The following is a 72,089-nucleotide window of genomic DNA, read 5'->3' as shown; positions in this document are numbered from 1 at the left end:
GAATAACACATTTCATTTTAGGCACTCTATTATCTAACTTGGCTTAGCCTACAACAGCAATAGTTTTTAAAAGTAAGTGTTGATAGTTTGATACTAGAGATAAAAATCGAATAAAACCTATTACAAAGATACACCATGCAAATCATTAAGAAAATCAGGTGCGGACACAACAAAGAACAAGGTCCATCCACTCTCTCTTTTTCATCAATCAATTGCTAAACATTTATTTAATTTAGGAACACTCTGGCCTAATTCTATTAGCCGCCATGATGGATCGTCGCCCTGTTTGCCGTCATGTGGACTTCTGTAAACAATGCATAGATACACGTGGCCACAAATTCGATGCTAGGAAATTTTTACATGAAACATTTTTTTGGCAGTTTGCTGGCTTGCTCAGTTTTTTTCGGTGACAATTTATCACGTTTTTAGGAAGATTTTTAGACGAACACAAAGCTAGCACTTTTGTTCGTGATGTCATTCTGTCATAAATACATTTTGTTTTAAGTTACTGTTCGGTAATTTTTTGTAGGTGGCAGAGATAGAACCATCCCACATATTAATTTGCAATTATAAAAGTTTTGTTGACTTTCCAAAAATGTATGAAACAAAAGTAAAATCTTTTATTATTTTATGATTTCAAAATATGAAAATGAACTTTAAAAACAACAGAATACATGGTTGGGGCTCACACAAATAGAATGAGCGGTATCTATAGTTGGCAAAACAAAAGCAAAAAGAACATTGGATTGTAATCAAAAGTTCGTGTGAGGGTTTCATTAAACAAAACGAGTTTCACGTTAACGGGAACTGATAACATCTGCCTTTGAAATCACATCAAAATTTTAGTTAATAATTTGATTTCAATCAAACAATTGCAAAACTTTCGCTTCGTTACCGCCGAGTTGTTGTAACTTTTGATTTATTCACAATTCATTTGTTGAATTTGAATTTTTGATTTATATAAAATACAATCCGTTTATTTTTTTAATGAATTAATAAAACTTTATTCGAAATTATTACCGGATCGCTGTTTATTTTCTTTAAGTACTAATTTAATCATCCTTAATGCACCAGTTTCGATAAAATATTGAACAATAATTTTCTGCAAACTGTTAGCACCTCAGTCTCTGTATTTACTTTATATTTCAAAGCTCGTAGAAGAAAATTCTCAATAAATCTTTGAAAGCATCCAACTAGAGCAGTAGATCTGATCACCGCGCCGTTAGCGCCCCTAGCGGCGGCGACAAAGACTAACAAGTTAATTTGCGCGCCGCTGCATCGCAATCAGATTACAGCGCTGTTATTAAATTAACTGAACATTATACCAGCAAGAATCCTTAAAATACCGATAAATTAATTTCCTATTCTTGTACGGGTTCATAGATAAAAGTGATTTATTGCTCTTCTAGTGTAAGTTTAGCACAAAGGCGAGACGCTCCCTTGCCTTTATTGTTGGTATCGGAAACAAATTTCATAGCTCATTGTCATGCCCATTAAATTATGCTAAGAAAGTATTTTCTACTAAAGCTCCGTATAAAATTCTTCTATCAAGTTTAGTACATTGAAGATATGATTATATCTCCAATGAAAATAATTTTCAATCAGTATAATCCTTATGACGATCACATTATACGCGATCAGCTCCATCGCAATATCTGTCAAACTTGTGCTTACATAAATCACACACCCTCTATAACGGGAACGTATCACAGATTCACACGTTATCAAACTATTAGATAATTTCGATAAAGCAGTGCTGTGACGGTATTTACTGGTTTGCTATCGTGTTCAGGTAAGCTTAATCCCCGGCGTCGATAGTGTAAGTACGTCGTATGTATAGTGAGTGCTCCAGAAGCAGGGCTATCGCCTACATCCACTACTATAAATCGTACGGACATTGTTACGCCCCTATAGATAAGGCGCAAAACACAGATAACGCTGCCTGGATTGATCTTCAATGAGTGGAAATTCATTTATCTCGACTAAACCTTAAGCGAAGTGGTTGGCTAAGCTGATTCAGACTTTGTGTGTTCAGAATAAAGTTTGAATTGGATTAGGCGCCGAGTGCCAAGGGAGAGGTTAACGTGACGTTTTCCCAGCACGGATTTTTAGCAGCTCTTAAGAACGATTTTGTCAAATTCGATTTCTGATTTGTTTTCACGAGTAAAGCCTTTTTCTTATTTGAGATACTTTAGACTCCTTATTAGATTCCCGTTTTGCTCAAAGCTGAGTAATAAATTCTAACTTTACTCTGCTGAGTTTTATATTTCAGTATGCATAAGCCTCTTTTTATTTGAAATAGTAATATTTATGTGGAATGAATATTTAAGTGCGCGAACGTAAGTATCGCGTTGAAGGAACCACACCCTAAGGCAAGGAAGCACATAATTTGTGACCGCTATCGACACGAAGATAAAACCGTTCGATTCGGCACGACTTTAATTTCTTTCCCAACGATAAATGCTCTTCTGCGCACCTCTCTCTCACATTGCATATGTGAGAACGGGAAGGAGCAGTCTTTGTAGACAAAGAAGTTTAGTTATTGGATCACGGCTAAGAGGTTGAATTGTGTTGTGTTTTTTGGGATAACTGTTGACTGAATCGTGGCCACGACACGACTGCTCTATGTGGGAGGATAACGAGATTATGCTTTATCCGACCTATTTTATTGTTGCTCTCCAAATAATACCATTCGTGTTTCTTTTTAAAGAAAACAATTTATAGTCTGACATTTCCTCTGTGGTTACAATGTGGAATAATAATAAAAATATTAATTTTAGTTTGTATTGAATTTAGAAATATTTGTCTTTTGGTGTCTATCTCCTTATAAGCTTGAATCTACGAAGTTAATCTAGAATAGTTTAAAAGATGTGGCTTCGAAAATTGTCGGGGAATTAAAGTGAAACATGTACGGTTCGGTTGCTCGTAAATTATAGGATTAGAGCCGTGGTTCTTGTAAGGATCCGAGACTTTATACAATAGTAATACGTCTTGTTTGTAGCAGACGAGCTAAACTCCTACTTACCGCATTACCGTACGTACTTTTTAAATTATGGGAATTGTAGGTACAATCATGTGGTTGTTTTGTTTTCAAACATCAAGGACGCTAGTAATAGCCTGAATTTTGTAAGATCCCAATCCCCGACTCCCCAACCACCCTTGAATTCCTAGCTCCCAAAAGGCCGGCAATGTACTTGTAACGCCTCTGGTGTTTCGGGTGTTCAAGGGCGGCAGCGATTGCTACCATCAGATGATCCGTATGTTCGTACTATAGGTATACTTATACCATAAAAATTATGATGATGATGATGAAAACTCTAAACAAAGAGAATACAATAGAAAATCCTTAATCAGCAAAAACTTTCCTTGCCAATCCACTTTCGTTACCTCAATCCAGTACACATTTATGCAAATGTAAGTGAACATGAGATACAAGTGACCAGCTGGCCGCTGACCAGCCGAGGAGCAAACAAAGAGGCTGGAGGGACTGATTAAATCTCAAGTGACGCGGAGGAATGGCCGGCCAGGCACCAGGAGCACAGGATTTAGATGGACGCTCTTACACCGCACTGTATCATTTCTATAAATAAACTATGAATATTCTATGAATGAACTAAAACTATAATTTTGACCATTTGGAATACATTCCTGATTATTAAATTGTATTAAAGCAACAGGCGACGGGCTATGGATCCCTTTTTTTTCAGGGGGAAAATCATCCAATGACTTCTCTCGCCAGGGCAAAGCGAGAGGGAGTGTCAAACTCTTACTGACTAAAAACCACCCCGTTCCTACTCCTGCTTGTCGAGCCGGAGCCCCGATAAACCCGCTAAGTAGTCCGCAGCTCCGGATTAAACATCAGCCCTACTGGGGGCTATGGATCCCCATCTGTGGGGCTATGGATGCCTAGCGTAGCTAGTCGAGTTACCTTGATACGTCAATGAACTGTCCAAAACAATTAGAAACAAAAAACAATAAATCATGGAATCTAATAGAAATACAAACCGTATTCGACAGTAATAAGCTCTACTATGGTGTGACAAGACTCCAAGTACATGTTTAATCTGGGAGCCGGTACCTGCCGGTGTTTAATCTAGGCTACCTGCGGTGGCCGGAGATATGACCTGCCACGCACCAAACACCGGCCCCGCTTAATGTCATCGTTGAGACTAACCACTGCCCGGATCAACGAGCTACAAATCTATCTCAGGATTACTATTGCTACTTGTGTGGGGATAGTGTTTCTTCTTTTATTGTGATTAAGCTGTAGAAAAAGTATATTCTTTTTTCTCTTTCTCTGGTTAATTTTTAAACGTAACATACAGTATTATGGTGTATGTTATTCCCCATAGAGAAAATCCGCCTTTAGTTAGTAATGAGTTTCTTATGCGAACAACAAAATATTTTATGAAATATCTTTAAACTACGGACCAATCTTCTAACATAATTTTATAATTATAAAAATACTATTTTATTATTTAATTACGTTGCTCCACACTAGGATTATTTTCTGTGTCGTTTACAAACAAACATGTTCACAATACACATGACACCCAGATCCGAAACGACAATTTGTGGACCACACAAACAGTTGCTCCGTGCGGGAATCGAGCCTGCTGTACATTGCACGGCAGCCAGTTGCCCAGCAATCGTACCAACCGTACAGTCAAAAGTATTTTAAACTGCATATCATTACTGCTATTCTAAAGATTGCCCTTTGAGAAAAGAATCCAACTCAATAAGATTTCAACACAATATAGGTAGGTATGTAGACCTATAACAAAAAATACTGTCAGAAAATCCCCCTGAAACTTTCAGCCAGTAGCCTATAAATTGTTATAAATATTAGGCTTTTGAAGGCAAGCGACAGAAGTACGTTAAAATATTCAGGCCGTTACATGGTAAGTTATAATAGTCGTCTAGGTAAGGGGTCGCTCAGCTCAGGACTCGATAAGCTAACGACCCCTCATTTCTTGCTCATCTGGAGACCATCACACGATACCTGCTGAATACAGAGGATCCAATACGGTACAGGGCCGCAGCTACCTGTATCTACGGCGTCAGTGACAAGGGGCCCCTGAGCTAGTGAGCTACAAGAGTCAAAAATGTTTATACATACTTATTCGGGGCAATCGGGGCCCCTGACAAAATTGTAAAAACGTTACCCATAGAAATATATAATAATAATTATACCATGTTATTGTATATTAAAGTCTCTCCTAATAGGGATATTTTTCTTTTTTTAAGATAAAACTTCAGAGAGCCCACCCAAACTACTGACATAAAATTAAGCGCCAAGTTAGCATTTACTCCCAAAATGCTGAATTTTAGGCATAAATAGTGATACAGCCCATCTTAAGCACATTGCGCTGCGTTAGAGGTAACTTGTAAACAGATTTACCCCTTTTTGTTGCCTTGAGACACCCGAATCCTTAGTTGACTTCTATTATAAGGGGGTATTACAAACAGCAGTTACGCAACCGATTAGTCAGTCGCTACATTACGTAACATATTACATCTCACAAAACGTGGCTCAGTACGTTCACAATCCTCCATTGACACGAGTAAGTCTATTCAGTGAAGCTGAGCTAACATCATTTAGTGTCGTCGCTTCCAACCCTCCCCCGAACTATCAGCACCTCTCCCGGCTAAGTACCACAGATAACGCAACTCCCGAGCACACAATTAGTAGTTGGCTGCACCGGAAATGACGTCACCCAACAAATACTTCCACCACTCGCGGCATCATAAATCTGCACACCTAAGACTAGGTGTTAGTTTAAATTGTCCTGTTTAAGACGCTCTATATCACTAACTTAAGTACGATCCATCTCGCACGCGAAATTCATCTCTAACATTTGAACGGTAAAGTTGAAATTAGAAGGCGGAGCGATATGACTGAGTAAGTTGAAGTAGTTTAATGGATTCCAAATACATTAGTCTCTGTGCTTGCCTAGACGTACAAACGAAGTGAAAATAATTTATTAATACAACGCGATCATTAATCAGTATAAATGTTGGCAATGGCAATGCAACTGCTTTCCATTCGGAATTTTAATAACTTGTTTTAAATTTATTATTGTTTTCATTCGGCTCCGTTGGAAGAAAAATGTGTATAGTAGTTGTTTAGCTGCTTAAGATTCTGTGCAAGCTGCTGCAAACAGTAAAGTACGTTATTTTGCTGTTTGCGGGACGTTCGTGTTGTGGAGAAAGAACAAAAATAAAGGAAACGCTACAGAATAACACAAACTGCATCGAAGAAGAACATTCGAGATTAAAAGAACAAGCCAACTGCTACGTCTCATGTTTGTTTAAACAATGCTCTAATTGAGAGATACGGGCTCTAGGTACAACTACATTACTACTATAAATATACACGCATTTTAAGAAACTCTTTGTACCTTAGTACTCGTACCACATGACCAAAAAAAAAATTTAAAAATACTACATAAAAATAATATTTGGCTTTGTACTTCATAATACAAACAATATCCTAGGTTCATTCATTCATTCATGCTTGCTTACATTTCCACGGTATGTCCAAACATTGCCGGCGTGCCTTCCAAGAAAAGGGAACCCATGTCGGATCCTGTACAGCCTGTACTTGTCAGACCCTCAATGTAAAGATTTATTTCTCCGAACCATGAAAATATTTTTAAACTGGTTGTTTTGTTATAAATACTGGAAACGATTTTCTTATTTACAATTATTGGTTACACATCAGTACGAGTTTCTTTTACGTTTAACGAGATCGAAACGCGAGCGCGTTCGGAGCTCTGATTGGTGGGTCCATTCACACCGGCCAATCAGAGCGCTAAACGTGCTCCCATTTCGTTTTCTTTCAACAAAAGTAAACTCGTACTAAAGATACAGGAAACTTCTTTGAAGTAGTTGTATGAAAGAATATCCATCGTAACTGAATTGATAATGTTTACTCAAGAATTCTTGTTAAGCTATACCCAAAATAACTTTCCATCGTTGAACAAATAATGTTGTGTTTCTCTAAGACACTCTTGTATTTAAGAGTAGCAAACACAATATTAAGATTCTAAGAATTCATTTAAGTATAGACTTAGACCTACCTATAAATAAATATTACCTAGAAACTCAGACCAAAAATCCCATACACCCACATCAGCGCCGATCCTTATAAGTGTAACCCCAAATATAAAAACAAATTACTTTCGAACCAAAAATAGAAAAGGGTTAAATTCCTTTTGTCACGAACTAGCAGACTATGAAAATGACTAAGTATAGGTGTCGACGACGCAAATGTTTACTTCAAAGAGCTCTCGAATGTTGTACTGTTAAAACACAAGTTTATGTGGCCACTTGCCCTGAAAGCGGTGTTACCGAGACGGTCATTTGTGGCTACAAGCTATTCAAAAGGTGTTTGTTCCAAGAGGTGAGCGCTAAAGAACTTTGGCCAGTAAGTCAAGTCACTTTAGTTCCCCGAAAGAAAGTTACTGCTTTTATTACCCTCTCTTGTTGAGGAAGTTTCTCGACTGGATCATAAAAATAAGTTATCAGCTTATAATACAGTAGGTGCCTCGTACTTCGTACTTTTTCTTAAACTGTTTTTAAAAGAAATTCCGAATATTTTAGATTGACTGTAGTTCACAAAGTGTCTATTAACTTCTTTTATTTTTTATCAGAATTCTATTGTTTTAGCTACAATGCTGTTATTGTATAAAGATTGTTCTTTGGAGATCCAATACTGTTTTCAATTAAGTAGGAATATTGTGAAGGCGACCGTTGTTTGTTTTTATTCGGTTATAATTTACAAATTCAGACAAAACAACGATGACAACAGCTGCACCAACGGCCGCCATATTTCTGTTTCCAAAACATCGTCTACAGAAGCAATTCACCAATCACAAAAGGTATTCCTAAACACGTAAATTATTTGGCCAAACCGTTGGAATTCTGTCGAGTTTATTTCGCACGAACAAATCCTTGTAAAATGTAAACTAGCGTAATTTGTTACTGTGGACTCGAGATCTGGACGCGTTGATTGCGAAATACCAATTTATTTATTGTCGTTGGGTTTAATCCGTAGATATATTGCTTCGGACGAATCAAGTCCCTGAGACGAAATACTTGCAGGCTTCTATCGGACGTCGCCTGAGAATTATAGGTTTCATTGGAAATTGTTCATTGAGGCGTGAGCCAAGCGAACAGGGATATTTCTAATGGTGCTGCGTTTCTCTACCGTAGGTGTTTGCTTGTATTTTATTAATAAGAACGAAAGATAATAAAATACACATAATTTAAGTATGTATTTCTCTTTAAAAATTATGTGCTAAAAACTATACAAAGGTAACTTAATATTTAGTTAAAACATTGTAAACAAAAACGTTTTTATATTCAGCTATAAAAGTACAGAAACTATTTTTAGACTGGAAACGGCCATTAACAATATGTTAGGTACATGTAACGGTTACCGGACTAGTGAACAGATCTGTAAGCTTGAAAGCAATTGAATCCCAAACGAGTCCACGGTCTGCTTCGGTTTTTTAGAAGAACGGAGATTTTCCAAATGAACGTCACATTTTCAGCGTGGCTGGGTGAAAGAAGACGGATTATTATCAATGGACCATGAACCTAAGCAGCTTACCTCCACATTCAACCTGAATGGGGTCGTATTTGATTTGTTGTCAAACCGTTACATATTTGTACGTGATATTACTCCCAGTGAATCACTCAATCCTGCTTAGAGCCGTGGATCTGCGATAATCAACAGGGCGTGTAGTGGCTACTGTACACTGCGCGGAATGGTTCGCACCGAGCGAACAGTACACACGCACCGACGTGTGCTGCCTACAAACAAGCCGTTAATTAAGTAAATTAGTGCCCCCGTCTATTAAGCGCCAGTCAGCGCATCAAACGAGCCCATACCTTTCAATACACACAAAATGGCCGACTATTGCCCGACACCAGAATAAAACGGACTCACTTCAATTTAGTCAGATGTCCCCGTGCGGTGTGCTGCAGCAATAAAATAAAAATTTCAAATGAAACGGAGTACGTTTCAGTGTTTCCAACGAAAATGTTTCAATTTGAACGCACTCTCGTATCCTGCATTTAATGCATCCAAACTCCTCGCAGTTCCCAGAGTGATGAATAGCTGCAACAAATTATTAAGTTTGCACGTTGATGCACTGCTCCCCGCTTTGTTGGCGATGCGATTGTTTTATGCTGTGGCTTCTGTTTTTATTTGTTTATCGTATAATTGGACGCGGGTAAAGTATTTAGTTTGGCTGACTGGCAAGTACTCTGCGCGCAATCTTCGCTGTTTTTCGTTGTGTTAATGAGGTGAAGACGGGTTGCAGCATACGCCTTTTTTATAATTACAATACAAACTAGTGTAATAATTTTATTTTATTTAAAATCCATTTAATATAACCGGTCTTGCTTTTATAAATGTTGATTTTACATTTTACTTTACAGTTAATACATTTATGCCGTGATTTTTAGAATATATAATTTCCAGAAGTTCTTTCAAATAAAACACAGATTTCAGCCTTATTCATGAAAATGAATGAAAACGTCTTATTATGTTTGTTCCCTTCCTTTCAAATCTAATTATAAAATTCCCGAACATTTGAAGTATAACCCTACTGCGTATAAATGTAACTGCTATGTACGTTCTCATTTGGTTGAGTGAGCTCTTTAATTTGGCAGTGTTGGAGAGAGAAATCTGTGCTAATGAGTGAAGCCAGTAATTAGTCATTTATTCCGAGTCAGTCAGTTACCTTCGAGTCGAGGGTAGGGAATATTTTCCACTGTTTAACTTATGCTTCCCTCTTTGCATACCATTTTCTCTGGCTGGAATAACAATGTGGAACATTATGGTAGACGCATGCGTACGTGGGGGTCTACATCACTTCTAGTTTGTTTTACTATGAATCATTTGAATTTAACGTTATTTGAACAAGCACTCGTTTAAATATTAATAGAATACTCGGTATTTCATAACTATTCATTATAACTAAAACTTAAACCTAAGAAAGTTTTCCAAATGAAAATTCGAGTAGAAAATCTTGTTTTTGTAATCATTAACCATTATGGCGCAGTTTCGCTACCACGAGCAGCGATATAAATTAAATGGCTATTCTAAATCCGTCTCGTGTCTGGCCTCGAACCCTTTATCCAGCAGAGCCTACTATTAATCTTCGACTATTTTTACTCCAGAAATAGCAAGAGTCAAATGGTGAAATAAAAGTGAACCTAGATGCCCCTGGGGAGCGGAGTCGCAGCCTACAATAAGATTGCGAAGTATTCACGGCACATTGGCTCCACTGGATCATCGTCAGGGGTGACATATTGCCAACGTCAACAGATGACGGGCTCGATTTAGTTTTGTGTTGCGACACTCCGATATATTGATGCTATAGCCTTCTCTATAAGGTAATTTCGTTTGCGTTTGTTCTTACCGAATACGGAATTCGAAGAAATGAACCGTCGTTGTGGTTATATTTTCGGATATTTCTAGTTTGTCGTCTTTTTCTCGGAATTTCTGTTATGAAGAATATATGGTAAGACCGTTGTTTTTTTTTTTTAATTTAATTAATTATTTACTACAGCATTCAAAGATAGATTTCTTGGGTATATTCTTTCATAGGACTCCATTTAGATTGCGATGATTAATTCTGGGAAATCAACAGATCTCAACAAATCTGTTTGTTTTTAAAAGATGTTTAACAAAGTACTTAGATCTTCAATCTTAAGAAGTACATAGAAGTATAACAAAAATATAGAAGTGAACTATAAAAGCCATTAAAATAATGCATATTCTGTCTACGGCAGCAGTTGTCGCGACCCTTTTAACACAACAAAGTGCGAACAAAAGTCCACGGCAGGGCTGTTACTGGAAACTTGGGTTGAATGTTATTAACAACTATATTTTAATTACATTCACATAAACTTGATTACTTTTTCATATAAATTGTTAATTTATTGAGCTGCGTGACAATGAGTAAATGTTGTGTCCTTATTTATTTACTTTAGATTGGTTGAAATATACAACATATTCCATTCTCGTGAATAAACTGGCAATGACGAAATTACCCAATTTTCAATACGTTTTAAAAAAGTGATTATTTATTTATCATGAGTCTATTCTGAAAATTTACATGCTGTTAGAACTGTAGTTATTCGGTACACAGAAGGTAATAAGACTACTATTTAAGTATTTTGGAAAATGCATTAGTTACCAAATACTTTTTGTTTGTGGTTAGGTTCAGCCCTACTGCAATCGACAGCTTTTAACTACAATTTTCGCATCTCCACGTAGAAGAATGTCGTCGTATGGATTTGTGTTCAGACGTACATCCCTTATCGCCCCAGTTCGGTTTCCTACACTCTTGAATATTTTAAACGAACACATTTAGAGTGAAAAATAGTTTGTGACTTTTAACACAAAATCAAATGTTACTTTGACAGATTAAAATAAATTGACCTCACGTCCTGTAACTGAATAAAATACTAAACATTTAACTACCGAAACAAAGAAACATTCCAGCCTACACAGGTGCTGGTAAATGACAGTAGTACGGCTGTAGTGATAACTAAAAATATTATCAACACCTGCAGCTGCCGGGCCGCGTTACAACGTTTACAACTGTAAAGTCACATCCACACGTACAGTGCGCGTGTTGGCCACCATCGCCGGCCGCCCCACACAGACACATCACCGAAGAGGCTTTAATAATAATGAATTACCGTCAAACTAAACGACGGTACTCGACCCGGTTTTCCACACGACCAACCAACAAAAACTTATCTTACCACCCCAGTTTTAAGGTCCTGTTTCCACTGTATGAAGATTATTTTTAACCAATTGTCGTGGCTCTGAAGTTTTACTTGTTCCAGTTGTGCGTGAGCCTGACAGCGGTGTCACGATCTATGAAAGATGACTTGTACCTATTAGGGACATCTTCGGCGGCTTGTCTAGGAGATCTTTCTATACTGGACACCAAAACAAATAGTTTAAACAACCAGTATAAGCCGACTTGTTTTCTTTTCCAAATATCTGAATAAGTATCGAGAATACAGTGAGAGTTTGTAAGATTGTCCTTTAGTTTCTATTGGCAGTAAAGTGCGATAAGCTTAGAATAACAAGTGATTCTACTTATGACCAGCTATTTAAGAGTTGGGAGTACATCATCAAGTAGTTTGTGTGAATGTTGGACATAATTTTCTTGAATGTGAATGCTATTAATAGTCATGTAGACTTTTTAAAAACGTTTTGAAACTAAACTAATCAGCAGACACTATAATTTCTTATTCTCCATTTATTCTAAATGCGTGTTCATTAGGTATAGTTTCACAAATAAATTATTTTTAACTTATAATTGGTTCTCAAAGTGGCAGATAAGTACGGCATAATGAGAAAATCGGAATCATGTTACTTAGGTAAGTACATTAAGCGAGATTAGATTAACTTACCTTTACTTAGATTAGTTTGCTCGGGATAGCTTAAGGGAACAACTTTATCAAAATTTCACTTATTTTTTGTGAGTAAATCGAATTAGTTTAAGGTCAATGTGTAGGACTGAGCGTAGGACGACGTGATTATTATAATTTTATTCAATGATGTTGCTCGCCTTGTCTCTGTTATTCATTCTCTCTTTCTCTCAATCCAAAATTAAGTGTCAGCAAGCTTTAAAACTACATTGTATTTTTAGTTTACATATTTCAAGCACAGATCAACGTTTTATTCCGTTCTTACACCAGAGTTGTAATAGATATTCTTTGTCTTAAACTAGATTTGATGTCTTTCATCTATCAATCCCCTCGGTAGTTTTTGGTAACAAACAGCCATCTATCCTCACAAACTTTAGCGTTTATAATAGCAGTAGGATCAAAGGACCATTTAAACCGGGTCACGGCGCCCATTTGTTTTTGGACTAGAGAAGGTTGTGAACACTGAACGGATAAAATGTCAAACTACATTTACCCGCAAATGTATTGCAGGATTGTCAGATTTTACGTAGCAATATAAAGAAATTAACAGATAACGTAACTTGAGCCGTTCCTGTTACGTAAAGATACGCGTCTTGTTCGCGTCAAGCTGTAATCACGTAATTAGATTTACGTCTCTTTGAGGTAACATTTATGGGAATTTAGAGGGCGAACCTCATTGTACGTATGTACGTAGGTGTATGTAGGTACTGTAATGTTCACTACACCATAAATAAAGTTATGTATGGATTTTAGAATTCTGATCGCGGACTCCAAACGGAAAGCGGTACCGGTGGTGCTTTGAGTCTGAATTCTTCAACTACAAAGCTTTGCTGCTACAATATTTAAATCCTTAGATGCTACTTGCTTTGCTCTCGTGAACCTAACTACCACACATTTCAACCAACAAGCAAATCTACATTTTCCGCAAACTCACAAAACTAAAAATAATTTCCTTCTTCCTCTACTAATTTACGCAAAAATACAATTTAAATATAGCACCTATATTTCAAGCAAGCCACACGTTGAGGAGATTGTGTTAAAATTATCATATTTTCACCCCGCGAATGAATTTTAAAAGGGGAATTCAGCCAAGACAATTTTAATTAAGTCCCAGAGAGCTCATTATCTTTAACGTCACCGTGCGGATGGAAGGACCAAGTTTTTTTTCAACAAAAATCTTTTATGTTAAGATAGCGTTATCTGGCGCAAATGTACCAACTTATACCTAGTGGCATTCAGTTTCTTGAATTCAATTTTACTTTTGTAACAACTTGTAAGTGTTTTCAACTGTGCTGTGCGCTGTTGAAATTATTTACTATGTTGCGAATTGGAAGCCGAATCGATATGTTGCCGTAGATTGTAGAATCGGAAACTTTTTGCATATTTTGTTTCTTTTTGGGGGAATATATTTGATATTATAGTAGAACTTATTTAATTTATATTTAGTACCATCTCTGCTATGGATAATGTCTCATCTCTGGCAATGCCATCTGGCGTCTAATACTATTTTTTGCAGAGCAAGCTTATTGCCAAAAACACTTCTTGTTAATAAATTATTATTTAAAAATGGTTCACAAGTAAATGCTATATAGCTCCATTTATTTAACTATTGTTAAATAGTGTAATAGAACTTAATAGCAAAAGTCAACTTAAAGGTGAATGACATGAACATAATAACTCTAGTTCAGTTATCTAAAATAAACTGGTAGATGTTGTTTATTATCTACTGGAAAATTTGGAGAATTTAATAATATTGGTATTTAGTAAACACTAGGCATTCAAATATTAAAGTATTGGACTTTCATTATAATAGAGAGAATGTCCATATTAAAGGGATTCATTTGATATTTAATATATTAAATTCAACCTCGCCTTTGTTCATAAATTATAGTTCACATCACTATCATATTCATAGATTATTTTTAGTTTTGAAAAGATAATAAAGTAGAGGTAAGCCTGCCACAATCTCCCAAAACTGCTGGAACTCCTGTAAGCCAGGATCTACAGTAGATACAACCATAAAAACATCGGAAGACTGAAGTCCGGCGCGTCTCAGAAACATGACAGCTGTCTTGGATCCCGCAACAATCCAAAGAAATAATAAGAGTAACAAAAAAAGTACAGTTTCCACTACCCTCGGTGTAATTTAACGCAGGAGACAGAATGACTGAAGCCTAAAGACACAAAAAGAGATTGCACTACCTGGAAGAAGCCCAGACAAATTTGAATTAAAAGTAAATAGGTTCTATGAATCAGCTGTAATATTTGCTTCTAGTAATAGGTTCGCAGAAACGCCTAAACGTACGGAAATTTGTTCTAGATTCCACAAGGTCCGTATAATAGAGTAAGAAGATGAAGATTATTATTTTCATCTATTCATTCTACTGTTAAATTAAAGAAATACTTCATTTGTAGGAAAAATAATTTAAATTACTTCCAATAAAGAGGTTTATCCTTAAAAGCTTACCCGTACGAAACGGTTTAGGCAGTGATTTATTTTATAAATAACACAGTTATTTAAAAGTGTATTTTTTTAATTAAACCCCTTTGTCGGCCAAGTTATTCCTTCTTGATTAATTCCTTTAAACCGCTTGAAAGGCTACAAAGTACAATGTTGTAAGTTTGAATTGGGACAACACTAACCTTTTATAAAAAGTAGGTCTTTGATAAAGTGATTATATTACAATTACAATAAATTTAATATCTAATAAATGCCTATCTTAGTCTAATCTAAAGTAATGAACAGATGTTTGAGTGGCCACCAGCGCGCAGAATACTCGAGTTTGATTACCCGGTCTTAAAAATGATTGAGGATGTGGAATAAATGTTTCTATAAATCAGTGAATCTAGAATCTAGGTCCCTTTTACACATAAACCTACTTTTTGTAAGTAAGACTCATTTAACATAAAATGCAATATTTTGTAATCAACCAATTCAAGACATAACTTTCACTCTAAAGTATAACAATAGTATCTATGAACTCGTCAATTAATGTAGCTGTACATACATATGCGTAGACTACAAATCTAGGTTACCTATTGTTTAGTATGCAAAATTAATACCTTCGTATAATTCAGGGTCCGTGAGTGTCTAACTGTATCTGTTCACGGACGCTAGGTCGACCTTGCATGGTCAACCACTACTACCGGTTGATTTAATTATTTGCAACTAAAACATGGCCTAACAATGTCTTATGCGTAATAATAAGACCTAAAGCCTTAGTTATTATCAAAGTCAAAGTCAAAGCATTTATTTCAATTAATCCTTAAATAGGCACTTTTAAAACGTCAAATTAAATTGTCCATTCAAATTGAATTGATCATTGTCAGTGTATGTCTATCAGTGAAGCTAGGTGCTCATTCCAAAGTGTAGCTTTTATACTTTGATAAATCTTTATCTTTATTAAGAAACTGTAAATAACATTAGCACTAAAACAAATTACAAATAATGTGATAACACCAAACCCTATAATTAATGGATGGAGATAAAACTTATATTTGTATTTAAAAAATAAAAATACTATTAAGTAAGTAGTGATCCCTTTGGAATTAAATGTGTTTTGATTTTGAAGACAATAATAAATGTTTGTTAAAATACAACACAGATAAGATAAAAATTAAGGTCAAGTGAAATAACACGACTAAATACTAACAATACTAAAGTTCCATTCTCTAAAACTATTCTTGGAATAACTCCGAATTCTAGTCAAGTCCTCTTCTGTCGTTAATCACTTTCAATACAAGTAACACTCGATTTATATTTCAAAATCTCACTTTGAAAACTAAAAACCTCTGGTAGTTCCCATAGGGCTGGGTAACTAAGTGGTCCTTTACGCACGAAGTGACACAATTAGGGTCAGTGTTCGTAACTCGGGTCGCGTAATGAGTCCTCTCCCTGATACACGGGGATCACTTGAATTTGTAACTGACCGCGGATGGAAGGACCAGCAATGAAGTTGGACCGACATCTGTTGGTCAAAGTTACTAATATTGATTGCTTCATCCTATGTACCTATTGTTTAAATGAGAATGGTGCTAGGAGATGGCCAACATACTACTTTTAATTCCTTTATGAAACCGACAATATACGTGTGTGTCCTATACATTGGACAATTTAAAACATTAGCAGCTTGCCTATACCTGGGAAAAGTTACAATAAATGTCTTATTTCATACTTTTATTTATGTTTATGCTACATTCAGAAAGATTTCATTTATGAAAGAGTTATAAACATCTATGCATTCCCACAAACTGTTGCATTCATAATATAAGTTTAATTAATCTTCACCATCATCACAGATTCACACTAACACTATAAAAATCAATATTGCTAACTAGCCCCATATAAAAAAAAGGTAAACGGTAACCTCATCACTGGAGTGCTATTGTCTATCGCTCCATAGTGCATAGCGCTGATGACATAATAACCTTGGTGAAGTGCATCTGAAAGGAGCGCCATCTTTACTGGCTTGTAGTGTGCACTCGCCTTTATGTCATCCGGTCTAGATAAATATTCATGTCGCACTTTATAGCCAGCTTTATTAGGTTTCCATGTTGTTAGGTTTATACCCCATGTTGTGGTTGTCATTATTCCATTTTACATTTGTTTTATGGGATGCGTTCATATGTTTGTTGGAATTTTATTGTAATTAATTATTACTGTAATGAGTGTTTGAAGTGGCAATCTTATACATTTAATTGTATAAATCTGAAGAGCGCTAATCTCTGAAACTACTGGTTCGATCTGAAAAAATATTATTTTATGTTAGATAGAGTTAAAAGACACCACGCTACGACCAATAGGAACCGAGCAGAGCAGGAGAAACCGCGCGAAAGTAGCTAGGCAATAATAAGTACAGGCCACATTGTGAAAATTGTTGATATTCATCTATTTGTAAAGCCATGCACAAACATTTTGCTTATTTTTTGAAAATTATGCGGAATAAAATAATTGACTTTTAGATACAACTAGATAAAAGATCTTGAAGCCCAATCCTTTAATTTTTAAATTAATCCAAAACCTTTCTGTACCATCAATACTAGGGCTACAACTAAAATCCGTCTGTCAATTAGTCTGAGTGAACTCAAAGAGTATTACAAAAGAGGTTTGTTAGAAAGTTTTTTAAAAAGAAATGGAAAAAGTTCGCTCATTATAAAAGGTTTAAGGGCGGCCATAGAAAGGGGAACGGCTTGTAGTCCGAGACTTTCTGATTTACGAATGTTAGAGACAGATGTTGGGATAGACTAATAAATATTCTGCTTGAATATAATGCGCCACAACTAATATTAGCCCTGTTTTGTTCACAAACATTAATATATAACAACTTAATTAACATTTTGTAATCAGCTTCTACCATTGTCTTTGTCTATTCATCATAAAAATATAAACAGATTGTTATTACTTTTCGTTTTTGTATTAAATTAAAACAATTTCAATCTTCGTCAACTTGACAAAGGTTAGACAAACAAAGAATTATTAAAAACGAAACTGAAAGAAAGCCTTTAATTTTATTATACAACTAGTACTAAAAATAACTGATCTGGAACTGAAACACGTTTATTGAAAAAAGTATAAACTAGATGTTTCTTTATTGAGAAGACAAAAGATTTCAACACGAATACAAATTGTGTTCTGGATAAAAGGAAAAATGCTGAGCAAAAATAAGACTAAATTAAAGGAACACGTAATCCTTAAAAATATCTTCACGTAATAAATCAAGGTCCCTATTGTAAATCTAAACACTTAGCTATATAGCCAGACCCGGGGACTATCCGGCAGCTGTCACGAGCACGCCCACTAATCCCCACTCACTATCTCAGTCTAGAAAAATAAGTTTAATTCCTTGATTAAAGTGACACATTCGTCTACAACGTACTATTTAAGAGCTAGGAGGTACACAGGATTATAAACTCTAAAGCATATTTTTATAAAAAGCAAGCAACGTCACGCCTTTTATCCCCGAAGGAGTAGGCAGAGGTGCTCATTACGACACGTAATGCCGCTATACACCCACTTTTCACCATTTGTATTGTAAGTCCCATGTAATAGGGGGTGAGAGCATATTTTTATTATACTTAAAATTAATCTTACTATATCACAATAAAGATTTAAATTAAGATTATGGGTACCTAATTAGAGTACCCTATATTTTGCCAATAACTCTGTCTCTTGTGCCTTTATACTAGACGGCGAAGCATTAAAGACGTGGAATTAAAATAATTTCAAAATCTATAAACAGTAACAAATACAAAATTCCATAACGTCTTACTAAAACAATCCTTAGATAAACTCACACAACACTAAAGTGAATAAAAAACTTCGCAGTGTGTGACTTTTTTAAACTTTTCTAAAGAAAGGACCAAACCACTTCCAGTGTTCATTAGGAACTGGTCCTTTAGTCCGCGTCAACAATTAAATGCTTGGAGTTTCGCTTGAAGTTCTCATACAACGTATATACGGCAAGTATAACTCTAGTCTGGCAATAGATTAGTTTGGACTATTATAAGATCAAACTCGCTGAATTATTGGGACTAGTTCGTCCCAGTGTGGTCTCTGGTAACTCTGATTCTGGTAACGGCGGATAAGCACTTGTGTCTTTGTTGCTATTTGGCAGAACTCTTTTAGGGAGTGTGATATTTGTGTAGTTTTAAACGAAAGAATTATGTACAATATAGTAGTGAAAAAATTAAATTATCTCATTAAAATAGAATGCCTCATTAGTCGGGTGGTCGCTGCGGCGTATGAAGAGACTTCAATTCCTGCGTCAGCGAATGTATCATTATAACTTACCACTCATTTGTAGACAAAAAGACATGACGTAATAATCCCGAAAATACAAGTAAAGATCTAAGACACAGCAGTTTACCATACTGAGTACATTTATAAATAAATCAATGCCGTCTATGGCTAAAAATAGCCGATGTTTTCGACACTATTGTATTTATTTGAAGAGCTTTCGTTGAGTAGACTCAACAACAAACAATTTGCTGGAATCTGTGTCGTGAGTGCATGCCGCTGTGCCCAGCGGGCGACTACTGGGTAATTAAGTAACCCTCGTTACTTTGTTATTAGTACTACATAGAACGAAACATGGTTTTTGGTTGGGACAAATTTTGTTGTCTCATAATTTTTGATAACTTGTTTTGGTATAGAATTTTCAAATTGATTTGAGATTTTGCAGCAATTGCTGCACAACGTGTAGCGTTTTCTCTGGCGTCGTTGTAAAAACTACTTACATTTAATATTATGTCCACAAAAAGCATTCTAATGACCGTTTTCAGCTAACACCCCTAAGACATCTCTTAACTAAAAGTTACATAATGTGTTTGTAAAGAAGCACTTAAACTAACCTGTCACCTGACTGTTAAGTGTTACACAGAAGTTGATGAAAACCAACATTTCATTAAGTGTCACCTATAGCAGCTTAGGGGTTCCTCAAAACTTAAGAGAGATTGGAATTACCTACTGATTTAATAGCCATTAAGCTAGTCTATCTTTGGTGGACTAATCAGATGTAGACTCAACTTCAAATAAGACTGAATGACAGTACCTACAGGACAACGGAAGGTATAATTTTACTCATCCCCATTTCAACAATTTTCCTACTGCGGTATTGTGTAGTAATAGGTACAAAAAGGCGTCAATTACATGAAATGTTAACAGGCCGCGCCGCCAGGGGGCGTGGCGAGCGTGACGTATGCCGGTGATTAGCGCCCGACTGCGCTGGTCACTGAGATATTGCGCTGTTCGCCTCTTTTTCTGAACGCTGTGCTTGATGGAAGGTTCAAAATTTTATTTCACTTTGCTACATAAGCCTAAAGATTTGCGTTGAAAGTTGACTAATTTGAGAGAGCTGAAATTATGTAGATTAAGTACGAGGAAACAGAACAAAATGATAATACACAATCTACATTCATTTTCCCAAAGAAAATAACTATTTTCTTTAGAAAAAGTTAGTAAAATAAATAATGAACGATTGTACCATCCAATATACAGCCGAAAACATAACATGTCTTATATTGAACAAGCAGAGTGTGCGGTACATTTTTATCAGAAATGATCAGGATGTTCCGTGCACCGCCACACACAGCTAGCTACAGCACACTACAGCAGGTACACTACAATTTGCCTCGGAACACCTGCTGAAATCAATTTTCTGGTATGCGCACATACGACCCTACTCCGTGCCATTTTCGACCGTGGCGCCATTTCACAAACAACAATATGAAATCTATTTGTTTGCTCCACTTTAATTATCACGTCATTGAAAAATTTCATGTTAACAGCTATTTGATATATGTCCCGGTAATTGTTTTTGATATCGATAGGCATTCGACTGGGAATTAAAACTATTAGTTTGGTGGGTGTAAAATAATTTGTTGTGATCCATTTTGCGTAGGAATCGAAATTCGAAACAGTCTGCTTTTTTGGCCTGGGGTCGTCAAAATACGTAAACAATTTCACCTTTGATTACGTGGAAACTATTTCTGTATTCAACTTTATTAATGCAAACTACTTAACAATAGCATCTTATAGGGTCACTGATACATATTATAATTCATTACAATTAGACGAAACCAAATTTATACTACAAAAACGTCAATGGACACGTAGAAAATGGAGTCAATAACTTTCTTTATGAATAAAACAAAAATAATTCTACTCACTGGCGTAGTGACAGGTGGCGTACTCTCTTTTATTTAAATAAATATGTGAATCTAATACACCGACGGTCATCGACCTTGCTTACCACTCACTCTCCACTACACATCAAAAGTAAGAAGTAGAAGGAAAATAATTCCTTTTGCGCATTCCTTATTGACACCCTTTTAGCCCTTTGACGGTCGAACGAACACCCACGAAGACGGCTGAAGGACGACTTTTGTTATTATAAATATATGGAAATATTCCATAGTGTATTGTTCCTGTCGACTTCATGGCTGACTGACGGACAGACCGAACATTCCTACGTATGTTATTGAGGAAACTGATACTATTGTCATTGTCGGCTCTCTTCCTAGTGCGTTGCTAGGCTTCTGGGTATTGTAGTCACTCATCGTTGTGGAATAACAATGTCCAGACAATGTTTTTGTCTAGCGATGGCCTTAGTGCGTAGATAAAGCCATATACATAAAGTATACACTAAGCAGTTTATCCAATCTTATTAACGTTCAGTGCAACTGTATCTTTACTACCAATTTGTAATTCACTGCAGTCATTAATCAGATCCATTTTTTCGGTCAATGTCTCCTTATCAGATTATTATACTATCTTCTCTCAACATTTTCGTGTAAATCATATTTCTCGCGTTAAAATTCAATATTTTCGCACAGTGGGTAATGATGCAGAATATTTTATCTGTTGTGCATCAATAAAACCGTGGCTCACTGGGCACACAGTGCTACAATCGTGAGCAGTGAAGATCAATAGGTGACATAGAATTGAGTGTAAATAAATAATTTGTATAGTTTAACGCATTGCGCATTACTAGCTAATAAATATTAATGACATGGATATTAATTGAATGGTAAATTGTGTGAGAACACTAACTATTACTGACATCAAATTGCAGAATGATAAACAAATCAATTTAATGACAATAAAGTACATTTTTCTTTAACGTTACACAATTTATTTCGTTCAAAACTATCCTGTGTAAGGCCAGATTGGAGCTTCGAGCATATTTATTTCCCTATAATATTTCCCACGAATTGGAGCGTTGTAGCGTCGTATCGCAGTATCTTGTTACTTCAAATAGTAACATTTCCCAGTGAATTCGTTGTGAAATCCGTTGAAATACAGTTAAACGGGCCTGTGTGCCGTCTTACGAGACTAAGGCTGAGGATACAAAGCCTGGCATGTTCAATCATCTATTAGTAAACATGTGACAACTGTGACCACATTTCACTAGCTATTGTTAAGCTGCTATATATGACAGCTATTAGAACAATTCATATCAAATACCAATTATTTATTTTCTCTTGTTTTGTGTTCTGTTGCCAATTTGTCAATGTAAAAGTAAAACATGTCTCTAAGCACACCACTTCCCTTTATCTGCCTAAATTATGCAAAGAAAACACTCCACAAAAGCATTAAATAGAAGCCAAACATTTTCCTCGTTCAAATATTGACGAACTATTTTTAAAACAGATTCCCTCCTCATGTGCCCTCTGCTTAAGTCCAGGGTTCGCATGCTTTTAACTGATTGCCGTCGTTTCGGACCGATAGCTTAGCCTGCACGTACTTAGCTGTCCATGTAACTTTTCAATTTAGATCGGTTAAGTAGCATCTTTGACTTGCTTTACTTACTTGAAATGTTTGCTCCTGGCTTGCAGATGTTTATCTAGCTTATATCCTGTGAACATCTTTGTGGGTTAACCAACTACCGACCTACTACTTGGAGTCGAGTCTTATTGCTTCCTTTACGTATTTATTTGTGGGAAGTAATGTAAAGAACAGTCTGCCGCTATTACGTATCGATACTGTCAGAAGAATATATACTTACGCCTGACAAATTACTACTAGCCAACAAAATCCATTACTCTTCATGACAAACATCAATAATTCCGAGTGATCCGAGCCACTCGTACGTCTTGGCCTCGACTATCGAACAGTATCTTAATATCACGTCAAATAATACAATAGTGTCAGTCGTCCCACTTGCCTCCCTTTTGACGTCCGTTCGACCGAGCAATTCGTTCATTGTTTCTTTTCATTCACTCACTCCCGGCCGTTGAATGAACGAGTCTGTTGAACGGGTCGGCTCAAAGACAACTCTTTTGTCGTTGGAGATGAAAAAGCTACGATTGGAAATGTCATTTTATGTTCTGTCCGTGTTAAAATGGAGTTTCTGCACTTTTTGTTAGTAAAAGAAAGAATGCAATTGGCGTAAGAATGGAGCGTTTAAGAACGTCTTTAAATGCCTGTAAGTTTGTTACAGGAATTCAGTTTAATTATGCTGCAGGAGCTTGCCCTCTCCGGAATTGTGAAATGAATATTTATTTACAGATTCCTGTAATTCTGTGAGATAAACCACGCGTTTTCAGTCATCGCCAAGCATATTTTTGCGTCTTCTGAAAGAGGCTAAGCCTACGCTGGCGTTGTTTATCTTTCTGTCTATCTGTCGCAGATTTCACATCTTTTCAACTGTTTGATGTAGGCTCAGATTTTCCTTCACTTTGAACTCTGACGTGGCATAAAATAAAGCTTTTAAAGGTCAAATTCAAGGAAATCTCTGTTCGTCTCGGTCAAAGACATACTTTAAACGCTGGAGAATGTAAAACATCTCAGAATTGATCAAACAGATTCTTTTAATTCTGTATAGGACAAAATTGTGTCGTTGTACCAAGTTATAAAGTATAAATTCGGTAGAGAATCGCGCTCTTGTGGCATTTGATTTTCGCCCGTTTTGGAGGATTAGGTGTCCGCGCGGAGTAAGCGATGGAACCGTTCAGTTAGTACGTGCCGCCGCCCATATCCCACGGCTGTACGTATTTTTAAATCTTTTATACTTATCTGGGAGTCGAGGGAAAATATATACCTACTTTTATTATGTTTAGCTTTTTAGGTAATATAAAAATGTTGGTCTTCCCGCGAATCTTTTGAAGGCGGTGTTTACTTTAGTGATATCATTTCTGTTCAACAAAATAACGTAAGTAAGTAAATGATATAAGAGTCTCAATATTATGTACTGAATATAATGTAAGTAAATAGAATGTTTAGAAATATGAGGTACTTGAGGTAGTATATACCTTTGTAAATAAGTAATCTAATAAATATTACACATTCATTATATGTATTTGTTATTTCTGCCCATGTAGCGTACCTAGTTAAAACAAATTTACTTTCATGATGATTAGTATTTTTCCTCGACACGTGTTGAAATTTTGGCTCTACAGTAAACCATTAAATATTGTAAAATATCATGTAAATCCAATAAACGTATTTTACTATCGATGGGACATTTTCACGTATACTGTTTGTATTTATATTATATAGAGTTCCCGTGGCTATTTTTACTGTTGCTCACAAGTCGACTTCAGTGCCGTGAAGTGAAAAATATGTAAATTTAACATTACACTACGATATGTGTTTTCTTTGAACACGAAAATATTATTCCAATTGGGCTACCGCCTTTTACGAAGGAGATTGTCCAAATATAGGAAGATGTGTTTTTGTCCAATCACAGCAGCTGTCAAATATCGAACACCCAATGGTGTGACACAACAATTTTTTAAACGTGCATTTTTTTAAATAGCCATACTTCAATACGAATACGTCTCACATAAAACCGACGCGAAACAACGCTTGCGTTGTCTGATTAAGGTTACCAGAGGCCCGATTACCGCCTTTCCAATCTTCCTAATCCCCGATTTCCCAACAACCCAACAACTCCAAACCCCCAAAAGGTCGGCAACGCACTAGTAACGCCTTTGAAATTGGGGTATCCATGGGCAGCGGCGATTGCTTACCATCAGGTGATGATACGTCTGCTCATTGACCAGCTTATACCATAAAAACAGTCATTATTTATTCATACTTCCTTTATGTTTTAAGGAAATTTAACGACACAAATATATACCAATTCAAGACCTAAGAAAACAAAAGAAAACGGACAGTACGAAATAACATAATGTATCTACTTACACAGATCCAGGTCAAACATCACGGCACAAGCCACAGGCACAAAAACCCGCAATAAATAACGGCCATGTATGCATTATCAAGAATTTACGAGCATAAGTCAATTACAATTTGTGACTACCATAACCAAAATTGCGAGTGCAACCCTTTGGCAAAAGTGCAGTTAAACTGTAAATGAATGGGCCCGTTAATTTAATTTAATCGCTTTATTCAATTAATTGCTTACGGGAGTGCAAAAATACAACTTTGCTTTTATTTTTACAGGCATTGGTGACTCTTGATGAGTCATTTACCTGCGGGAATGGGCCTGTGTGCCTGTGACTCTGTGACTCTGTAAGCCTGTGAACTCGATCCGACCTATTGATATTCATACTACATCAAACGATTTCAACGATGAATTCATTGATAAATAGGGGAGAGAAAATAATATTTCGTTTTCCTTCTTTTCTCTTATAGTACTTCTACTAGTCTGCACGGTTGTGCGGTGGTTGGGCTACCGACTGCCCCGTAACGTGTAGTGGGTTCGATTTCTGCACGGGGCTCTTTGTGTGATCCTCAAATTGTTGTTTCAAGTCTGAATGTAATGTGTATGTAAAATTGTATGTTTGGAATCGCATCTACATCACTGGAGAAAACACTACTGTGGGACAACTTAAACAAAAAAATAATTTAATGAAAAATATATTTCTATTTCTACCCAAAATATTATGTTATTCCGTATTGCGGTTGTAATATAAAGTAAAGAGCAATATCGATCCAATACAATGTTAGAAATAACCTGAGCAAGGGACCTTTGAAAGGTCTAGAAATCAAAACATCACAAATGAGTCCAGAAAATTCCAAGAAATGCCAACGGAATAAATGAAGTATCCTTCCAGTATATCCTATGTAACGTACGTCCCGAGCCCCGACGTGTAAGCAAAATACTCCAGGATATATATCGAGCCTTAACAAAATAAGTCCTCTGTCAACTTTTCAAACCCGCACTCAACCAGCGGTGGCAAGCTCCGGAAACCATACGGCACAAACGCTACACCATTATAATATTTTCCTCGTTCATATAATAAGCAAATAATTCAATAACCTTCGTCTCTCCCTTCGAATGCCAATACAAACTCATTGGGAATAGGAATTCCCACAAAATTCTGTATTTCTTAATTATTTCCGTGAAGACGACAAAAATGTTGGCGTCCCGAGCTGAGGCCATAAAACGAGCCAACACTGACTGATGCCAGTCTGCGAAGCTTTACGAGTGCACGAACTGGGCCGATCAAACTCGCCTCTTGAATTTCAAGGATGGCTCCGAAAGGAGCGGAATGCATAAGAGACTAAGTTTTCGCTCCTTCTAAGATTTTATACAAACTTCTATATGCAATGAAAATAAACCGACAAAGTTACCAAATAATAGTAAGTGAGATGACCTTAATGTATCTAAAGTTTTCCTTTGAAATCATTGCCGTCTTCTTGTGTAGTAGAAGTTCTTAAAGTTTTAGATACGGGCCATGGCAAGAAGAGACCTACAATAAAATGGTACCTTTAATACAAGCTAGGATTTACCTGGATTCGATTTCTATAGATATATTTCAACAGTCGCCCATTTCAAAGCCCGCCACTATAACTTACTTACAAAGCTTATGCCAAGGATTTGATTGACGTAAAAACTCATTGGCCACGTGCTAGGCTTGTCAAACGCGTCCTCACAGGAATACCGCCCACGGCACTCTCCAGTTACCTTCCAAACTTTATGTGAATACTCTCTTTTATAATGCTGTACTTTAGTAGTCCTTGTTTCATGTTCTTTTACTTTAATCCCACTTTGAACCTTACCTGACTTTTTTATTTATTAAGACACAATTACAACATCATAACAGAATATTCCAAGGCGATGTTATAACGAAATATAGGTACATATACATTTAATAAAATAACAAAAAGAAAAATATAAAACTTAAACATTCAAATTATACCCTCTTCTCAATATATTTTTGTGCTGCCTGTATAAACTTCGGCAGGCTACTAAAAATATCCGCGTCTTCCAATTTAATTATATTATTGATTAAACGAGCAGCTCGTGACATAGGGCTAAACTTAAGAAGGTTAGTCTTTGCAAAAGGGATATCTAACAGATCAGGGCCGCGTCTCGTACCTACATACCCGTCTGGCGCGCGCAGGAGCAGTGCCTGCAGCACTTCCTGGTGCAGCACCTGCCCCCTCAACACCCTAACCACGTACTTAACCAGAGCTAAGTCCCTTCTCACAGCCAGCCTGGTGTACCCGACCATACCTATAACGAATAAGCTCGGGTACATCAGTGGGTAGTAGGGATAAATACCATATTGTTTAAAATATAAAAATCGTGTGAATTTATTTTGTATTTTTTCCAACATGAGGATATATTTTTCCTCATGCGGATTCCAAATAATAGCACTCGTTTCTAGATGGCTCCTAACCAGCGCATTATATAACTTGAAATTTTATTTTGACTATTATGTTTTAAGAATATCTACAGTCCTAATAATAGACGTTAACGGCGTCATTCGATTCGGAAATATCGAAAATATTTGTATCATTCTCAATTCGATGAAATTGTGAGCAATGGAGCAAGTTGGCGCAGACAAACAACGTGATCTACGTCGAGGCGTCTAATTCAATGATCGCAGGGCGCAGGAGACCGCCGCGTCCCGCGTCCGACCGCACCGCCTGTCTTACAAAATTCCATTTCAAATAAAGTCATTACGCACGCCCGAAATCCCTTGGAAAACTGTGAATAATGACTGGGAATTATACTGTGTTTTATGCCTCCGCACCACCGGGCCACAGCGGGGAGACACAGTGAATGGAGGGAGGGGGGAGGACACGCAAATTTTAACGAATTACTGGAAAGATTGGAGCTTTTGCCTGAAAGAATTGGTGTGTGAAATTAGATTGTTGGTTTGGGAAGCTTCACATCAGTTCGGTATAACAAAGGAACGGTGCGGGACAGGTCATGTCTTTGTAGGGAACTCAAGAACACTCCTGTATCTGAAAGTGGCTTACTACGTTAAATATAGATGCTCAACGGCAACTTTAGATGTTATAATTTAATTCTCAGAAGTTCTAAAAAAATATTAATATCAACAACATTTATTTTGTACCATACATACATATTATTAAAACTACATCACGTCACTCAACATACAACTCACCAAGCGCAATCCGTGTAATGAACCCAGTCTGCAACTGCAAAGGAAACACTGAAAAAATCATAATCAACAAAATGTTTGAGTCACAGGCGAAGCAGCATTAAAAAGTATATCCTTAATTACTTAATTTTTTCCACTGCGGGTATATTTGGGTTGAAAGTTATCAAGGAAGGCAGTAGAACCAACATCAGGGGTCGTCCACAGCCGTGTAATTATCAAATGAGATTTTTATCTCCCTGTTAATATCTTTAATTTAATCACTTTATTAAGAATGCTTCCGTTTCAGGGTGAAGTGTAATGCTTTCGGTATTTGAATAACATTAAACGTGTATTTTATTTGAAGGGGTAAGCTGATGTTCAATTTTTAAATTTATTTTGTGTCAGTTTTGTTATAAATTAATTACCTGAATTGTTTTATTACATACCCGAGATGCAATAGCAGTGTACCTAGCTAACTATTATCTTGTCTAATCGGAAATTGAATTCAATAATTCATGTTTTTTTGTACTGTAAAGGCAACGAGTTATACACCTCAAAAAGTCAAAACTAGTCAGAAAGGCTTTTTAGATTCGAAACTTTTCCTGAGTAGAGTAAAAATCTCACCACTTGAGACAATATTCAAATGAATTTCTCTGTTCACTTCTATATATCCTGAAATAGATCAACAGCCAGAGCATCCTACTAATATTGTAAATGCAAAAGTAAGTTTGTTTTTTCCTCTTTCCAATTTTCAAGAAGTTGAAAGACGAAGTTTTTACGGAAAAGGACATAAGCATCACGCGGGCAAAACCACAGGAAAACGTAAATAATATATAAATCTACGAAAGTAAGTCAGACAATCGAAAACACATAAATAAACAAGTACCTGACAATGTACAAGGCGTTATGTAAATAGCAGAGCTGTAGTAACAACAAATTCTTTGCAGAATCCAATATATCAGGCGCCGATATATCATGCGAAACATTATACATCACTTCGACTATTTTATCCGCTGCTATTCCGGACATCGTATGCAGAATACTATTCCAGAAACTTTGCCATGGAAACATACGACAGGGAAACTATAGGATCCAACAAGGTGTTAGATGTTTCACTGTCTTTGTTCAATCAGAATTTATAACTGCAATATTAGCCTAATCTAAGTAATAAAAATTACAGAAATTTATATTTATCGACTCATTTACTTTTCTACTTCAGGCAACAGCAACAGTTTTCTATTCAGTACTAAAACCGTCGTCTAAAATCACTCAACAAAAACCACAACTTTAATCTCTACCAGACTCATAAATCAAGTATATTTTTAGCTAACGTGACTTGAATAAAAAGTGTTCTAAACTAAGTTCAAACCTAGGACGTAGGTGTTTAGATATCTAACCGAAACTCTGTACAAAAAAAATCAATCGCCGGCAACCTCAGGCGCAATAAGTCCCATATATTACCTTAGAGCGGACCCTTCTCAACTGGCTGTTATCAGTATATTTTCACCCAGGCTACCGTACAAGTCGAGGCGGCTACCTACCACAAATTCTTCACCGTCAACAAGCAAAAACAATCCCTTTCACAATGTCAAAAGGTTCATCGAAAGTGTACTCGTAAATTGGCAGATGCATAACAAGTTGGACCGAGGTTGGCAACAATTTACCGAGTCCATTCGTGGCGATCGTCGGAATTATGTTTCTGTTAGATATTTGAAAATTTGCACGTTTTTATTGTTGGTCCGTAAAGTATGGGATACCTTCGCGAGTGGGTTGCTGTGGGTACAAATAGGTTATGGAATTTGTGTTTGGTACAACATATTATAATTATAGTGGTACCGCATTTCCTTAATAATTAAGTTAGTCTATAATCTAGCAGCTAGCAAAACAATCAACATGTTCTAAAATGGAGATCTGTAAACTAGCAGACGGGTCACTTGATGGTAAGCAATCGCCGCCACCCATTGTCACCCGAAACACCAACGCAAGCGTCGTTTCCCGTCGGTTTCCTGTGAGGCCGTGGTTTCACTCCGGGCATTCGTGCCGAAGCATGGCTCTCCGACACTTAAAAAATTACGAACAATTATGAACATAGCAACAGTAGGCGCACGTTTTACGTAAATAATTAACATTCGGATCAAAGTTACATGTGTAAGTTGAAGACTCTGACGAAGTTACCAACTTGGCCAGATGGATTCCTGAACATCCTTCAACCCATTACCTGTCTACAATTAAAATGGTTAACTCGGAATACTCCAAACTAAGGATCAATTAGTCGTTAATAAAGTTAACAATTCGCAACACAATTGCCTTAGTTAAAGCTACTAAGTTAATCTCCGGTTAAAGTCGTTATGTCGCTGGCAGGCTGCCAGGTAAACCACGTTCAATGATTACAACACTTTGTATTGTTTGTCGCTACATTTAAAGAATTTCGTTGCATTCTGTGAGACCTTTGCACAGAGACTTCAAAAATGCCTAGTCAATTACACCACTTATTCAGTTAATGACTATTAAACTATTATTTTCATATTATTACGTAAATATCAATGCTCCAAAGTTTCCGGTTATAAATACATATCCCGCAAAGATTTCTAACAAAACCCACAAATCCTTATAAAGGCCAACTTGTTGACCTTTCCAACTTCACGATTTCTTAGCAACCACTAATGACATCTAGCGGCGCAGACAGACAACCTCCCGCCAAGTCTGCTCACCACGCACCTTGTAATTATGTTAAATGACACCGACCCTCGCTGTGTACACCCCTAAGAGCAACATAACTAATTACTCCATCATGGCAAAGTAACACATCTTCAAATAAAACCTATTATAATTAACATATGCCGCGCCCGACACTAATTACATCATAGCGTTTAATTACTTCCCAACCGTTTACCGGCTTAGTAATTAAATACAGAGAAATTTTACGGTAAAACTGTGAGCAATGGGAGAACCTGTCTGTTCAGATAAAAGTAGCTTCTAGAACATTGTAGGTACTAGGTAGTCTAAAATTATAAGTCTATAATTATTAGTTAATGAGTGTGATTTTATATTTTATTCGCCGAACGATTATATTAACTGGTAGTACTTATAATTCCTAACCAACTCATAATGAAAATAGTTATTGGTACTAAAACAACAGTTGGCTTTGAAGTCCTTTTTGCTTGATTACCTAAAGCACAAGTAATGGTTTTCTCGCTACTTATCCGCAATCTATTTAAATCGGTGTCAAACAAAAACGGTCACGAGCAAGTACCAGGCTCGCATGACATGTGAAGAGGAATGGTGATAATTGTTCTGTGGGTCACAAAACACGGCGGAACGTTTACCTCTAGCGCATGTATTGTGCTCCGCTGAAGGCGACTGACAATGGAAACTTACCCGGAGCGCGCCGGACAACTTGCACCCTACACCGATGTATTAAGACTGGATATACTTTACAATTTGATACGTACATAACTGTTAAAGTCAATCGTGGAAAGATTGTTAACCTTTTGGATCATTAAGATCATTAATTTTATCAGCTTTTCCTATATTTGGACGATGTGGAAAATTTTAATCAACATTTTCTTTTACTTCTCGGAAGTGTTTCAAAGAGCTTCGTTTCTTGGATTCTGGGATAAATGTAAAGGAATATTTCAGGGCCTGGTCTGTAGCCTGAGCTGCTGTCTTGAGAGAAATGCAATTTTCCATCTGGGAAGTGATTAGGCGCGGTAATGACTTATTACATTAGCGTGTCGCCGCGGCCGGCGCTAGGCGCTGGGCGCTGGGCGCAGCTCTAGATCGAGGTCAACTAGTTTACAAACTCGCTACTGTCTAGCTGTCTTAATTCAGTTCTGCTGTCGCAGCCGACCGCTGCGGCACCGCTGCGATTTGCCGACGATAAACTTGCGTTAAACTGTTGTTCACTAGAGTGGGACCGTTTAAAACGGGAACTTTTTCAATTATTCCTGTTGTAGTTTATTGGATTCGATTCGAAGCTAGCAAGTTATTTGATTTGCAAGTTCCTGCAATGCCGTTGAAAACTTGTACAACTAGTTATGAAGAGAGATTGAAGAAAATTTCTAGAGATGCTGAGATTGTCGCTAACAAAGACCTCATAACAAAAGTCGACGCTTGGAGAAGACTTTTATTCTTCGAGTGGATAGAAGTAGCTAGGAACTACGTCACATAAAAATAAAACTTGGAAACGTTAGGAGCACCTCATGGGTCGTAGGTAATACCTAGTTATATACATCACACTATTTGGTAAATACTTGTTTATCCTAATTTAGTACCTAGTAGGTAGATGGCGAATTGTCTGGCGTTGCATGATTATTCATACGTTTTTATTTTACTACTAAACTTATACAGACTATAGTTTTTCAACTTTGCCCCAGAATGTCTCGCTGTTTTAAAAGTGTATGAAACAATATTTTCCAATATTAAAACTGTATTTCGAATCGAGTCGCAACAAAAATTCGATTTAGTAACTTTTGTAAAACGTGCCAAAGTTTAGCAAAGTTACCGACTTGTCGTCATATCGTGGGCAGAATATATGCTCGGAACGTTTGCAGCCAAGATAAACTTTATATGAATGATCCTAGAGACTACAGTCGTTTGATTCATACGCATAAACCGTTGTTATTAAGAAAGATGTGATGAACATCAGTGTAAATATTTAGTCAGTCGCTTCTGACGTACATATTTACCTTACTGTTGCTTTGAAATAATATAACATCTATATGTGTACATACAGATTCATTTGTGTACTTTAAATATATCAAAAACCTAGACCACTTCAATGGTCGTAAATTTGGCATGGAGGTAGGTCTTTAGGTCAAGGTAGGTAGGTCTTGAAAAATAAGATGACAGAGTAATATAAAGTAGGCGTCCCCTAAAATTCGGAGTTTGACTTTGAACTCCTTAAACAAGTACCCATTGAAGTTACATGAATTATTTTTACCTTCGTTTAGTAGGTTTATAACAAAGTGTGTGAAAACTTGCCAACTTGTTATATCATTTTAACTGAGGTCTGTGTATGGAACTTGGTACTTTCTTTTATAGTTCCATAACGGCATCCTTTCACATTTATGTTTTGGGTGGGATATGTGTACATACAGATTCATTTGTGTACTTTAAATATATTTCATGTGAAATAGGTAAGATGACAGAGTAATATAAAGTAGGCGTCCCCGGAGTTTGACTTTGAACTCCTCAAACAAGTACCCATTGAAGTTACATGAATTATTTTTACCTTCGTATAAATCTTTCTTGTATAAGGGCAACAAAATAACTTCAAAAGATATTATGATAAAAAGAGCACTCTAAATACCTTTTCCCTGTATCCAAATCCTGTCAGATTTATGCGGAATGCTTTCACGTAGTTGAGGAATAACTCCAAATAAAAACAAAATAGGCTATCTTAGGGAATCGTTTTAGTAAATCATAAAACAAATAGTAAGATCTGGAGAGCGAGGCTGCGCGGCCGGTGTGGCGGCGGGCAGCGGGCCGCGTGTACTCGTGTCCGGCAGATTATGTTAAATGGGTCGGCCAGTGTTTGAGATCATGATCCGACCACTTATAAAACATAGTTCGGCTGCGAGCTCCATTTACCGCTGGTCACTCTAACCGGATCGGGCCGGTTAAATCCGGTAAGTGGGTCTCGGTGCTCGAATAAATCCCCATATTATTGTTATTGCCGGAGAGGATCCCGGCCTTCTTTGTATACGACCGAACCGGACCGGTCGCCGCGCCTCGCCGCCCGCCCGACCGTACCTCCGTCGCGTCTCTTGTTTTTCTAATAATATTTTTACTGTTCTTATTCACCTAGGGGATATCTAGTAGTAAAATAAAATTAATGTAACATTACCGTATCATTGTCACTCCATAACAAACAATAACATTTGGCCGAACAAACCTGGCTAAGACATAAAACAATATCCAAGAATACTTGTCCAACAATTTGCATCATTTTCGTTATAATTGGAAACAATTAATTAAAATGCTTATCAAAAACCACATCACATCATATACACACATCAACAGCCGCTGCTGTGAGTGACCCCCGCTGACCACAGGGCTCTTCTCGGACTGAGAATATTTGAGCATTAATTACCACGTCGATTGGCAATTTCAAATTTTAACTATTTTCCTTCATCGTATGTCAGTATTGTATAAATAATCTGAGAAAGTAATAACTAGGAAAAATCATATTGGTACTTACCGGGGTTTAAGACGCCCGAAGGCCATCACGAGAAATAATAACAAAAGCAGCTAATTAGGTAACAAACTAAAGGGACACAACATATCACTAGGAACCGGTCAACAAATTATGTAACTGATAATATAGCAGGTTACGAATTGAAAGTAGAAGAGACTTAAGACCAACAATATCGATTAAATTGTATCGAATGTGGGGCAACTTACAAATCTTCGTGATTCCAGTTAATTTAGATAATTCCACTATTATAATCGTAATGCATTTTTATTTTAAATATACATGAGTTGTAAGTCGTCGGGAAGTATTGGGACGCCACACACAGAATTATTGGGACGTTCATTTTATTAATTCACTAAACAACCGTCGTTACCTAAATATTTTCATTTCTTCTTCTTCTTCTCTTCTTCCGCTAATCTCTTTTTGAGCGACTCTGGCATATCTGGAGGTGGAGGACGAGGCATTTTGGTGTACACCTTGAATGCGTCGTATACGAACCACTGTAGGCCCGTGAGCGTACCTATCATAATGATACGCGCGACCAGGCCGCGCCAGATGCCGACGAAGCCCACGTCTTTGATGATGCTGCCGATGCTGGAGCCAGGGTCCTTGTTCAACTTGGACACGAGCGTATCGGAGGGATGCGATACTATCGCGCACAGAACACCCGCGATGTACCCGGCAGTGAATGTTACTATCAACTGTTCCACCTTCGTACAATCGGCCCGGGGCTTTGGCACAACTTTATCGTACAATAACTCCAAAGTTTTTTCAAATGAAGCAAACTTCATCATAGTGTAGGGCACCTGCCGCCCCCACAGCGGCGCGAGTCCCTTGTAGAATGTCCCGATTCCTTCCGTGCTGGCCATGTGCGGCATGGCCTTCCTCATCATGGACGTGTAGCCGGGCGTCGTCTGCATCCGCACCTTGGTGGCCTCCAGCGGTGCCAGGAACACGTCGGCAATAAACTCGGCAGACGCTGCAGCTGCCAGGTACAGATACGTTCTGTACAAGTAAGCACTTTCCAAGTCGACCATATTGGAATACTTGTACTTGAAGTATTCGTATCCACAGAACTTGGCGGCACCTTGTATTGAATATCCAATGAAAGTGGGCGCCCAGCCTTTCACGAGATTCTTGATACCCCCATCTCTGTAGGACACAAGGAACCCTGTGCCAATGGACTTGTACTTTTGGGGGTCCACCTGCAGCCGGCACTTGACCAGGTCGAGCGGCGTCACGAAGGTATGCGTGGTGCCGCACGCGACTGAGCCTCCGATGGCGCACAGGATGAAGAACTTGTTGCTGAACATCTTACATGAAAATTCCTCTTCACCTTTCTTGGCCATTTTGTTACTATTTTTAAGTAAGCCTACGTGTTCGTGATATTACTGTAACCGACAAAAAGGAACTCTCCCGTCGTATTTGTAACTACATTCCGCTAAACAGAATTACTGAAAAATTTTTAAGAAAAATTACGTTTCTATATTTCAATGTTATGATCTTACTATCTTAGACTGTCATTTTGCTGTGAATGACATTATATTTATTTTTACAATCATGGATGCCACAATTGGCATCAGAGACAAAATACACACCAAGGACATTGAAAAAAGGCCTGATTCTTTGGTCAACCTCCTCGTTCCACACCTAGATTAAAAATTGAATGTACCTACTGTAATGTACCTTTCATCATTAGATACTTAATGGGTACTTACTAAGCGGCATGAGAAATCCCAGGTTTCAATCGCAACCCGCTAATAGATTATACCCTACTTCGGGGAACCTCTCATTCTCATGATAATCTCACTCATTATTAACATTAAAACAACATCTCGAATTAAAAATTTATTAATTTCGTTTTGATCCATTTCACCTTAGGTCTAAGTTAAAATAAAAATAGTTCTTATAATATTTCTTACTAACACAACTAAATATTTTATATTAATTTTAATATTGTATACACATATTTACAAACAAGACTATTGCATTGGTTTTTGTACTTTCAATAGAAGAAATTAAAAGGGCCAAAGTTAATGATTTTACTAAATATTTCGCAATTACTTCGTGGCTTCATACAACCATTACTGGGTGCTAACATTTCAGATTGAATATAAAAAAATAAATAGGCATGTAATTATTCAAAGTCTTCTTTCCTACGAACAAGTCAATATCAAATACAAAATGTCAAGTTGATATCCTTCTCGTCTGATAAAATAAACGTAAAAAAACAGTTTTAAAAAATGCGTAAAGTACAGACAATTAAATTAATTTGGTCAATAGGGTTGAAGAAACAAGACCTTAAATAAACGATAATTAGTTCGCTTACGATAATGAGAGTAAACTACTCACTGGCTTTCATATCAATGGCAAATGAACTAGTGATGTATTGTTAATATTACAAAATTATCGATTCTATTTCCATAACAAAACATCGATATTACGTCGATCGGTATAATCGTGAACTAACTACGTATTATGCATTCAATCTCACACAAATTATTTAATACTGCCGACGAGGCCGACCGAGCCGACCCGGCCCGACCCGATGGAGACATGCGGCAAATATTTTGTGGGGACGGTCATATCGAACATTATAAAACTTTATCAAAATAATCGCAGTAACCGAGTCGATTCTCACATGAACATCAAAACACAACAATTCCGTCGGCACATAATATTTAGTCACACATGAAACAGAACCAGTCTATCATTTCAATGACACATCAATTAATTTCATTGTGTAGTGAGACTTCATCGATACATTCCAATCGGGGAACCTTAGCGATACGTTCGACTAAATCAATTAATTTTATAGTAACTTTAACAATTTACATACAAATTGGCAGTCGTTGAAGTTGGCAGTGTTATAAATAAGGAGTATATTTACAAGTCTCACTACTGGACACAAAACAGTAGCTACAGACAGCGCCCCCTAGGCGCAACATGTCGACGGTTTAATAAGGCACGAGGTAAGAGATATTTGTCGATATTTGCGCACACGTCAGTGTATGGAAGGGTAGCACTGTCTGTAGCGTAGTAGGCGGCGTGTGACGTCACGGTCAGCGAGCCAGTGGCGCCACGCGCACGGACACGTACAGCCGCAGCGGCGCCGGCACCTCGGCCGCCTGGCGCCGCGAGCGCCGCCTCGCCACGCTCACCGGGGGCGCCACGAACCGCGCCTCCAGCTCCAGTTGTCTCTCCAGAGCCGTCTGCAACACAAAGCCCATGTAACCACCATACTAGTAAACCATAATAGAATAAAGAAGTTTCCAAAATTAAATGATAAGCAGGACTTGCAGGTTCTGACTCAATCAGCTTCACGCCTCAGAGACGCTACCTATTTGTACTTTAATGTAATATTTAGTATCGTCCGAACTTACAAGTACCTAACGTGGGAACAACAATATTGGAACTCCACCATTCACTTACCTGGCTCTTAAGATGCCTTCGCAGCCTGAGCGCCCAGGTGCCATCTCGCTTGGAGAGCACGAAGTCTTTCTGGTCGTCTCCGTAAGCGATGCGGTAGTGCGCCCGCGCGCCGCCCTCGGCCGGCAGCAGGCGCAGCAGCGGCGCGCGGCCCCACGTCTGCTGCGGAGTCGCCGACACCACGATCAGCTCCGCTTCAGGCTCCAACAACGAACGCCGGCCTGGTCAACAAGCATAAGATAGATTTAGTTTCCCATTAAAGACGTTGGCCGAGTGGTTGCAAGTGCGACTGCCGGGCAAGAGGTCTCGGCTGACTGGGCTTTTTTCGATTTTTCGAAAATTTCTCAGTGGTAACACAGAGTCTGGAAATGTGCCCGGTATATAGCAATAGGCTCACCACCTATTACATGGGACTTATAACATTAATTGTGAAAAGTGGGTGTACACAGTGGCATTACGTGCCATAACGTGCACCTCTGCCTACCCCTTCGGGGATTAAAGGCGTGACGATATGTATGTATGTATGTTAACAGTATGTTAACCTGAACTAAGTATATGTAAAATGGTTTCATATTTCGAATAAATTACCTAAAACTGTATCACCAAAATATTTTAAGCATTTAAGATGTTCATAAAAGATTTTAGTACCTATAAACTCTTGTGATACTTACGTCGACTTCTCCTTTTCCGTTTTCGTACAATCATTGTGCCATTAGCGTATACTATCGCTTCATCTGGAGCTCTTCGTCTCCGGCCGTTCACCTTTAAATAATAATTTAAAGATTAATGTTTGAAGCATAAGTATAGGTACGTGTAGAAGAACAAGCTGCTTAACAGTTTAAACCAAAATTCTTTAAAATCTCACCTTACAACTGAAGCAACCTTCAGTAGATATCAAGTCTTTGTCACCGCCAATCTTATACTGATCACGAACAGGGAAGACTGGAGCGTCTCCGATATCATCAGGTGGGAGAGCTCCGTCCAGTGCAGTGAGACAGTGTCCCGCGCCCACCAGCTGGTACCCAGCGGGGCAGCCGCACTGGTAGGACTCGCCGAAGGAGTTGCAGCCGTAGAGACAACTGGCGGTAGCACAACCACCTGCCAACTAAACATACAAAGAACTTAATTATTATGTGTTTCGACTTAGGTGTTCACGTAACTGTACCATTCCAGAATGCTGTTCATGCGTTTTGTGCTAAGATGTCACATTGTAGCTAACAGAATAGCAGGGTATTCAATGACAACAAAGCATTGTAATAAGTTCCCTAACATTTCATAACAGTTTTTGCGTACCTGAAGACAAACAGCGTGTCCGGCATCCCATCCGTATCCAGAGGGACAGCCGCACCGGTAGGCCCCACCCACGGCAAAGCATGGTGACGTACCGCACGGTCCAGCAGTACAAGGGTCTTGTGGCACGCACACACCGCTTGATGACCGAGTTGTGCCTGGAAAATTATGGTTATAATGCTTACGTTATCATCAAAACATACTCAGTGCACTCGAAACATTAAAAAATAAAATTTTCTCGTACCAGGAATTTAATAACCAGAAACTCATTGCACAGTGGCACTTGTGACCACAAATTCCTGAATAAAAATCAGTTAAAAGAAAATAATTTAGCACAACGCCATCTATACTTTCAAACTTGTACTTATTAGCTACCCCAGTCGGCTTCAAGTCCCGCTAAAAATATTGTAGCCGGGCGTACTAGTTCCCGTTTTAGGCGCACGCTTTCTAAGTAACTTGAACTACATATGAAGTGACTATCTTTCTGAACAAGGCTTCACACGCACTTTTTTAAAGGGTAGGGTATTCTAATAAATCAAAGATTCTCTTCTAAGAATACTCGTATATTACCTGCAGGACAGTCGCAACGGTATCCTCCAGCGTAATTTCTGCATGGAGATTGGCAGCGTCCATCGTCACATTCGTCTCGGTCGAGGCAGCGAGCACCCGCGATGTCGAGGCGGAATCCACGTGGACACACGCAGCGGAACGAACCCAACAAGTTCACACACTTGCCAGGCGGTGGACACAAGCCTTCTTCGTGACACTCGTTCACATCTTGAGAGATAGAAAAAAAAGAAGTTGAAAAATCTATAAAATAATTTACAAAAAAGATATAATCAGTAGACACTCACCAACACAAGCATCACCCCTCTTTTCATATCCATCTTGACAAGAACACTCGTAAGATCCCTCAGTGTTACTACAGATCTGTTGACAGGTATGTGTTCCACGTTCACATTCATCCACATCTCTACAGTTGGCCCCATCTTCGTCCACTTCATAGCCAGTTCTACAGAGACACTCGTAGGAGCCCTCAGTGTTCTTACAGAGCTGTTCGCATGGAGGAGGTCTGACGCTACACTCATCGACGTCAGCGCAAACATCGCCAGCTGCCTTGTAACCACGACCACATACGCAGCGGAAACTATAAATATAAATTTAATAATTAAATATTGCACTACAACTAAATTCAAAATCAGTATCTATTAATCTTGTAATGTCCTACCTGCCAATAGTGTTGACACATCTGCCGGGTGCACATAATCCAGGCATAGCAGCGCATTCGTCCACATCAAACATGTCTATACCATTTCCAATCAAGCCGTGGTTCTCACCAGTGAGACCAGGTATCATTCCGCCGCCTGGTCCTCCGATACCAGGACCCAAGTTAATAGGAGAGCAGAGTTCAAGTCGTTCAGGAGTACCAGGTTGAGGACATAGCTCGCACTCTGGACCCCAAGCTACGCCAAGGGTACAGCAACATTGGGCCCTAGGGAAATTACCACAGTTTCATTAAAGGTACATAAATAAGAAATGATCCGCCTGCCGTAGATGTTGTATGTCTACTTACTTGGTGACATGTGCAGGAGGTACAGGTGTTGATGCAATAGCTCGTGGCCACGGCTCCGGCATACATCGACCTGATACTAAGGATCTATGGCACATACCAGTGCGATGATCTGTAAAACATTTACATTCATTCATTAGAACAAAGTAAGATACTTCTAAGTTGGAACGTTCTATTTTAATACCAGTTCTTTATTTGTCACAAAAGCTGATAACTTTTTGCCCTTACCAATACAAGCCATTCCATCTTCGCTGGGTTGGTATCCAGCATCACAGTCGCAGACGAATCCTCCCTCAGTATTAATGCAGACGCCGGGAGAGCACCGGTCTGGGTTCTCTGAACACTCATCAATGTCCTCGCAGGCGTCTGGTGCGTCATGTGGAGACGATGTGCGTCTGTAGCCTGAAAGATGAGAAACGGAAAAGTTAAGAAATAGGCAGACATTTAATCAGTACCCTTAGTATGAGTTTGATTTACATTTTAAGTAATCGAAATCGATTCGGCGCTCTGATTGGTTGGTTTATTCCAGCCGGCCAATTAGTGCGCCGAACGCGCTGTCGTATCGATTACGTTAAACGTAAAGGAAACTCATACTAAGGGTACAGAGCTATTCCTTTAAACAATGTATTAAGTAACAATTGAGCTTAAAAACTCACCCTCAGGACACTTGCACATGTAAGAACCGACAACATTTTCACAAGCATGGGGGCACACTTTGTTATCCTGTGCGCACTCATCGATGTCCTTGCAGTGTACTCCGTCGGGGGCCACCGCGTACCCATAGGGGCACGTGCATCGGAACGAACCAGCCGTGTTGTGACAACGGAATGTACACATCGCACGCCCTTCTGCACATTCGTCTATATCCACACACGTCTGGAAAAGGAATTTATTTGATAAGTCATCTACCTTCCACCACCAACTCGTTCATGATGCGATGGACAGAAACCGATGAAGGCAAATAATTCGCTCCAAATGCAAATCCAATGATGACCACGATCCTCAGTAATGAGGGGCCGACTACAGAGAGAGAGAGATAATCCAACCGTGCTGTTCGCGCAAGTATAATTAAAGAAATAACTTAGGTATGATCACACTCATTATGAAAATATATCACCCAATTTTTTATTGCCATCACAGGGTACGCACTTTAGGAACAATCTTATAATACAGTGTAATAAATGCTAAACAAGCATTACCTGTTCAGGACCCTGCGTGAATCCAAAGTTACATCTACACTCGTATCCTCCAGGGGTGTTGGTACAGGTTCCGTTGCCACAGATCCTGGGGTCGGCAGCGCATTCGTCAGCGTCCACACACACCAGCCCCGTCTCGTCCAGCGTGTAGCCCGGTGGACACTCGCAGCGGAAGGAGCCATCCGTGTTGATACAGCGACCGCCCTTACAAACGTCGGGGCGGACCTTACACTCGTCTAAGTCCTGAAAAGAACAGATTTTATTAATTAAAATCTTTATACAAATACAGGAAATTATCTATTATATAAAAATAAGTCGGGTTTTCCTTCCTGACGCTATAACTGCAGAACGCACGAACCGATTTCCACGGTTTTGCATTCGTTGGAAAGGTCTCGGGCTCCGTGAGGTTTATAGCAAAGAAAATTCAGGAAAAAAAATCAAAAGAAAAGCAGGAAAACAGGGAAAATCATTGGTGGCGAAACGGAGTTCGCCTGGTTTGCTAGTTCCATATAAAAGCATGTCTTGAAAACCAATATTAGAGACTAGTTTAAGGAACTTAAGCGATAGTTTTAGAACTAACCTGAGTAAGATTTGGTCGGCCCATTCCACCTTGACAAATTCGTAGGAATTCGGGAGAATCTGGAGCCGGACAGCGTTCACAATATCTACCCCAAGCAGCACCTAATGATGGAAAAATATGTTTCATAAGACCACAGAACTTATTCCATGTTTACCAGTTTAAGTAGAACTGTAGGGTCACGTACCTTCAGAACAGCAACACTCGGGTCTTCCGAGCTGCAGAGGTCTAGCTCGGTGGCACCGACCTGAGTCCCATTCATCATAACAAAGCTCTTTCCGTTCATCCACACAGATAGCAGCTGCTTTATCGAAACGCCAACCGGGAGGACAGTCGCATACGTAACTGGAAAATGAAACAATTCATTATAAAAACCAATTTTGAGCTTTATCTTTAAGTGAAATAAGGTTTTGATTTGTAACTCACCCGCCATTGAAGTTCCTGCACTCGCCACCAGCACAAACGTATTGAATCTCTTTGCACTCGTCCCGGTCCACGCAGCGACGGCCCACAAGTCTCCATCCAGCACCGCATGAACATTCGTATCTAAAACGAGAAATTATTTATATTAAAGATAAAAAGATATAAAATTGGAGATCATTCATGAAGAGATTGTTTAATTTAGGTAAAGAAAAGAAAAACTTTAGCTATTCATTAAAAGTTTTGTGATCTCGATTTTAACATTAACTTCTGCTAAGGGTTTTTATTGCCTTATACATAAATGGCTCAGATACTGACCCTCCATTGGTATTGGTACAGGAAGGTGATCCATCCCTGCCGCAAGGGTGTGGCAGCTCGGAGCACTCATCCACATCGCGGCAGTGACGCGCGTCCGCCGTCAGCGCGTACCCTGGCGCACACTCACACCGGAACGAACCCACTGTGTTACGGCAGCGACCGTTGCGGCACACCATGCCACCTTCACGGCACTCGTTGATATCTGTGTATATGAAATCAGAGTTAGTTACCAGATTAAACTGACTTATTTTTTTAAGTCAAAGTCAAAATTATTTATTTCAAATAGACCAGTAAGGCACTTTGAACATCAAAGCAAATATGATAATATTAATAACGTCTGTCTGTCGGTCAGTCCTCTAGTGAAGCTATTTGCTCGTTCCAAAGTGTAGATTCCTATGGAGAAGAACGAGCAAGAAACTCCATAGGTTACTCTTTTTCAATCAGATTCACACTACAATTCTTGGTTACATTGTTTCGATTACACTTATATAATCTGCAAAACTTACCGATACAGTCATTATTGGCACCAGGTTTAAATCCATCATCACAGTGGCACATGTAGGACCCGGGCAGGTTCTCGCAGGTACCATTGCGGCACATCGGTCGAGGACGCGAGCACTCGTCCACATCACGGCAGACGTTGTCCCTTAGTGTGTAACCAGGCTTGCAGTCGCATCTGGAGACAAATGAAACTATATTAAAGCCATGAACTTATTAACCACATTATAAAGTAACATCTAAATCGTCATCAGCTTCTTCATCAAACCAAGACAGTTTGTAAAATACCGTGTAATAACTTGCAATTATTCAATTACCTGTAAGATCCAATAGTGTTCCTACACTCGCCGTGTTCACAAAGTCTCTCGTCTGCGCACTCATCGACATCCTCGCACTCATCCAGCGAGGCTGTGAGCCTGTATCCAGGTGGACAGCGACACTCGTACGCTCCGGGCAAGTTCACGCACTGTGCGAGACCGCGGCATGGAGTGCGGTGTAGTGCACACTCGTCGATATCGCGACATAAGTGCGATGTGTTGTCGTGCTCGTACCTAGAAAGAAATAGAAACTTATTAAGCAAATGTTTTTCAATTATTTTGTAGAAGAAGGCACCATGTTTGTGAAAATATTCTTACCCATGATCACATCCACATTGGAATCCAGTCGGTGTATCGTGACAAGTACCAGGTTTACACAGCTGTGGCATGATGTCACACTCATTAATCGGCTTAGTTTCATTAGTCATAGGGTTGATGTACTCTCCAGGTTTCTCTCCGCAGAGCGCCATGTGTTCGTGGGATCCCTTGTCAGGACAGGGCTCGCAGGGTGCTCCCCAGGCTTTACCGACGGAGCAGCAGCACAGGTACTTAGTCTGAGGTACACCGGCAGCACCAGTGCAGCGACCAGTGTCTGGCTCCCAGTCCATGTAACATTGACGCTGACGGACATCCACACATTCCTCTGGAAAAATTAAATTAGAGTTAATAAACGCATATAAGTGAAATGAGTGAATGAAATGAATTGGTTGCCTATCGCCCGGATACTGAAATGCCAATCAATTTTAAGTTATACTCAAATATCGTGCTATCTCAATCAATTAACTGAATTAAAGAATATATGGTGACAGAAATATAGAGAGCGACTTAAAATTTAGTGGCGTTTGAGTATTTGAACATATATAGCCTAACTTTCAAATCAACTCATACTTACTTCCATTGGGCATTGCCACATAGCCCTCCGGGCACAAGCACACATAGGATCCCTGCATGTTTCTGCAAATACCAGGTCCACAAATATCAGGCCTGGCGCACTCGTCAATGTCCTCACAGCGCTGCTCGTCGTGCGTGAGCTGCCAGCCATCTCCACACGTGCAGACGAACGATCCGAAGGTGTTGGTACACGTGCCGTGCTCACACAGGGCAGGGTGTTGGGCACATTCGTCGATATCAGCTAGAGTCACTACGTATGATGGCTGAAAAAGATGGATACAGAAATGAGAATGCAAACAATATTTTTTTAATGTTTAAGGTTTGATGTTTCAGAAATCTAGCCTGGTAATAAAACTTACAGGTTCCAGAACAGGTTGGTACCCTGGACCGCCAGGACAAAGTTGTCTATAAGCTTCGGATCCAGGTTCCGGACATAAGTCGCAGTAGTTGCCCCAAGCGGCACCTAGAACACACAATTATTATTTAACACCAATAGAACTGAAACTCGAAAAACAATTTGAAGCTGTTATTGGACTTACCAACAGAACAACAGCAGGCTGCCATTGTGCCATCTTCCGATAGCTCGTCACTGTCTCGACAATGTTCAGTGCCAGATTTCAAGTCCACTTTACCATAACAACGCGCCTTTCTGGAATCTGGAAGGTGTAAATGAAGCAGATGATACAACGATAGGAAAGACAGAAATAAAATAATAATACGAAGAAGAGAATAGATAAATTTGTTTTGAAAGGTGTAAACAATTTCCTCTTTTTAACAATTTTAAGTCAGAGTTATCAAACGTTTATTAAACTAAATCTTCAATGAAAAGAGACAAAGTGCATAAACATATATTTGCAAATCTCTAAAGTAACTTACCGTAGCAAGCAGTGCCGTCAGAGACCAGCTCATAGTTAGGTGGACACCTGCAGATGTAAGAACCTTGTGTGTTGATGCACTGTCCATATTGACAAGATTGTGGTGACTTGCACTCGTCCACATCAGTACAGTTGAAGCCGGGCATCACTAAAACAAATAGAAGCATTATATTATAAGCTTTAAAATAAGGGTCATTTTCGTGGTATTTGTTTCTCGGTGCGATCTCTATACAAAGACCAGAAAATACTTGTAAAACGCGTACGTATGTGTGATTATTTAAATCTGCATAAATTGCAGAAGGTTACCTGGTAAAGTCACACTTACAATCATCAATGCTGTCGGACTGGTATCCCTTATCGCAGATACATTTGAACATGCCGTAGGTGTTCACACAGCGACCGAAGACACACACGTTGTCGAATGTCGCACATTCGTCCATGTCTGTAACATTCCAAATAAAGTATTACAATGACAAAATCTCCAAACACAGAGAATGAATTATGTTGCAAGTTTTCAGGGACCTGTAAGTCAAATACGTACCAAGACAAGACCTTCCATCAGGAGACTTGGTGAAGCCGACATCGCAGTCACATTCGTATCCACCGGGCGTGTTGGTACAGTGTCCATTCTCACACAGGGTGGGGTCGTTGGCACACTCATCGATGTCCACGCAAGAATAACTGCAATTGAATATAATACGTAGTTATAATCCAGAAATGATATTAAGGTACTTAAAGGTCGATCACCCAGAAGACTGGACAAGGATATATGTAAATGACACAGGTAACGAGGCGTGCAGAAGAGCGTATCCAAAAATTCAAAAGAAAACAGAGGTGATGATTATTTCCAGCGTCACTTACCCATCTCCCTTGTATCCAGTATCACAGAGACACATGAAGGATCCGTCAGTGTTGGTACAAGTAGCGCGCGGATGGCAACCACCATTGTTGGTGAGACACTCGTCAATATCCTCGCATTCAGTTCCATCACCTCGCCATCCGTCCCGACAGCGGCATTGGAAGGAACCCTGGTGGAAAATAATTTTTATTTAAAATTCCTTTAAGTTTCAAGCTTTGCAACATAATGTTATGACATATTTATTTTGTCCACGTATTAGTAGGTACTTTTATCTGTGTCATGTCATGGGCCGTGAATAAGTTTACCTACACATCTAATAGGATGTTTAATAGAACAATAATTTGATATGTGGAAGTCGAGATACGTTGCGCTGATATCAGTTACGAGCACCCATCCAAAATGCCAACCGTAGAGTTCATACTTACAGGTAAGTTAATACAATCAGCAGCAGGATGGCAGTCACAGGTGCCGAGTTCGCATTCATCATCATCAGTACAGGCTGGACCTTGCTCCGGCTTGACGCTGTAGCCGTCAGGACAGCGGCACACGAAGCTACCGATCGTGTTGTGACACTCGCCAGCACCGCATAGATCTGGTACCTAAGTAAAAAAAAAGTTAAAATGTAGTGATAAATTAAAAAGTAAACAAAACAAAATGTCATTTTAATTCTATTCTCCTTACATCAGCACACTCGTCGATATCCTGGCATGTTGGCTTAGATCCATCAGGTGAAGGTAGCAGCCCATCAGAGCAGGTACAGACGTAAGATCCAGGAGTGTTCCTGCACTCCCCACCTCCACAGGGACGAGCGCCTTTACCACATTCATCTATATCACGACACGTGCGACCGTCAGCACGGAGATGCCAGCCATCCCTATGTAACAGAAAGTTATTAAGCACATTTTTCTAATCGGATTGCTAATATTCGTCTATCATTAACTCGCCTAGTTTGTCAAGTGATCACAATATCAGCTGGTCGAAATCCACTTACCGACAAGTACAATGGTAAGATCCGGGCGTATTAACACATTCGTGCTGACATCTGGTGGGATCCTCGGTACACTCATCTATGTCCTCACAATGGGATTTGACGGTAGACTGCGCATAACCTTCGTCGCACACACACTGGTATGTGCCCATAAGATTTTCACAAGCACCGTTGCTACAGATACCTGGAAAAGTAAATAAGTCAGTCAGTTCATTATTAATATGTGATTAAAAAATCTTATAAAAGCTAGCATCAGCTTCTTATTGATATGAAAAATGATCTTACCAGAGGTAATGGAACATTCATCTACATCCTTGCAAGACAGTCTATCGGGAGATAACTCCATGCCGGGTCCACATTCACAACGGAATGATCCAGGAGTGTTGATGCAGCGACCACCACGACACAAGCCTCGGGTTTCAGCACACTCGTCAATATCTAAGAGAAATAACAAATTAATAAACAATGTTGCTTAAATAGAATCTTGATTTTTACAATCGACGACCTTACTTACCAACGCATACTTTAGAGAAATCATCAGCTTTGTGTCCAGGGTGACAGTGGCAGGTGAAGCTACCCTCAGTGTTACGGCACTCACCAGCGCCACACACACCATCGACTATCTCACACTCGTTCACATCAACACACGTGTGGTTCTTTGAATCCTTAAATAAAAATAGTGAAGATAGTACTTTAAAATCAACTTGGTCAAAGGTATATAATTATTTGTAGAAGATGTATCTTTAAAATAGTTTAGCAATTAACTAACCTTCTCATAACCAGGGAAACAGTCGCAAGTGAAGGTTCCAACAAGGTTCCTACAGCGACCATGTCCACAGAGCCCAGGGAATGCGGCGCACTCATTGACCTCCATCTGTCCCGGTATCACTCCGGGTCCACCTTTATGCCAACTGTCCCCAGTGATGTTCCCCCAGTTATCCTCTCCTCCTCCAGTTCCCCAATCATAGTCGCCAGGTCCGCCCCCACCTCCACCTCCTCCACCGCTGCCACCATGACCATTACCACCTCCCCAGATGGTAGATCCATTACCGGACGGATCCCCGGGACGATCCCAGACAGTAGGAGTATGACCAGTACCCTCCGCAATGCACAGGTTACGGTATGCGTCCGTTCCTGTAGAAACGACCATATATAATATTAGAAACCCACGAAGATGTTCTTAAAATTATTCATCTAATTCAACCAACTTACCCTTTTTAGGACAGGCTTCGCATCTGTGATCACCCCAAGCTTTTCCGAGAGAAGAACAGCAACATACAGCCCTGAGCACTTCAATCTGGAGTGGGTTGGAGCAACGTCCACCAATGAAGTCTGTGTAACAGTACTCCCGACGTGTGTCCACACAACGGTTGCCTAGAAGCATGTTAAGAAACACATTAACTTCATAATTCTCAGAGTTTCTAATATTTCTGGTCTATCAAACAAGATTACCCACCAGTGGTGTCAAGTGCAAGTCCCGGTGGACACTCGCATCTGTAGGAGCCGTCTGTGTTGATACACGTGCCGCCGATGCACAGCTCAGAGTCTAGCTGGCACTCATCCACATCACGACATGTTGCACCGTCCAACTGCAAACATATATCGTTGTAGATGACATTAACATTATCGTATAATATGCGTATTATATTTCTGTGATGCGTATACTGGTATTTAACTAAAGAAGCTAATAAGGAATGTATACCTTAGCAAATCCTTTAGGACAAGGACAGTGTTCAATTTCACAAGGTTCGCAAGGAGAGCCCCAAGCAAGTCCCACACTGCAGCAACACTCCTGGCGCAGCAGTGGCCTGAGAGCGGCCGCTTCACACTGACCATCCACCACGCGACGCCAACAAGAACCACGACGATTGTCTGTAAAGGAAAAGCACAGAAATAGATATTTGTGACCTCCAAAAATGACAATGTGTCCACATGTCCACTACCGCTTTTATTTTGTGGAGCATCATTAATAATAAAGAAGAAAATATTGTTTATCCACTATCACGTGTACGTAAAATCACTACACTTCATTCTGTTCTCAAAAAATAGTTGAGTTTCTTACCAATGCAATGTTGTGCGGTAGCATCGAGTACAAATCCATTTTCACATTCACATTCGTAGCTGCCGTGTGAGTTGATGCAGCGGCCGTTGTCGCATGGGTTTGATTGTTCTATAAAACAGTAATCAATATTAAACACGGTTTTTAAAACATCTGAAAGCTTCAAAAAATCATTCATAAGTTAAACCATAGTTCCAATTTTGTATTAAAATAAAGTAAAGAACACCGTTAAAGTAACCATCCAATTTTGTATTAACCAATTCTGTTTTAAATCATCCATAATTAAGTAAAATGAAATTCACAGGCAATTTTAAAATGATTCCACATCATGAACAATTCTTTTAAATACCCGTCTCTGTTCCTCAATCGAATTAATTCAGTTATAATATTATCATGAACAATTAAGCAGTGCAATGAGTTCGAATTGCGTGAAATTAATGTTTCAATTATAAATATCAATATCCATACGACGGATGGTAGATGACCAAGCTCGGATGTTGGTCAAATGATGGTAGTCCAGGGTTAGAATGTCCGATGGATGGAACATTATGATGTGTTGACTTGTCACACAAAGGTTGGTAACCTGTTCCGACGGGGATCATAGGGGGAATGTCTCCCCGATCGTATTCCTTGACGATGAAAAGAGTCTCACCCTCGCATTCGTCTATGTCTCTGCAGATTTGTTCGTCGGGTTCGTAACGAGTTCCTGTTGGACATACGCACGTGAAGCTACCCAGAGTGTTGCGGCACTGGCCGCCCGTACAATACTGAAACGAAACAAGATTTCCATCAATCAAGTTCTACTATCTAATTTACTGTTACCACAAAAGAAATATGGGCTTCTATACTTACAGACTGATGCATATCACATTCATCAATATCCCTGCAGATTCCATCAGCGTCAGGATGGAACCCAGGGTCGCAGATACACTTGTAGCCTGGCTCCAAGTTCTCGCAGGTGCCGTGAGGACAGATGCCAGGGATCATGGTACACTCGTTGATGTCAGCTCCTCCGTTGTCTTTACTCGCGCCTTCGGGACAAAGAATGTCGTATTCCTTGCTTCCATGTTCAGGACACTTTTTGCAAGCAACACCCCAACCTAAATTGAGACCTAGAAAACAAAATAGGTTTTTAAATATTAATCCTTCATTTACTCAGTCATGTTTATAAGTAATCTTTGTTTGTTTAGTTACCTTTACTAGAACTGCAACAGCACTGGGATCTTGTGACTGGATTCTGTCCCGGTAAAGTGCAGTGTCCTTCTTCGTATTTCTCGTAACACAAGTCTTGAACCTCATCTGTACATAGACATTTAATATTACATAACCCTATTCACACAGCACTAGGACTCTTCTAAATAGAAGACCGTAGTACCGTAGTACGTAAGTAGTACTACTTAAATACGGTACTACGATGCTTAATTTTCTAAATGACTCTCTTACCAAGACAAGTTCTTCCATCGTTACTGAGAGTAAAGCCGGGTAAACACTCGCATCTGAACGAGCCGGGCGTGTTGTGACAGCGCCCGTTCCTGCACACACGTTGCTCGGAACATTCGTTGACATCGATACATGCTCCTCGATCAGGAGTGGGGCGGTATCCTGCCTCGCATACACACTGGAAGGAACCTTCGCTGTTCACGCAGCGACCACCCTGCGAAGAAAATAAATTTTGAAATAATATGACAATACATCATGACTTTTAGAGATATACTTTCTACATGAGAAAGTCATCCGGCTGCTGTACAACGTGTAGCGGGTTCGATTCCCGCACGGAGCAACTTTTTGTGTGGTTCACAAATTATTATTTAGGGTCTGTGTGTCATTTGTATGAACTTGTATGTTTGTAAACGCACCCATGATACAGGAGACAATCCTAGTGTGGGCCACCAGTATTTTATAAAAAAAAAAGAAAAACAGACACCACCAAGTAAACAAAAAGAAAATAATATGTAAACTTGTAGGTATGTAGCTGTATTTTAAAGTTTTTTTAATACAAACCTGACAAACGCTCTTGTCAGCACATTCATCGATATCTGTGCAGTAACCCCCAGCAGTGATGGAGAAGCCAGGCTCACACTCGCACTCATACGACCCAGGAGTATTGCGGCACCGACCGCGGCGGCAGACGCGAGGGTTGTCACGGCACTCATCCACGTCCCGACACGCGTGGCCTGTCTCGGTCGACTCGTAGCCAGGGTTGCACACGCATTCAAATCTGATGGAACAAAAATAATAAATCATGAGAGATGTAATTAACAAAGTAATAAAGAAGAATAGAGAAGAATAAATAAAGAATAGGGATCACCCCAAAGTAAATTGATATTAAAAAGGGCAGGGAGATAGAGACAAGACATTAAGAGATATCTTTCCAATAAAATGAGTTCTAAACTTACCCTCCATCGCTATTTCTGCATACTCCATTGGTGCACATGCCTCCGTGTGTCGATTCACATTCGTTTTTGTCGCTGCATCTAAGTCCACCCTCAATCGGATCAAATCCAGGAGGACATCTGTTAAAATGTAAAATGACAAAATACGTTACAACATTTTCTCTCACAACAGAATTAAAAATGAAATAAATTCGGGTGATTCTAACCTGCACTCAAATCCACCAGGTTTGTTGACACAAGTACCGCCTTTACAATACTCGAGAGCGCATTCGTCGATATCAATACAGGTCGGGTTACCATCCTGCACTACTGATTCAGCTCCATCCCAACAATCACACTGGTACCTGGAGAAAACGAGATAACATAAGACAATTAGTAAGAATCAATATCTTTATAAGAATAAATTGTCCAGATATAACAAAATTTTACACTGTGATAGCAATGGGAAACTAAAAACTAAGTTCATTTTAAATAATACCCATGATTTTGAAGGACTTAAAAAATTGCTAAAAAGTTGAGACAATGAAGAAATACTTACCCAATATCCTTATCCACACAGGTACCTAAACCACAGATGCCGTTTCTCAGCATGCACTCATTGATCTTGGCTATAGCTGGAGGTTCGTATGAGCCGCCGGAGCCATCATCTTCCCCACCACCACCAGTTACATTGCGACGCCAGTTTGGTGGTATCACACCACCACCACAAAGATGAGTCCATTCAGCTGAAAAAGAGAAGAATATTCTCAGATTATAACAAAAAAAAACAGAAATATAGAACAGGTTACTGATTATGAAGCTAGCTTGAGCTAGACTTCATAACAGAACTATGTTATTTAATTACAAGTCTGATTCCCAAATGAAGGTGATGAAAGAGGTTTTAAAACCCTAAAGGTAAAAACGACTTATACTAATACTTACTGGATCCTCTAGGCGGACAAGGAGTACACATGTCACCCCACGCTCGTCCCATGTTGTAACCGCAGCAACAGTCACGGTTTGACAGCGGCATCGGTAAGCGATCAGCGCATTCACCAGTCTCACTCATGTATGTGAAACAGCTGCCCACTCTACCATCTGTGAGAAACATATAGCATAATTAAGAACTGCCATAATTATATTACACTATGCTATACAAACATTAAAAAACTTGACTTACCTATACAGAATTTCTTGTCTGGACTAGGAATAAAATGAGGGTTACAGAGACAGTAGTAATCCCCTTCTGTGTTCACACATTTGCCGTTCTGAAATTAACAGAAGAGTTACAAATGAACAACGTCATAAAAATCCAGAATCCTAACTAATATTCTGTGATCTCCAAGACCAGAGTAAACTACTTCTAGATAAGCGTGCACAACGTCGACTGCATCATCGCTCACCATCGTCCATCAGATGAGATAGAAGGCAAACGTGAGCCTAGAACTATAACAACTACGGTATAACCCTTACCGATATTTCCCTCACCGGTCGAAGCTATTGAAAAATATTCATCAAAATACTAATTTCTCAATGAAGAATATCATTAAGTTTCTGAATGAAAATAGGAACTCACGGGACAAATGTCAGGATCTTCACACTCATCGATATCCTCACAGTTGTTGGTAACTCTGTGTCGTCTCTGTCCTGGTGGACACTCGCAGGAGAAGGAACCGATGGAGTTGATGCACCGACCACCTTGACAGAGTCCTGGCACTGCTGCACATTCGTCTATATCCTGGGGAAGAAGAAAATTTTGTTACATTCTGTCCAAATGATTACATTTGTGAAATTTATAGTAATTTTGTGTACCTGACACTCCTTAGTAGCTAAGTTCCTGAGATGTCCCTGAGGACAGTCGAGATCCCCGCAGCGCTCGCAAGGGTGTCCCCAGGCTACACCGACGGTCGCACAACAAAGCTGTTTCGTGCACACTACACCTTCGAGAGCTCCCGTACACAGAGCTCCTCGAGTGTCCGTGTAACAAGGACCTAGAAGATACACAAACACAAAAATATGACAAAGAACCATGCAAGATTAAATCGTATAACAAATATAGAGGTACAACTAAAAAAATGTTAGGAACTCACCAGTTCGTCTGTCGATCTCGCACCTCGTCCCTGAGAGTCCGTGGAAACAGACACATCTGTCCGGGGCTATACATCTGCCGCCATGTAAACACGGCTCCCGACAAATGGCTGGAAACATGACATAATAAATTATAATTAAGCAATCAAAGTACTGCTTACCAAAAATATTTATTGATGTAAGAATAATGATGGTTCACTTACGTTCTGTACAAAATTCTCCGCTCCATCCAGGAGCACAGGAGCATGTGCCATTTGAGCAAGTTCCACCGTTCATACAGATACGGCGACAACCACCCGGTGTCCGAACTGCAAATAACAGAGAAATAATTAGACATCGAAGATTTAAATTCCTCAGGATCATACTTATGATGATAAATTATGAAATAGCACAAAGTTAAGTGACGTATTACCTGGATACGGGTACAATCCACCCCCACCACAAGAGGGCGCCTCTACTCCTCCAGCACATCGACACATGTTAGGAGCCACACAGGCTCCCGGAGAACCGCAGTCAGGGCGGCATACAGCTGAAAATCATTCAAAGTATTGTTTGATACCGTACTAGTATTTTAATACTGGCATTTTGCATTATAAAAGGTATCTTTCTGTATACTTACGGACTATACAAAGTAAAGAGTTGGGTCTGGACGTCCATCCAGGACAGCAATGCGTGCTGTTGCGAGATCTGCATACGTGTGGGCTGCAACAACACAAAGCTCAAATAATACAACATCAGAGAATAAAGGCTTTGCGTCATGACCAGGTAACCTAAAAATATTATATTGTCAGATGCTTAGCCCCTTCGCACTTGAAACGCAAAAACAACAACATACTTGGCCCCACAGAGGAATATAAAATGTTACCTTCACATCAACAATGCAGATTTCAGCTGCTTTTGTATGAAAACTAACGAGAAGTGCTCATTAAAGTCAGACAGGTGTTGTTTAAGTCAGATTTATTATCCATCGTAAACTCGCAGCTTCGCATTATATGGAAATTCGCAACTTTTTCCTCTACTACTACTGTACGAGTAAAACGAAGTTTGTAAAATCTTCGCCATCTTTGTTTCGTACACGTGCCTTTTCTCTAGCCTAGTTGTACAAGTATATCACACAATATTCCTCTGCCAATCCCATTAAAACAAACATGAATTTATGGTCGGAATCAAATTTGAAAATACCTACCCACCAACAGCGCCAACCAAAGGACTTGGAATAGGTCTTACATCTGTTTGAGTCTGATACTTAAAATTATAACCAAAGAATACGACAACAAGAAACAAATAGAGGATTTTGGATGCTGTTGCAGTTTTATTGAATGTCAAACTCATTGTCGACAAGTACAATTAACACTTAGGAGCGAAACCGTCTTCTAACAATTACGTAATGCTTAATAGAGAAGCTTATGAGCGATGATTCCAATAACCTTGCTCCACAGCCGACCGTATCTAAGTTGCACCGAATAGATTCTCCTCGCTCGTTTAAAGTAGACTAATTTGTTCTAGGGTCAGAGAGTATCGCGAGTCCTTACGCTGAAAACCTTGTATCGAAATCGAGATTTAGTGCAGCACTGCACTCAATAATATTATCTGTTTTGCTAAATATTGGCTTATCATTCAAGAGCATTGCGGTCATTTAGACAATTAATTTTTAATATTCATTTTTAATTATTATCTTTTTGTTTTATTGCCACGTCTATTAGTGGCATGCTCACGCTCGTAGCCGTTTTCTATAACGTTGCTTTCGAAATCATAAGAACTTCTTATGGACTGGAATAACTATAGTCACTTAAACAATAAGCATAGCCCATAATATTTTCTCATTAAGTCTAACTTAAACTGTTTTCCATGTTCCAGTACAATAAAACATCACAAAATCAGAAACCAGCTTAATAAGGACTTTGTTAATGTCACATTAGTCGAGCTCTGAGTCGTCTTCAAACAACATGCGGCCATTTCAAACGGAACAAACACTTGGACATTTGCGTGTCCAACATGATAAGTGACAGTTACCTCATCTCATCTTAATATTATCATAGCAATAATACTAATATGGCGATCGGCGTCATACGCTTAGGAATTTATTTATAGTTCATAATCTCTGAACTAAATTAATAATCGCTAATCATCATCTTTATCACTTAACCTCTGCTAATGTCATTCCCTCTTTACGTAACTCTTTTTTCATGAATAGTGTTCTTAGAGCGGCTTTATCTACTGAATTCAGCATTTAACAATTTGTATCTAATTTCGTTTTAATGAAATATTTGATCTTATTCATCAAATATTACAGGCTGTGTATCTCTTGCTACAGAATTAACTACTTTACCATCAATATCAATAACATTCATTTCACTAAGCACACACAAATCGCCTTCTATTCATTCATTAGTTACAACTTTATCAATTTCACCACCAATGAACGCATCATCCTTGCATCAGTTGATTGCATCAACGACCTTGGTGGTGGAACCTGGTTCGTCATAACCTGTCCTAGTGAACTCGTCGTTGGTTCCGCTATTGCCCTCTGCCCGACTCCCGAAATTATAAGCGTGAAAATCACCTACGCGCCGCCGCCCACGGTAAGTGTATCATGTATTATGTTACTGGGGAAATATTGTGAAAGAATGCTACTGTTTGTGATATTAAAGACAGGTGTAACCCATTTTTAGTTGACATTATAAATAGGGCTAAAACTTCAACTAAAAACATTTCAACTATCCTACTACTATCTATCACAAGGGACTATCACAAGACGTATGATTCAAAAGCAATTTGATTCTTAATAGTTAATTCGGTCATCAGTAGCGATAAAAACTATTTTGATGAAAGCTCCAAAAGTGTCAAAATTCTAACTCTCGTAATCAACTTTAATAAGCTACTTTTATAAGACTGAATGTAGTAAGTACTCATTGCGGACAGAATTTAGTAACAATTTTGAAGAAAACTGGAAAGGTTGACAGAAATACTGGAATAACCATTCACCTGCTGAATCACAGGCTAAGCCGGTGCGTTGTAAAGAAAGTAAGTATGTAAGACACGTGAAGCTTAAGGATGGGAATAGCGCATACGATTATAAAACCGTACAGTGTGAACTACCACGATTCATATCAAAGCGTCAGACGCATGCGCAATGCGCCACACGTACGGTTCCAAGGACCAAGGAACGATGCACCTCTGATTAAAATGTATTTACATCACATTCCTTTACTTTGATGGTTAGCGCGATTGATTATACAATTTTATTATATTTTGTTGCACTAAGGTATACGTTGAGATTTATAATTAATTTTACTACTGAGTAGATGCAATTCAAAATTACGATCTACGGTTACGGATCGAAGGACCAAAATGCTCGATCACATGTTTGTAGTCTTATTCCTTTTTCCCTGATATTTTTAAATACCTCTGTGGCTTCTTAATGGATTCTACGCTCTATGCTGCTATTAAGTCAGTTTTTTTTTCCAAATCATTGTATTAAGGCTGTCAGTAAGTTTTTGATTCGCAGTTGATATTTAGAACTAGAAGATTATCAAGGAGGTTTTCCCAACTCGATACATTCAACCATGAAGATTCTAACTTACCCAACGAACTGGTTAGGTTTGCGCTCTGAGAGAGTGCGCGATGCGCGGGGCCACAAGCGCGGCGGGCGCGTGGGCTGTGGTGCGCGCGCGTCGGCCGCGGCGACGTGTGCGTACGCGCACAACACTACCACTGCCGCCACGAGCCGCCACATTGTCATCTTGGAACCATCACCCTGTACCAACACAAAATTACAATTTTAAGGATAATCATTAGTAAAAAATCTTCAATATATTGTACTAAACTTAATAATCGTAAATTAAAACGGACTTGTTTCTGATACTGGGTGTAACAGAAGCTAGCACCTATTAAGATTGGCATACTCGTTTTACATTAGATAACAGTTCAGAGTTTGTGAATGGACAATCTGTTATCATATTGACAAAATGTTAATGAATGACAGTTACAAAGTTAGTCAGTGACGAGTACAAAAAATAAGATAACTCCTAACACTGGATAACATATCGCAACTAACAATAGTATTAGCACGATATATGTATAAAAATAATATAAATTATATAACTGGTAATAAATAAAACAAAAGTGTCAAGCCTTCAATACAGTAACCTTATAAATCTGAATAAACAAACATTAATTGGGGCAAAGATTACGTGGTCGCAGTTATCAGTAACTGCATTGATAATTAAATGTTTACACAATAAAGCACATTCTGAAGTCAGTGCCAAAAACATTTTTAGATACAACAAGAGCTATCTGGAAGCTTGATAACGATTGGTTCAATTGAAACCAGTAGCATACATATCATATTCGTTTATTATTTCAATGTATATTGGAAGCGTACGGCGATAGTAATAGAGTACACCTTATTCACCCAACTAAATAACAATACATTTGACAATTTTGAACTTTAGGTATTAGAGAAGATGGCTTTTGCCAATTTAAAAGACTTGATCAGAGTCTTTTAAAATACGATCTACAATAGTCAATTGTACTTGTTCCTACTAGTATTGAATTTTACTAGTACAGAAATGATTCCTACTAATGGAAAAAACTACCTTTTTTGTGTATGAAATAGTGCATTATGACTTCATCAGATTTTAACATCATATAGCGGATTGATTTTTGAAGATTTTATTGTATCTAAAAGTCTATTTAACTTATTTTTCTAGGGAAACTACCCAATTCCATTTTATATAGAGGAAGCAAATAGTGGACTGGCACGGACTGTAGATGTTACTGAGTAATAGTATAGTGTAAGCAACTACTGTCACCCCTGACAGAATTCCTCGTACACTTCCACAAGTGATATAGTATAATTTATAGCTTAATTTATCACGTGAACTGTCCGCTGAAGATGTGTCATATTTTTATACGGACATTAAAAACAATTTAATAATAATTTAGGTTAACTTTGTTATCTCGTACAATACACGATATTATACCGACATAGTATGATGCAGTTTGGCGGATACTTTATTTAGGTAGTTTGTTAAAATACATATTCTAGAAAGAATGTAAATTAATTAACTTTTCTGCGTGTTATACACTTTTATCAGAGACCTCTTTAAGTAATTGTAAAGTTTAATGACCAAGGTAAACATTCTTTTGACACCCAGCATGGTAAACAAACACCTTCTAACATTTTCACATTAAGGCCAAAACATTATTATGTAGATCATATCAGCAAAGATACACAAAATTATAATACAAGTATCGGAAAATATAAATTATAAAGAATTAAAACAGATAAAAGGCAAGACACTATAGACAGACAAATTAGTAATTGGGCACTGACGAAGCCATTGCACAATATTTACCAGAAAAATCATTTGAAAATTATAGTTTAAACCAAAATTAAAACTGATAACTCCAAAATTCGTTTGGAATAGAAAAAGACAGAATACGAAACGAAAGCGTCGCAAGCGGCGTGCATAGATGTCGCTGGGAGCGGGGCGGGATCAAGCAATCTGTGCCGAAATGATAACGAGGGCCGTCGACCGCGCACGCATCGCAATCACAATCTGTTGCTATAATTAGTAAAAATTCTTCACCAGCTTTGTTCTACTAGTGACGTCATTTGTTAGTAAAAGCAACAACCTTACGTTAGTTGTGGACTAATTTGTAAAGCTGTATGCCAATGAATGGATCGGCGGCAGTTTACTCAGTACGAGCGATGCTCTACATCCATTGACGCTTACAAAACAAAGTTATTTACAGTATTGCCGTCATTTAAATGTAATGGCTGTTCGTTGTATGGTTTGTTTCCATGTACAAAATGAATAACTACAGATTCCTTTGATGCAGTTCGTGATTTTTCCATAAAATTTTACTACTAGTAATTTTAGGTGGCATTGTACTAAGCGGGCAGTAACGAGTCGAAGTTGGGCGCCCATCAGCATCAATGGCATGAGTCATGCGGTGTGAATGCCGCCGCCCACGGAGCCGTCTTCCTTGCTTACTACATGGCCATTCGCCGGCCACACACTGGATATCATACTAATCATATGTGACGAATTTCACAACGAACGAACAGAACTAGATACTATCTTATAATGTGCATGAAGATCCTGCATTACAAAAGGAAACTCGACATGAATGACCAATTTTATAATTCATGTTTTTAATTTCTATCTTTATCTATAAAAATAATAAGGTCATCATGACTCACATTTATAGTTAATTTCATAATGATTTCAATAGCATCTAATTATTTACTATTTCAATTAAACCCACGATATCAAATTACTCTCCGATTGAACCGCTCGTGATTTACCGATCCTTGATGTTGTACCGTTAGACGCTGACCCACATACACTCCCGTCAAATCATCCGAGTCCTAAGTAAACATGCTTCTCATCCTGAATAGAAATAAATGAACTTTCACATTACATTGTTATCTAATACAAATAATACTCAATAAGAATTCGGATAATAAAAAAAAGCACTTCGATGAAGATTTTATTATGTCTGATCGAATAAATCATATCAAAGACTTGTAAGCTTCCGATAGCTCCCAAAGAATAACATTATTTTGTAATTCAGTTTCCATATCCATAACCAAAACAAATCACAACAAGAAAGTTCATAAATCGAATCCTAGACTAGTCGTAGCCTAGGTGTGGTCCTTTCTCCTAGACCACACAGAGCTAGCCATTGTGTAGTTTCAGAGTTAGAGCCCCGCATTATTTCTGAGAATACAGCCCGTTATAATATTATTAGGTACACTTATTAGTACGGCCGATTTATGCTGATCACAATTGGCTATTAGCACCAATGTTGACAATGGGACAACCGCACCTTGATATGTTAAATAGCATTTAAAGTTACGAGCAACATTAATATCAATGGACAGTATGGACTCGCTATTCTGATCGATGACCGAGTTAAATATATGATTTAGTACAATTTCGTGTGTGAGTGTTGATTTCACACAATTTACGACATATTGATCTTCGATTGGTGAATAATTTTATGTTCGCGGAAATAAGGACCACATTTAATGTTGACAATTAAACGATTTTAGAGCTTATAGTAGTTACATTAAGTAACTCCTTTAAGACTTTTAATGGAATATGGACAAGCAAGCAGAAAAAAACCTAGTTGTAAGTGAACACCCGCAACCAGATGAGTTAAAAGATCGATATCTCAAGTACGACAATACGAGTGTCAAATTTCATATTTCTCGATTAATAAATTGATAGGCCTATTTTTTCCTAGTATTAGTTTAACTGGACCTGTCACAACATTCGTAATCGTCCTTGACCAGGTCGAAATCAAAGCATCAGGCAATCAGTGTCAAGTATCACGCAAATAGTGTGTACGGTCAACAGACGCAATGATCAACGATGATGCGTTTAACGCTACGGTCAGGAGGAAACGTCGGCACGCGCTTAGATCAATATAGGAGGGAGGGAGGACCAAATTATAGCCGGCGGCGATTTAGATTGAGTGATGACTTTTTAAATTAAATAGTTGATACGTTTAATGTTGAAGATTTTTTTAAGAAAGAGGCATCTTCATTTTCTTCCCATTGCTATCAAATGTTAATACATTGTTTAACTTTGTTATATCGGTGACATGTAATAGAGGCAGGACTATTAGCATTTTTTATTAATTTTGATAGTTTTCACCAGGGGAAAAACATTTTAAGCTGACTTTGCTTTTGAATACCAGTGGCAATTTTCTTAATGTTAAGGTTAAGGTCTCGCTTTCGCCTCTATCTTAAAGCCATTCCTTAAAGTGGAGCGAGTGCCCCCAATTGAGGGGTTATTAACGCACGCCGCACTGTGCGCCCGCGCCGACTTCTAACGATCCGATGCGATGCTACTAACAAACTGACGCCCAGTGCAGTTACATTGTTTAGCTCAAGTTTCCTATATCAGCTTTATATCTGCAATCTGCGAGAGAGTCATATAAACATAATATTTCAAGATTTTCGATTAAAACAACGTTGCACTTAGGTTTACTTAAGGTCATGAACATTCCCTTCCAGTAATGCAATTGTCAATAATGACAACAGAAAAATATAAAAGAGTCTGCTTAAGGGGAACCTGGATTAGCTGACACACAATTCTATAATATTAACTGAGTACCTTTAAGTATTGAATACCGAATGAAAATGATTTCTTTAACTTTGATTTTTGCAAAATTTTACAACCTCTTTTACCTTTTAGTAATTGCTATTATACTCACTTCCTACATATAAAAGGTTCATAAATATAAAACATAAAAATCTGAAATGATAAGTCCTAAGTCTCCCGTTAATACCTATGTAGTTTTATTAGTAGCACACTGAGTTAATTTACGCAATATAGCATGAAGGCCGGTCTGGTCTAGGTAAGCCTAAGCCTTTTAAGTCACGTGTCACGTGCTGCTGAAACCTACAATCACAGTCGAATGGAGAACGCATGTTAATCATCAACAGCCCCAGTTATAGTCCAAAGCTGAAATATGGGGTTCTTAGTATACATGGGAGAGTTAATTTCATATACTCTACGCTTGGTAGGTGAGTTAGAGATTGTCCCACAACACATACCACAGGATAACTTTCTTTTTTTTTCTTTCAAAATAATAACGAATCACAATACATACGGACAGATTTAATGGCGTCACGATTTAAAACCTTCAATTCGAAATGATGCATTAAGTATATTTTTCACATTCACAACATTGGGTACTTAAAAAATACAAGTATTTCTTTAAAATATTCAAAGAAGTGTACCCAATATGTCATAAGCATCGACGGCCTTTTTTATCAAGGGGTGGTCCGCCTGGAGAACAGAACTATAGTCATTAATTAAAATACGTAATTATACGAACCGCTGAGAACAACAATTAATAACAACCCGTATAACATAATGGTAACTTTAGTTAATTGATTGTACTAAATTATTTATTGGGAGTTCTGGTATGCGATGATAAACTGTAAGTATTCTATGCTCTCTATTATTCGATATATTTATTGTTATTTAAAACTAAATGGTGCGTCGGTTTCAAACTTATTGCTCACGAGTATTAAATCGTGGTCCTTAGTCCCGCGAAATAATTTGGTCCTTTTGATATCTCTTTTAAAAATGTAATATTTTTGTAAAGTACCCATGATAAAAATACTAGTATGAAATATTATTATTTTGTTTGAATCAACGTAATATGTTTATGTTATTCGTCATCATAAAGTAAAACTATAAATAAAACATCATCATTTGCCATAAACTGAGTTCAACGACCTCGCCTGCATGCAGACAGGCAGGCGCCAAAACATTTGACATTGAATCGAGTGATTGATCGATCTTTAATCGATGATCAATCGAATCACTCGCATCACTCGATGTTACGCACTAGGCGGCTTTGTCTAACTGTTCCTGTGCTTAGCTTAAGTACTTATGATGCAACTTGCATGCTTTTAAGCTAATATAATGAATTATTAAGAGTTTTATTCAATTCAAACTAAATTGCGATTTGAAAGGAAAAAAAAAATTATTTGACCGACTGTTAGACGAGTACTTGTTTAGGTAGGTACTTGGTAACTACTAAAATAGTATCAATTTTATTCCTATCATATCAAAACCACACACCGCAGAATATGTCTGAATTACAGCTTATGAATTCAAAACTGAATAATTTAAATATGGCAAACATTAAAAAATGTTTCATCTTGTTTACCCTGACATTTACTTATGTGTCTGTTATGTTCACAACTGTTTTACAGAAGTCAAATTTCAATATTCTAGTTCCTAATATATAGCATTTACAAAACGATTAAGTCAAAAGAAACAGGTAAAACATTAATAAAAATGCAACGATGTACGAAAATGACAATGTCGCAACGCAACCCACCTTTATAAAGGACAACACTAGCACCTCACGAGAACTAACACAAACTCGATAAGAGTAACCTCATTTTGTTGCAAAATAAGAGTTCTGTAACAAGGAGGATCAATCACGATGATTGATGGAGGAGGTAAACAACACGACCGACGACCGACACTCCACTATTGGAACAAGAATGCGTGACACTAATCTTAATTAGAGCGCGTGGACTAATTAATTTAAGGTGTCTGAATACCGCCGATGTAGCAGTTTCTAACTCCATGGTTTTACTGGCTTTGACCTGGTTAGATATGCCATGGGTAGCGTGTGCAATACCATGGAATATTGTCAAGTAATTTTAACAATATCTTCTTTACACAAAAGCTAGTCCCAGTTTAAGTTTCACATATTCAAGCAACATATATTTAATCGTTTATATACCAGTCCACACTTTATCTTTATCCTACCGTATTTTTCTCCATAAAATCTATAAGTAAAAAAAAATAAAGGTATGAAAACGTCTGAAGAAAAATAAGAAACAATAGCTATCATACATACATTTTTCTCATAAATATAATAATTATGAAGATTCTCAAAACCGGCAATATGTAATAATATACCGGTGCTTTGATGATTTTCATAAATGTACAAACAGTGAGCACAATTGTATTCTATTTTGAGGAGTTTACTTGGAAAAAGATTTTATTTCTCTTGACCGATATCTGAGGAGGTCGGAGGTCAAATTCGGATAAGTCGACTATCAGTCCCCATACTACCCGAAATGTGACGAAACTGACCCAATAGAACATGGATGATAAATAAATAGGTCAAGGCCATTTCTTAAAATGATTCATAATAATAGGAATAGTTAATATTTGCAGCATTTTCTAGAAATCCAGAACTATGGTCTAAAATAAAAATAGATTCAAGTTGGCCACAGGAGCTAACAAAGTTAAAAAACAAAGTAAAGTTAATCCCTTTATCAACAAACATAAAATGTATCGAAAAGCAATAGTAAAATTAAATATTATATGGTTTGGTGATATTAAAATAATCATGAAGAACAATTACGAAAAAGATATTAAACTAAAAGAGATTAACAGGATTGTACCTGACACAAAAGAAATAAATAAAGAACCAATCTAGCGAAAGTCTAAACAGTTCTTGGAAAACGTCGCATGTTGCAACAATAGAAGAAATTCCATACAATTCTTGAAACCAATCGTAAAAAACTCGAGTCCCAAATTCCTGCTCGTATATATTATACACTGTTTATACAGACAACAGTTTCGAATCAAAACTTTTCCGATTTAAAAAAACAAAAGACTAAACATAAATATTTTGAATTGACCTGGATAACAACGGTACACGTAGTTAAATCCGACTTAATCACCTGCCATTCAACTAGGGGGAATCGTAGAGGTTTTAACTAGCACACAACAAACACAAACAATACTAATTATTGTAAGGGAAAATAGGAAGATAAAAATTAAACACTGAAAGCTGCACTTAATACTTCTGATGTTTAAACGAAAGTAAATAAACAAATAGATGAAGATGATGATGTTTTCTAAGTTTTTGAAGTCCTACATAAAATGTTGAAGTTAAGTACCAAAGTTTATGATGTAGACGATAAAATTAACTGCCTGGCAACAGAAAATATGATATTATAAGGCGTGAAATAGCCTCACTTAAGTTTTGTACAGATTATACTGTATGGGTTCACTTGAACGGCTCGTTCGTATCGATCATGCGATTATGTTATGATGCGAACATGTTCTATATTTAGAACTGGGACGAGAACAGGGATTAGGATAAACAGACACGTTTTTCATAAACATTACAATTAACAGATTTACTGTTGAAGATTTATCGATTTTATTTTAGAGTAAATAAGATTTGTAGCTGTATATGCGCACACAATCAAATGTCACAATAAGCATCGTGAGCTAGTAACTATACGCGGGGTCTTACAAAATAAGAATCTTTGCAATAAGTAACGATCAACTCAAATAATTATGAAATACTGACAAATTCTGAAGACAATACAAACATTAACAAATTTTACATCCAATCCACACACACTCCACACAAATCCTAGCTCTCAAGCAGTACAACTCGTAAGCAATGACTGTACATAACAAATCAGCCTATTTCGATCATAAGGAGGCCATTCATACGTCAACTAGGAAGCGCAGGCGCCGGTGTACGTTTCAGGACGATCAAAGAGCCACTTAGTGCCCTCGTGAAATGCAGATAGCTCTCGAAAGCTCTCGCTTTGGTAATACATGCGATGTTGTGTCAATACAAGTATTAGTGATGATAAACTTGATAAATGTACGGCTGTTAGTAGTGTTGTAAATATTTCTGGTGTGTTTACAAGTATAGAAGTAAGTGTTAGTCTGAAAAGGGTAGACAAAGGATGACCTGAATGTAATGCACCACGATCTCGCCACTTGTATTTTAGTTATACATCAAGGCTAAGTTACTAACATAAATCCAGCCATAGTCATTACATTAAAAATTCACAGACACAATTTAGATGACCCAGAGATTGAATTTTCATGCTCTACGATAAAACTAAAAAATCAAAAAATATCCATGATCAATCTGAAGAACGCACAAATAGTTCGAATCATGTAAAAAACACGTTTCTAATACTAAAGCCTACCCAGAAAATATCCTATTAGCGATAAAACCTATATATTTGAGCTTATTGACATGTAAGAACGTAAGTAGGGCGTGATGTGACAGATCGTTAGCCGCGCCTGAAACATGCAGATACCGACTACGTCTGTAATCTATCGCGCCTAATTGCCTCTAAGGACCCACACACACTTGAGAAACCACTTCACGAAACATTGGTCCTAAGAGGCGAAGAACGGTAGATGCGTTCAAATTTTCTCACCCAACATTTATGAGATAAAGAAATAAGAACACTGTAGAAAGAAAATTTTATACAGTTACCATATTTTGGATAAGAAATAAATTGCTATTAGATATAAATCTAGACGAAAAATGCAACAATAAAATTATTAAAAACACAAATTAATTATGATTAGCTCACAATAACACATAGTAGTAACAGAATTTACGAAAATTACATTTAACAAACAAGATATTTTTTTTACCTATTTACCAAAGACGCCGTAAAACTGTATTTTTCAACTGATATGAATATCCAAATCTATTTATGATGGAGGCATATTTTTACATTTAAAATTACCCTTTCCACTTTCCAAATCAGCGTTCTTCTTTATGATTTCATACCATAAGGTACAATTTTCTGTAAGCTTTACTTACAGATATTTTATTACCTCTCAGTTTTGCTGGTAATAGTGGATCACAAATCGCTGACAACGTTAGATAGCCATTGGTTAAAGTTTTTCACTATCATCTGAGATAAAGTCAGTTTATGCCCTACAAAAATGGTGTCTACATAAAAATCTTAAAAATGGTTGAAAAACAGTTGATGAGACAATAATTACACGCACTGATAAAAGATAGCTAAAGTTTGTAGGCGAGGAATGTTTTGTACAAACAGAAGCGTTCTTACTACATCATTTGGCAAATAACATTCTGTAGAGAACTGCTATCATTTAGCAATAGCACACAAACTGAAGAAAAAACACACGAATAAAGAGTAAACCAAAAAAAAACTCCATAAAAGACCTGTAACACTACAATATCGACAAGAATAGAATGAACGAACTAATATTCGAAATTAACTACCAAATGCTTGTAATAAAAATACTTTGTAAAGTCTTCACATAAATAAACAATAAACTTCAGCTACTTTGATGACATCATCCACCATAAAAGAGCAACAGACATAATTAATCCCATTTGAAAATAAGAAGCTAACGTTGGGTACAAAATCTGACCTAATATGGCAATTACGGGCCATTTAATGGAAGTATTCAAAAAATAAACAAAACCGACGAACACATGCTCAAACTGTGTCAAAGTAACTTGCAGTGCAGCTGTTCAGACAATTCTCATGAACATACCACTTATTGTGCCAATGTAGGTTACACTTATTGAAAAGGATTAAGACGTCACTTAGATTTTTGACCTTTTGCTGATTATGTTTAAGAGAAAGATGATATCACAATTGACATCAATACAAATAGCATTCCTACTTTCCTAAATAATTTCTCAAGAGAAACTGAACCCAAATTTTATTTATTTTTATTTATTTATTTATTTATTTATTTATCACATGTTTCCTTTGCCATTACAGATATACTAAATCTAATGCGACAAAGTAACTTATTATGACTATATCTAACTATAACTTATTATAAACTTTCCCTAACTATAACTTACATGCTACACAGTACGTGGTCCTTGTGAACTCACTCAGTGTACAGGTGAATATGTCTATGGTATCTGCCACTGTGTTGAGAGTGCGCAGCGCACGAGTGAGCGGTGCGCGCCCCAGCAGGTTGGTGCGCCCACGCGGCACCACCAGCAGCCGCGGCCTGTGCCGCCGCTCCACATACTTGTCCGGTATACAAAATCCTATCTCGGATAGTATACCTGAGTTTTGTATACTACCTCTTAAAACTTTAAAAACATACGTCACCAATGCTACTTCACGTCTAACTTCTAATTTATAGTAGCCCACCATTCCGAGACAGAACAAGGTAGGATACAGTAACGGGTATCCCGGGTATCTTCCATATAATTTTAAATACATAAATCGGATGTACTTGTTCTGTATCCGTTCTAGCATGGTCTTGTATTTTAATTCACTCGGGCTCCAGACGGCCGCATTATATTCGAGATGACTCCTCACAAGAGCCTCGTACAAAGCCCTCAATGCACGGATGTTCGTGAAGTCATTTGCCAGACGCAGCAAAAATCCCAGATTCCTGTATGCCTTTTTACAGACTCGTACCACGTGTTTACGAAACTGTAGATCACTGGTGAAAGTAATGCCTAAATCCTTTACCTCCGTGACACGCTGCAGCGGCTCTCCATCCATGATGTACTGGTAGTGGTGTGGGCTTCGTGTGCGTGTGAATGAAAGCACTGAGCACTTTGATACATTGAAGTATAGCTTATTGGAGTGACTCCATTCAGTGACCCTCTCCAAGTCGTGCTGCAGCCTGTCACAATCCTGAGTGTCTTTTATAACTGTAGATAACTTAAGGTCGTCAGCAAATAGCAAGCATTTGGAGCTAACTACCTCTGATATATCATTTACCACAATAATGAATAGCAAGGGTCCTAAATTTGTACCTTGACTGACGCCCGATCTGGTGCAGTATGGATCCAAATTATGTCAATAGTTCTTGTATATTTGTATGGATGTACCTTTTGAATCGTTTATTAGGTTCATCTGGATACTAATGACATCTAAACGCCTCTAGAATAGCAGTGATATTGATCAGACCGCGCTATCTGTAAACTCTAATAAAAATCTGCAATGCAAACTAGAAATTGTACATCGCTAATCGGGGTAAGGATTAAGATTAAAAATAGACTAATACCATGTACGGAGCAAATACAAAAGTAACATCAGTATATCCAAAAGTATTGACAGTAAATGATAAAAGTTACACTGTTAACAGAATCTCAAGCAAGTTGGGATGTAAAACTTAGAAAATATTTTACTTCTTTGTTGTAATTTCTTGTAGAGACAAGACAGTAAATACAAAATTAACAAATTGATGATGACATAACAATCGTTCAAAACTCGTTACATTTTATCGTTGGCTACAATACAGTTTAAAGTGACAGATAAGCACTAGTTGTAATTCATAACGACGGGTTGTAAAATTGCGAACACAATAGAGAATTAGCTGTTAAATGTAGGGCCAATGCCGACCGGTCCCGGGCCCTCAAAGATGCCATGCAAATGACAATCATTACAGCTAACGCGTTGGATCATACTGTGCACTGAATTGAGGTGTAAATTTACATCAACATTACAACACGTAAATGGCATGAAATCTGACTACAAACTAGACGAGCTTTCGTAGGCATCAATGTGATTCGATCGAAAATATTCGCCAACACATACATTCTGATATATTTGAATGTAGTTTAGTGCAAGGTGGAGTTGGTATCCCTATCTGGAGATCAGAAACTTAATAAGGCAAATGAGGTTGAGGTTTTGTATTAGTAGCTGAACAATCTTTAAATATCTGAATATTTATCTACTATTGCAAAAAACCTGGGGGTGATTTTCATCTGCAGATAACATAAAATTAAAGTTAGCGACAGAAACAATCTGATAGCAAAATCGATTTTGGTAGAAATGATGGAAATAGGCACAAAGTTATCGAATCATGCACTTTGAACAATACAGAAGCCGTAACAAATAAATATGACAAGTAAATGGAGAGCGATATTCCCACACATGTGAATTTAGCGTCGGACGTGATATGGTCCCGCCGATTGCGCAAATCGGCTAGCCTTCGGCCGGTTCCTACTCTGATAAGGGACTCATCGCTGACCAATGTTTAACCCTGGCCCTATTAACTGAGGATGTAGGCATCATGCCGATTGTAATGGCAAAATAATGTTGTAACTGCGAAAGTCATCATAACTCACTTAAAAGTACAAGAAACATTGAAAATTGTCCGCCGCGTGAAGCGGAGCGAGCTTTTATGTTACTTAGAACTAACATTACACTTGTTGACTTGGAAAAATCTGTATGATGTGCGTAATCTAATTAATAATTAATTTAATAGAGACCAAAATGTAATGAATGATATAATAAAAATTTAAAACTGAAAAAACATGCTGCTTTTTTTAAATGACTTAATAAAAAAGAAATAAAATATTTTTATACACATTACGTAATACAATACCAATCTCTAGCTCTATTCAAGAGACAATAGGCGGCAAACACCCAGGATCCGTCCGTAACAAAATTAAATCAACATTATCCTGATGGAATTATTATCACAAATTACCATGCCACTGGATTCCTCTGCGGAGGGCAACCAGAATACTATTCGATGTTCAAAAGTGGTTCGTTTGTAGATGATGATACGACCGGATGGATGATAAACGCGCACGGGTTCCCGCGCCGACCGAAAGGGAGGACCGTCTCGATCCACGGCACGCTCCCGACTGACAACTAAAATTGCGAGCTTTATCATCGACCATACAACGGGCGCACGCGCACGTTTGCTCAACCACTTAGATCTGTGGTGCTTCCGTTACGCTATTAGTGTTGTCTTTACCAAAATGTTTGTTGCTATACTTTGAGCACTTGTAATTTGTGTACTTAATTCATTTTTGCTGAGCATTGTTACGGAGCTCGGAGGTTTGATACTGGAAGGTTTTGAAGGGTTTTTATAAAGTTGAAACCAAAATAAGTTAAGTTTTGAAATTCACTGAATAGAACAACTAATTACTATTTATTTAGTTTTACATATTTCTTTTTATCCTTTGTTACACATCACATTCGTTTAATTAATATTAGGACGCTGAGTCATATTTTATTACCATCTTTAAACATACGTATATCGCATATTATAATTAGTGTTTTGTATTTGCACTACAACAACCCTGAATACGGAAACGCATGAATTCAGGCACTCAGACATCCATTGTAGTCTAGATAGGTTAAGTTATTACTAAAGTCTAAGCTAAGTTATAACTCCTGCTTTGTTTGCCTGCCAGTCAATCACTGGAGAGCTATGAAACCCCACTGCTCATTAAATAACCTTAATTTACATAAAGGTTTAAATTAAGTGGTGCCTAATGGCCGGTGATATGCATTCCCGATTACATCAACAGCGTAACATTCTTTAAATGGAGTGTCTTGTACTTAAAAGTAAAAAAACGAAGGTGGAATATATTTAACTATAGGTTTCTACACATTTAATGACCTCAACGGAGAACATGACGATTTTCAAATAAGGTGAAATCTAATAAAATGGCTATTAATATAGATAATAGTGCTATAAATATATGCTAATTCGGATAATGTTAATATGTAAGTTTAAAACCATACTGAACTGTTGGTATTGATGAGATGAGTAATGAAATTGAACAATT

General features: G+C 38.1%; 2 protein-coding genes across 3 annotated transcripts; both read right to left on the bottom strand.

Annotated features, from left to right (window-relative positions):
- Positions 1-34,716: 34,716 nt before the first annotated feature.
- Positions 34,717-36,012, bottom strand: LOC118274291 (phosphate carrier protein, mitochondrial-like). Its single transcript, XM_035591754.2, has one exon. It carries the CDS (start codon positions 35,815-35,817, stop codon positions 34,852-34,854), a length of 966 nt encoding a protein of 321 aa, XP_035447647.1. The 5' UTR covers positions 35,818-36,012; the 3' UTR covers positions 34,717-34,851.
- Positions 36,013-36,303: 291 nt separating this feature from the next.
- On the bottom strand, positions 36,304-71,211 carry LOC118273920 (fibrillin-2). Of its 2 annotated transcripts, none has more exons than XM_035591130.2 (54): positions 70,997-71,211; positions 57,800-57,972; positions 54,835-54,917; positions 54,628-54,744; positions 54,419-54,523; positions 54,218-54,325; positions 53,940-54,118; positions 53,704-53,865; positions 53,308-53,395; positions 53,070-53,225; positions 52,687-52,873; positions 52,355-52,492; positions 52,152-52,268; positions 51,757-51,973; positions 51,199-51,409; positions 50,950-51,054; positions 50,608-50,867; positions 50,339-50,522; positions 49,759-49,866; positions 49,399-49,568; positions 49,153-49,285; positions 48,909-49,070; positions 48,466-48,830; positions 48,211-48,361; positions 47,982-48,134; positions 47,700-47,880; positions 47,390-47,582; positions 47,134-47,307; positions 46,711-46,877; positions 46,391-46,530; positions 46,175-46,291; positions 45,851-45,997; positions 45,514-45,630; positions 45,334-45,437; positions 44,976-45,237; positions 44,402-44,726; positions 44,084-44,317; positions 43,775-43,944; positions 43,269-43,470; positions 42,957-43,076; positions 42,718-42,875; positions 42,534-42,634; positions 41,957-42,196; positions 41,414-41,633; positions 40,986-41,159; positions 40,761-40,869; positions 40,416-40,679; positions 40,042-40,334; positions 39,758-39,964; positions 39,191-39,345; positions 38,763-39,002; positions 38,569-38,659; positions 37,901-38,118; positions 36,304-37,680 (listed from the first exon to the last, which is right to left on the bottom strand). In XM_035591130.2, exons 1-54 carry the CDS (start codon positions 71,183-71,185, stop codon positions 37,531-37,533), a joined length of 9,294 nt encoding a protein of 3,097 aa, XP_035447023.2. In that variant the 5' UTR covers positions 71,186-71,211; the 3' UTR covers positions 36,304-37,530. The 2 variants fall into 2 exon arrangements, with proteins under 2 accessions (XP_035447023.2, XP_035447025.2); XM_035591132.2 differs by having other exon boundaries at positions 50,408-50,522.
- Between the last annotated feature and the right edge of the window lie 878 nt (positions 71,212-72,089).

This window comes from Spodoptera frugiperda, chromosome 3, assembly GCF_023101765.2.
Source record: "Spodoptera frugiperda isolate SF20-4 chromosome 3, AGI-APGP_CSIRO_Sfru_2.0, whole genome shotgun sequence".
Lineage (NCBI taxonomy): Eukaryota > Metazoa > Arthropoda > Insecta > Lepidoptera > Noctuidae > Spodoptera > Spodoptera frugiperda.
The sequence above is the reverse complement of the archived record's forward strand: the minus strand, read 5'-3'. Positions and strand labels throughout refer to the sequence as shown.

Coding starts and splice junctions, on each gene's coding strand:
- LOC118274291 (XM_035591754.2), bottom strand. CDS start 35,817: ATGGCCAAGAAAGGTGAAGAGGAATTTTCATGTAAGATGTTCAGCAAC.
- LOC118273920 (XM_035591130.2), bottom strand. CDS start 71,185: ATGATAAAGCTCGCAATTTTAGTTGTCAGTCGGGAGCGTGCCGTGGAT. Junction 53,866..53,939: donor TAGCTACTAAGGAGTGTCAG/GTACACAAAATT, acceptor CTTCTTCCCCAG/GATATAGACGAATGTGCAGC. Junction 48,831..48,908: donor CGAAGCCTGTCCTAAAAAGG/GTAAGTTGGTTG, acceptor TCGTTTCTACAG/GAACGGACGCATACCGTAAC.